Source organism: Copadichromis virginalis, linkage group LG3 (assembly GCF_057382275.1).
Source record: "Copadichromis virginalis isolate Kocher_CV1m ecotype Utaka linkage group LG3, C_Virginalis_male_GT1.1, whole genome shotgun sequence".
In the NCBI taxonomy this organism is placed as follows: Eukaryota; Metazoa; Chordata; class Actinopteri; order Cichliformes; family Cichlidae; genus Copadichromis; species Copadichromis virginalis.
This window is the reverse complement of record NC_140620.1, coordinates 492,026-564,114: the sequence shown is the minus strand read 5'-3', so window position 1 is coordinate 564,114 and position 72,089 is coordinate 492,026. Positions and strand designations below refer to the sequence as shown.

The 72,089-nt window shown below is 42.1% G+C and overlaps 2 protein-coding genes across 2 annotated transcripts; both read left to right on the top strand.

Moving 5' to 3' along the window:
- The first annotated feature begins 15,931 nt into the window (after positions 1-15,931).
- On the top strand, positions 15,932-17,353 carry LOC146712167 (zinc finger MYM-type protein 1-like). Its single transcript, XM_085452834.1, has one exon. The coding sequence runs from the start codon at positions 15,932-15,934 to the stop codon at positions 17,351-17,353; it is 1,422 nt and encodes a 473-aa protein (XP_085308960.1).
- Positions 17,354-33,317: 15,964 nt separating this feature from the next.
- LOC146712166 (NLR family CARD domain-containing protein 3-like) lies at positions 33,318-60,389 on the top strand. The gene is made up of 10 exons (XM_085451934.1): positions 33,318-33,523; positions 35,975-36,090; positions 36,175-36,276; positions 43,510-43,588; positions 44,553-44,775; positions 44,869-46,672; positions 47,787-47,960; positions 50,722-50,895; positions 56,992-57,038; positions 57,187-60,389. The coding sequence occupies exons 2-10, from the start codon at positions 36,002-36,004 to the stop codon at positions 57,708-57,710; spliced, it is 3,216 nt and encodes a 1,071-aa protein (XP_085308060.1). The 5' UTR covers positions 33,318-33,523; positions 35,975-36,001; the 3' UTR covers positions 57,711-60,389.
- The last annotated feature ends 11,700 nt before the right edge of the window (positions 60,390-72,089 follow it).

Sequence of the window (72,089 nt, the reverse complement as noted above, 5' to 3'; positions counted from 1 at the left end):
TTTCTCAACTGACATCACAGCCAGGTGCTGGAGTCTGCTTTGACCCATGGTCCTTCTCAGCCAGGTATGGAGCTGACTCACGCAGCTACTCAGCTACAGCTGCTAACTGGGTTTGTTAGGGCAACCTGAATAACAGTTTTCAGTGTGGGGAAGATCTGATTATCCAGAAGATTGCACAATGTTAACATATCTGGGATGGCACCAGCCTCACTCTTGAGCTTCAAAACGTTTTTGGCAACCGTGACTTCCTCTGACTGAAGCTCAACATGGTAATGCAGTGCCAGGGCTGACAGCCCAGTTTGTTTAGCAGACTCGGTATAGCAGCTTTAATATAGGGAGAACACAACTTCCAGATTGTATGAGTAAACTTAGTTGGGGTTTTTTCTTTGCCAGTTTAACAGTTTCTGTTGTGCCTGTCACTGTTTCCTGTCTGTTTTCTTACCTGGTTCTTCCTGACCTTGTACTTTCTCCTCATGTTCTCCTCTTTCCTCTCTCCCTCTTTGGACTGACAATCAAACACAAATAGGTTGTATTCAATTAGATTAAAAAAAAGTATTATTAAGATCACTAATAAAAAAAAGTCCTCTCTCAGTTTACTTTCAACCAAAAGGCAAATAACCAAAGCAGGAAGGCGGCCGGGCCAGATGGAGTGCTGGGCCGGGTGCTAAAAGACTGTGCTGCGGACCTGGCGGACGTCTTCACCTCTATATATAACACCTCGTTGTCCTGTTCACTGGTACCATCCTGTTTCAAAGCAGCAACCATCGTTCCCATCCCAAAACAGTCAAATGTCACATGTCTGAACGATTTCAGACCTGTGCCACTCACCCCCATTCCCGCCAAATGCCTGGAGAGACTGGTCATTAAACACATCAGAGCTGCTTTTCCACCATCCCTGGACTCGCACCAGTTTGCATACAGGGAGAACCGGTCAACCGAGGATGCGATCGCCACAGTGCTGCACACATTACTAAAGCACTTGGAACACAGGAACACCTATGCACGGCTCCTCTTTGTAGACTACAGCTCGGCTTTTAATACCATCCGGCCATACAAACTCCGTCCCAAACTCCACCAACTGGGACTTAACTCCTCTCTGTGCAACTGGATTGTGGACTTCCTCACTAACCGTAGACAGAGTGTCAGAGTGGGTAAGAACACCTCTTCCACCCTTGTGGTCAACACCGGTGCCCCTCAGGGGTGTGTTCTGAGCCCTCTGCTATACACTCTCTTCACCCATGACTGTATTTCCTCCTGCGCGTCCAATCTCATTGTTAAGTTTGCAGATGACACTACAGTGCTCGGACTTATATCCAACAATGATGAGACAAACTATAGGACAGAGGTGCAACAACTAGAGTCATGGTGCCACGACAATAACTTGGTCTTAAACACCAAAAAGACCAAGGAGATCATTGTAGATTTCCGGAAGAGGGGTCATAACAACCATCTGCCTCTCTTCATTGGCAGTGAGGCGGTGGAGAGGGTGAGCAGTTTTAAATTCTTGGGGGTAACTGTGACCGAGGACCTGTCCTGGGGCAACCATATCACCTCAGTTGCACGGAAGGCCCAACAGCGCCTCTACTACCTGAGGAGACTGCGGAGCGCACACATTCCCAGATCTCTGATGTTGAACTTCTACAACTGTGCCATCAGCAGCGTTCTGACGTATGGATTTCTAGTGTGGTTCCCCAGCTGCACCAAGGCCGATCAGCAAGCACTCCAGCGGGTGGTGAAAGAAGCTGGCAGAATTATTGGAACAAGTCTGCCAGAGATCAGTAATATCTTCCCCACTCGCTGTCTGAGGAGGGTGCACAGTATCCTGCGGGACCAACATCACCCTGCGCGCCACCTTTTCCATCTGCTGCCCTCAGGGAGAAGGTACAGGTCTATACAGGCCAGAACATCCAGACTGGCCAACAGCCTGTATCCACAGGCTGTGAGGCTCCTGAACTCTCTGCCCCCCTCTCACGGACAATAACCATATCCAACTTCTAAATAGCAATGAACTGGTCTGCATTGGTGCATCATATCTTTATTCTCTTCCCCCTCCTGCCCCCCCCTCTTTCTTAAATAGATAACTATCATATCTGATATCATATCTCACAGTACAATAATATTGAATGGGTTGCATTGTTGTATTTTGTCATGTTTCTCAGGTCTTTGTCTGAATTTCTACGAACATTATTGCTAAGGATTGTCTTATTGCATTGGAGTCACACTGGGTTAAATATGTACACTTGGGTTTTAAGGGGTATTTATTATTTTCTTCTTTTTTTTGGGTTGTATGGAAGCCCCAAACGCAATTTCATTGTTCTTGACAATGACAATAAATAATACTACTACTACTACACATGTACATCTAATAAAGGATATAAATACTGAAACACTGATCCAACACTTTTACCTGAATGTGGCTCCTGTTTTTGAAAAAACTTCCTCATATCCATTATGAACCTGGCTGTCTCTCTGTACACAAACACACACGCACACAACAGGAGTTATAAGGTTAATGCACATATGACAAAATAACCAGTTTCTCTGATTACACTTCAAACAGGACAGTGGTAACAGCAGCAGCATGTTAAGTTTTAGATTTTAAATAGGCTGTATAAATTTCAATGGGAGCAACAGGACGGTCAAATATGGCTGATTTTACTACAGAGCAGGACGGATTGTAGGGCAGCAAACATAGTCGGGAAACACGTTTTTAACCCAGCAGGTAGTGATGGCCCGCTTGAAGCTGACGCTCCGGAGCGTGTGTCGAAAAAAACAACACACTGGTTCAGAAGCACTGTGTCGAGGCTTGCTTCGTTTGGCAAAAGTCACGTGACCAGTGACGTCCGAAGCTTCATTACGCACGTAACTGCTTCGGTACCTGATTCAAACGGATATAAGGAAGTGAATCATCCACGGGATTCGTGGAGTGTGTTGATGGTGACAGATAGCGACGAGGTGATCATTCCACTGACAGATATGGAGCCAGCGAGGAAGAGAGGACGTTCTGGCGTGTGGGAATATTTTGAGTTGATTTTGCTCAATTCATTTTATCTGCCGAAGTGAAAAACTTGAAATGGCCAAAATCATGTTTTCATAATGTAAATATCATTACAGCATATGACTTTAGGAACACTTCCATGTGAATTAAAGCTGATGAAGACTACAAAAATGTATTTGAAACTATACGTACATTACATTGCTACAGTTTAGAAAATCATTTTGTTTATTGTTTTTAGGTGATAGTCTGCAGGACCCAGGAATACCTGCATATCTACCAGCTTGCAGTGTAGTTCCTGCACTCCACAGCCTCTTCTGTTCCATGCAGGTGGATTTTCTCCAGGGCAGGAGAAACTATTTCTAAGAAAAGAAACAGACTCAGCCAGCACACAGTAACACTAATCCTCTTTTTAAATGTAAATAACAAAAGGGCTACCTGACATAGAGCATGTTTTTACTTTGCAAGTTCTTGATTAGGGGTGGGTTTTGATTATCGCTTTTCTGATTACAATCCATGCTAAATTGAATAAAGTGATATTGATTCATTAAAATCCTGTGTCGATTTGTAAATTAACGTTATTATGCCTGAAACGCCAGCATCTCAGGTTAAACCTCACAACATGTCGTCAAACACCATGCAGCTAAAACAGTAACTGGGAGCAGGTTTACGGATTCTGCATACAAACGTAAACACAGAGCGCGGACCCGACCCGTCAGAATCAGATTTTGATGTGTCGTCGGGTCCGCGCTGTGTTTGCCTCTTTTTTTTCGCTGGCTTCTGCAGCTGCAGGTTTCATAACTCTCTGTTTACATCTCTAATTAAGTCTCACATGTGTCAGCTTTCTTTTAATAGATACGAAATTATGGATATATACTGTTAAATGATCAGAATTGTAATATTTCTGACTGAGGCAAAACTTTCCAGATTCCAATCAAATTGAATCGGATCCTGTATCGAATCAAAATGATTCTACAAATCAGTGACGATGCAGCCGTACTCAGCTCCCTAAGCATTTTCCCTTTCCAGTTCACAATCAATCCCACCCCTAGGTCAAAAATATGTATAGGACAATTGGCCTCATCTAATATTTTGTATGAACCTGTCCAGCTGTCCAGTGATTGAATGACAAGTAGATGGAGGCAGGACTCCACAGCAGGGGCATACTCCATAATGTGCTGTGCATTCTCATATGTATATTATATATATTGCTCACTTATTGTATTTACCAACATCAAGGAGTTATGAGCAAAGAAAGGCCACACCATAGTGCATGTTTAAATAGGGAAAGTTTATTGATCAAAATGTATTACGCAAATACGCATTACATTTTTTCAGCCCCCCAATCGTGAAACAAAACCAATTACATGTTCAAAGCAACGGAACGGTGGCCCAATATCAGAGAGAACTCCACTCTTGAGTGAGCAGCGATGCTTGAGCAGTCCGTTTTATTTTGCAGATTCAAGCTGCTCTTCAAAATATTCGCCACCAGATGTCACCGGAGAGGACTGTGTTGAAAAGCTTCGAGTAATGAACCGTTTTTCAATACAAGCTTCAGTGCTTCGGAAAGCTTCATTTGGCCATCACTACCAGCAGGTTACCTGGTGTAATGTTTTTCAGGTAAACAGAAACATGGTCTGACTCCTACCAACTATATAAAGAGTAACTGAAGGTTAAATGCAGCTAATATGTCCTGTTTTAAACCAGACACTTATGTCTCAATCAATATTTGTTTTTTTTATTTATTTTAAGAAAACTAAGAGTTCCACTATACGATCATTTGTTTATCCGTGAGTAGCAATGAAGCTTTTGCTGTGTTTGGGCGGAGTCCTGTTGCTGGAAACCCATGGTTATTCATGTCCCATGTTATTGCAGAGACCCACTAAAGGGGAATAAACCACGCCTGAGCTCTACCCATCTGAAGTCCAGCGAGTTTTACTCATACAGCACCGGACATGGAGACTGAGGGGGGTTACATTGGTGCCGTGAGCCGTCAATCATCTGTTTGGACGGTCGACTCCTCTCAGCGACGTGGGGCCAGTTTCAACGCTGCACATTTGTGATTTATTGTTGTTCTTTCTGACACATCTTTTTTAAAGGAACAAATATAGCATTTTTGTTTTATTCTAGTCGCTGTGATGGACATCACAGAGGAGGGATCGAGTACTCCTAATTGGGGCTGGGACAACGCGTCGACGTAATCGATTACGTCGACGTAATCGATTACGTCGACGTAATCGATTACGTCGACGCGTAAAATACGTCGACGTAAAACAATTTCCCTCGATGCGTCGTCACTTTCAAAAACAGACATGGCGGCAGCGAGTAGCGGTAACATGAGTGAGGCAGTCGCAGTCGACTTAAACCACTGCACCCGAACACGCAGCTCTACAGTATGGGGATATTTTAACCGAAAAGGAAGTGATTCAGTCGTTTGCCGGCTTTGTGAGGTGGAAATGGCCTATCATAAAAGCACGACGGCTATGCACCAGCACCTCAAACAACTGCATCCAGGAGCAGCTTCTGCAAAGGACAAACCACCGTAAGTTTAACTTTTTTACTAACGCTAGTTTTTACCCGTTAATTCATCCAGACCCCCCCCCCCCCCCCCCCAGACATACACTCACTCATAGACAGAGATAAACACCCAACCTCCATAAATACAAAACTAATTCAAGCTGCTTAGCAGTAACATATAGCAGCTGCTGTTTAGTTGTTGTTTTTTTTATTTGTGGCCCATGCTGGCAAAATGAGTCTGAATGCGCGCAGGCTGATTATCAGAATCGGCGAAAGACGAAAATGTGAGACAGCGAATTGGCCGCAGGAGAAATGTTAACAAGGATAATGCACCACCTGCTAAACGTAGCCGTCGTGGACACTATTACAACATTGTTAAAGTGCTTGCAAAAGCAAAATGACAACGAACTCTTGATTTGTCAAGTTTAATGTCTTTCATCCTATTTGAACGCTGTTTTTATACATAATGCTTCTCCAGCTTGATCTTATAGGTCAAAGTTATGCCATCTAATGGCTAGAAAGCAGTGCACCAGTAAAGGTGCCATCAGCTATGGCTGTTTAAACGCTATTTTTTGCAGCCATATCATATGTTCAACATTGGTGATTATCATTAATCTCTTACTGTTATGCTATGATAGCACATGGCATAACAGTAAGGCACATACATGGTTTATATATATCTATATATATCAACCAGATCCTTATCTAATTATTTTGATATTATGCTTTCCATATAATTATTTTGTAATTATTCGAATTCATCTGTGTGCTATGTGTGATTTATGATTTCAGGAACAAACAGAAAAGTCTGGAGGACTACTGTCAGAGAAGAAGTACACCATGCACCCCCCAGAGCGTCTTAGCTGTGATTTTAAAAGACATGAGACCACTTGCTGTGGTTGAGGGTGAGGGATTCAAAGAAATGCTGACCACTTTCCAACCAGGATACACTCTGCCGTCTAGGCGTCATTTTACAAGCATGATGGAGAGAAAAGTTCCTGTTTGATCCAAACAGCTTTTTGAGACAGTAACCCGCCTTTGTTGCATCTAGGCTGGATTGTTGTAACGCACTTTATTGTGGGGTTACTGATGCATCCATTATGAGTCTGCAGCTTGTGCTGCAGCACGTCTTTAACTGCAACAAGTCTGAGCACATTAGCCCATTTTAATTTCACTCCACTCCCTACCTGTACATGTGAGGCTCGTTTAAAGTCTTTTATTTGTCTTTAATCTCTTAATGGGACTGCACATGCTGTGAAACAATTCATTCACAAGCTTTAGTGCTACTTCAGGAAGTGCTTCCTGCTGCTCTCCATCAGTCTGGATGACGAGTCTTCAGCCTGAACTCACCTGTGAGCCACAAGAGCCCAAACATGGTTTGTATTTCACCTTCATGCAGTTGTGTTTATAGTGTACATGTTAGTTATTAATGCAGTCTGCACTCCTCTCTCACACAATGTCAGCCTGACTTTGTTTTTAACCAGCTTCATTTCTACTTTACTGTAAATATTAAAGTTCCTGCACTACATCACAGTATGAGACCCTTACCTGTGACTCTGTAACTGAATGTGTTTATTGTAGTCTGAACTAACTTATCGTTCTTTATCACGCTGCTGTTGGATCTGTAGAGTTAACCTGCAGCTTCTGTTAAAGACCTGGATGAGCTCTATTGGTTAAAAGGGCTTTGAGGGCTTTGACAACAACCTCACCACTGAGCTGATGGAGCCTCTCGATGACTCGAAAGCTTAAAAACGTTAAACTCTACAGAGTCTCTGATCTGTTCACTCATCCATCAGTAATCTCCAATTCATTTTTGAGGTGAATGAATGAATGAAAGTGTGGAAACATGAATGCGACTGCCTGATAAACTCAAACTAGTCTCAATACAACAACATGCACTAAATGAAGAAACTAGGGACGTGTAACAGAAACACAGAGCACACTCATGCTGTGTGAGAGATCACACAGCACGAGTGTGAAGCATGAAATGAACAACAGGAGACAATAAACACACAGCAGGAGAGAATCAGGACAACACAAAGTGCACGAGACCAGAGACTCACAATAACACAGAGACTAACCTCACACAGGTGCCCAAACAGAGACACCTGACTGACTTCATAACAGGGACACCAAAGGACAAAACTCACAGAGGACCAGGAGGACAAAAGAACCAGACGTCACCTACAAGAAGCCCAGAGACACAACACTGAGACGTCATGGTAACAGGAACCAGGAACATTTCACCAAAAACATGAAGAAGTTACAGAAACTCAAACACTGGACCTACGACCCCGACAGAGCCGAGCTGAAGGAGGAACACCATCAGGACGCTACACCCCCAACCGCACTGAAATAACCTGTAATGACAACATCCACAGACCAACCAGGAGAGAGCACACAGAGCAGGACTGATCTCATTGGCTGGACGCTCGCTTCTATTTAAATCTAATGACAGCAGCTGCGTCACACCTGAACACGACACTTCTGCTCTCGTGATCTACAACTGTGACTTTAACGTCAGCGACACCAACATCTGACATTATTGTAACGACATGTTTCATTATGTCATCGTTTACAAGCTGCAGAGCAAACACGCTGAGGAGTCAGAGGTCAAAGGTCAGTGGTTTGATTCTCCTGTGAGCAGAGAGAGGATCTGAAAGTGCAGCAGGAAGTGTTGATCAGGAAGCTTTGGACAGTTTCAGACAGTAAAGGAGACTCTTTAATACGTCCTGATTCACACACAGTTACACAATGATGCCATCAATAACATGACCTGCTGCCATGTGTGGTTGCTGTGGGACACCAGGACCCCCTGACATCCCTGTAACAGACCCTCTGTGTGACGTCTCATCTAACCCATCAGCAAAGACACCAACAGTTCATCCACCCTCCTCTGGTCTCTGTGAGGAGCAGTGAGGGGCTCGTAGCGTCTCTGTGCTTTGACAAGATTTAAAGTCACCAACAGATTTTTGTGTCACTTTGAAACTGCACCACAATCTGAACGTGACAAGAACAATTCAATAGTAAAGCAAAGGGTTTAAGTTCTGTACGAGAGTTTAGATTTAGACGTTTGTCTCACTGGTGGATGCAGGCGATGCGTGCAGAGTGTCAGGCAGCAAAGTTACCTGTCAGACTGTCCAGTAGGTGGTGCAGAGGGTGGAGGGGATTCTTCATGATGATAACAGCTTGTTTAATCATCACAGCCTCAGCAACTCATCAGAGTAACACAGCAGCATACTCACACAGAGAGCACACACCCGATGAGATCAAAGGGAAGCTGGAGGCGTCTCTCAGTCAGTGCAGACAGCATGAAGGCTGCAGCTGCCTCCCTGCTCCTGCTCCTGAGTCCCACCTTCATCCTTTCACTCTCACAGCTCAGGAGGTCGAGCGGGCACCTGTTAAGACCCTGGAGGTTGGTAGTTTGACTCCTGGCGGCTCCAGGCTGCATGCTAAATATCCTCGGGCGGGACGCGAACACAAAGTTAGATGCATTGGACTGTGGACGTGTGTGCGTTAGACAGAAAGCACTTTGATAGAAAAAGCACAGAAAGAAGTGTTTGTGTGAGGCGAGTTTCATACAGCCAGTAAATATTGAGTAAAGTGAGAGTTCAGGTGGTGTAGAAGAGCACTACATGAGAACCAATCACAGCACAGACTCCAACAGGACAGGAGGCTTTCAGCCAGTTTGGACTGAGCAGCTCTCATTTCTACAAACCTGCCCAAATGTATGATGTGTTCAATGCTGTGATCATGATGTGCTGTTAGAGCCATTAGAGCAGGCTGTAGGTGTCGCAGGTGCAGTGGTTGGTATCATATCTCATTGATGTCATCAGTAGGAGGTAAGTGTACAGTTTCACTGACATGCAGCTGACACCATTTTTCTTTTGCCTGTCCTGACCTGTAACCATCAGAATAATCAGAACAATCTGAAAGCCAAGAAAAACGCCCCCACAGTTATTTCGCAAAGGGATCATTATGGCTTTGCTATGCTAAATGTAATAGATTTGTTTTACTTTTGAGTTATTACACTCAGAACAGACAGGACTGGGCCGAGACAGAAGAAAGACAAAGTAAAGATAAGGAGAGAAACATAGAGGAGAAGAGGGACAGAGAGAAAAGACTAAAATCTGTTTGATCCCATCCTGCAGAAAAACAAGCAAAAAGAAACAAAAAGAAACAAAAAGAAGCAAAAAGAAACCAAAAGAAACAAAAAGAAACAAAAAGAAGCAAAAAGAAACAAAAAGAAACAAAAAGAAGCAAAAAGAAGCAAAAAGAAACAAAAAGAAGCAAAAAGAAGCAAAAAGAAGCAAAAAGAAACAAAAAGAAACAAAAAGAAGCAAAAAGAAACCAGCACACCAAGGAAACAACAACAACTTTATTTATAGAGCACATTTAAAAACCAGCGGTACACCAAAGTGCTTAACATAAGACACAGGGAAGTAACACGAGTCTTATGAGGCCTCAGCAAAGTATCAAATATACTCACAGGTCAATGGCACTAATACACAGGGGTAATATAAAACATAATGAAAGCACAAGGCATTAAAAATATGTATAAGGGAAAATAGAGTAAGTCTAAGGTGCGAGCATGAACGAGCAGGAAAGGCGAGATTAAACAAACAGGTTTTTAACCGTGATTTAAAAGAATCACGATCAGAAGGTTATTCCACAACTCTGGTGCAGCCAGGGCAAACGCCCGGTCACCTCTAGACTTCAGCCGAGATCCAGGCTGCACCAAGAGTAACTGAGTAGATGATCAGGCAGGAACGTACGATTTAAGCAGTTCCTTAGGGTAGCTCGGTGCCGTGTTGTTGGTAAACCACAGCAAACCACAGCAGCAGCATCATGTGCACCAGTAACAGTAACTAATAAACACTGAATCCTACTGAGCAGCACACTGGACTGATAATGCACGATGTGTTTAGTGTCAGCAGCCCAGTGTGTGTCTGTGTACACCTGTGTGTGTGAGCTTGTGTTCAAAAGGTTTCCATCAAGCCACATGATACACATCAGCTAAAGTGCAGGAATGTGTTGATGACTGAAACAATGCTGTGTTGAACGTCAGAGTTTTCATTTCACACCATATTGTTATACAAGTGTTCTTCTTAACACACAAGTGTTGGTCACAGAGCTCGATGTGCTGGAACTTTTTACATGTGCATGTTTCCCCAACACAATATGATTAGAAAACACTCCAACCATCTATTCTGGGAGATTTCATACAATCAATGAGTTAAACTGCAGGAATGTCTTAAAGACATAAAGACCTGGATGGCCGCTAACTTTCTGCTCCTTAATTCAGATCAAACTGAGGTTATTGTACTCGGCCCTGAAAAGCTTAGAAATATGGTATCTAAGCAGATTCTTACCCTGGATGGCATTACCTTGGCCTCCAGTAACACTGTGAGGAACCTTGGAGTCATTTTTGACCAGGACATGTCCTTCAACGCACATATTAAACAAATATGTAAGACTGCTTTCTTCCATTTGTGCAAATATCCTCTTAGTTGTTATTAATCTCGGCTCTGCCACCGTTTCTGGAACTGGGGACCATCACACTCCTCTGAGCTCTGTCTATAGGGTCACTTTTAGCTCCCACTCTGACTAAACCATCACACTAAACTGGTGCTACTTCCTCCTAAACCAGTCCATGTTTCCTCTGACATCGTCTGTCTTTCCTGTATGTCACTGACAGAACAGGAACTGTTCTTCACCGTGTTCTTCGTTCGCTCCGGTCAGCTGAGCGGCCGTTGCTCTCAGTCCCCAAATCAGGGCTGAAACTGAGGAGACGGAGCGTTCTCCATCGTGGCTCCTCTGGAATAATCTTCCTCTTCACACGAGGCAGTCGACATCAGTGCTGCTTTTAAATCCAGAGAAACACATTTTTATTTGCTTGTTTTTGACTCAGTGGTTAACTGACTTGTATTTACTTACATTTTATTGTTTTTGCTATGTTTGTAATTTTATCCTATTTATTATTCTTATTGTATCTATTATGTTTCTATTGTTCAGCACTTTGGTCAGCCTTGTGTGTTTTTAAAGTGCTATATAAATAAACTATGATGGTGATGATACACTCAGGCTGTGTCCCTCACTGACCTCTGACCTCCTGTTGCAGGTGTGTGTGTGCTGCTGCTGTCTGCAGGTGAGTTGATGAAGTCAAAACCATCAGTGAGGCTCCAACAAGAACACAAACACATTTGATGCCAGTCACAGATTTATGCATCACTCTGTTTGTGTCTGCTGATCCAATAAAGCTCTGATCCTGGAGATCCCTCCAGATCCTGTGTAAAAGTAAAAATAAGCTGACTGAACCATCTTCACCATGTCTCCTGCAGATCCTCCTCCTCATCTCCACACCTGCACCTCCTCTAATCCTGTGAACTCTCCTGCTCTTGTTTGGCCTGTAACAGACTCCTCCGCTCCTCCCTCCTCCTCCACCCTCGTGCTGGTTGTAGCAGGTCTGGTTTCGGTGGTTCTTCTTGTTCTGCTGGTTTGGGGAGTTCTCTGGAGGAAACAGAATGAAATCTTTCAGAGTTTAAAGCATGATGTCAAAGCTAGGTCTCCTGACTGCAGACTGGGAGCTGACGCCACAGTAGAGCGGGTAGAACAGGAACCAGTGTGAAACAAACTCTCTCTGGATCAGCTGAAGGCTTCTCAGCGAGTTTTTAGGACGTCCTGATAATAATGAATTACGGTCGTCCAGCCTGGAAGTAATAAATGCAGGAACTAGATCTTCAGCACCACTCTGAAACCCTGTGAATGTGTTGGTGTGTTTCTTTGTTCAGGAGCGCTCCACTCCTCCTCTCCTGTACATGTGAACAGTGATGTCACCATCAGACAGAGAGCCAATAGGAGAGCTGCGTGTGCTCTCATAACACACACACAGTTTCTCAGGTAAATGATCCTGTGTGTGTGTTTTCCAGCTAAAAGTCCTGATGATCCAGATGTTATCTACTCTGATGTGAGGACTCGCACTTCAGGGACAGATGATGATGACGATGGTTCAGTGTAGTGATGAAGGACACACACCTTCTTCAGTCTGAGTAACTTCCACAGTGGGAGCTGCTGAGAAGGTTCATCTCTGTTTGATGTTTTGTTCTGTAGAAACTGATACTTTTGATTCTCTCTGAACACAGATGTGCTCTTTTTAAAATCAGTGAGCACAGTTAGTGTGACTTCATTCATCCTTCAAAGGAAAAGTCTTTAACAGAGATGATGGTTCAGAGTCAGTTTGGAGATTAAAAAAATATTTGGAGATTGCAGGGGATCCAGAGTGTCTGGGATGTTAGTCTGGATGTAGACCAGCACCACTCTCTCAAAGCACTTTGGAGTGAGTGCAACTGGTCTGTAGTTTGTTAGGCAGGTGGCTTTTCTGTACCCTGGCTGAGGAAAGGTTGAAGATGGAGGTGAAAACGTGGACTAACTCTGAATGCAGAGCTGGTTTGGAGCTGTGGAGACTTACTGAGGAGTAAAGTGGACATGAAGGAGTCACAGAGGGAGGAGGAGGTGAACAGTGATGTTTGTTAGACAGGATCAGACTGAAGAGGGAACATAAGAAGAGTTTCATGCTGGATTTGAACAGGACAGGAAGATAAGCTCCGCCCAGCAGCTGAGTCCTCTCTGCTCACACTGGTGTTGGACTGCAACATCAGGGAGTCTGCTTCCACATCTGGTTTCCACAGCTGGAGGAAGCTGTCCCACGAGCACGCCTACGCCCCTCTGTCATTACTGAAGTCACTGGCGTGCACAGATAGAGACGAGGTGGTGCTGAAGCACTTGCCCTTTTGCCCTCAGTCCAAAAAAGTGCCCTTTTGAAAGACGTGATTTTTTTTTTTTTTTTAAAGCTGCGCGATTTAAAAAGGTGTGAAAATAATGGCTTGATTTGTGCCCCTTCTTCAAAGACACCCGAACCCTGTCGCTTTTTCACTGTCACCGTGTCACGTGAACACGCTTGCAGTTCATTTGTTGTGAGGCGTGTAGCAGCGGCATGACATAGGACTACTTGGAGTAGGCATAGTAGGCTAACTATAGCGACTGGGAGCCACGGCGGACAACACGGCAGCTCTTTCCCTTCCCAACCAGTCAGGTAACCCATGAATGGAGTGAAATTATTCTGTTTGCCCTCTAAGACCAACCTGCAATTGTTTTGTTGTGAAGTAGCCTGTCAGAAACTGCACATGACAAACTTTGCCAGCTTGCCCCCTCCATCCATCCATATGGATAAACAAAAAAACGACACATTTAAAATGTAACCTAAACCATTTAGGCAACCCCACTCTCCATCAATTCCGACCTTTTTGCATACACTATTGAAAATATCACGTTATGCTATAGGCTACATGCCGTTAGGCAGAGGGCTCTTTTGAGCCCATTTTTCGTTACAAATTTTAGGATGATCTCACGGAAATCTGTGAATAAATACAAAGTTTTCAAACTGAAGTCAGTGACGGGAAGACATCACACTTTTTAGAGATGGAACTGCAGAAAAACCTAAAACCTTGACATGATTATGAATAATAGAATTATGGACGTTTCTCCGTTTTTGTGGATTAGCCTTTCCATAACTAACATCAACTACTGTCCTACTTTGGTAAGATTGAAATTAATGTCTTTGACTGTCTTTAGTAGGTGTCTCCTGTGAGAAAGTTAGAACACCGTCCAACTGTCTAAAGATGCAGTCTTTAGCCTAACTGGTTGTTACTGACTCAGCGATGCTCGCAGACATTTACGCACTGTGTTGTGATCTGATTGTGACAGAACAGTGACGTTGTTATTGGTAGTTTGAAGGGTACGGTGTTGGGGGTGGTGCATGTTAAAAGTTTTGAGAAGCACTGGTTAGACATGTTAATTTTTTTTGGTGTAACATATTGGCAACATTAACACATTAATTTGCTAAAGAAAAAATAGGCAGTTCCCAATTGCCTGTGAAAACGACCATTCTGCCCTGTTCTTGTAATGACCACAGTCAGTCTTATTCGTTCTCATACATTTTGGTCTATTTATTTACTAATTTCAGCAAGCATAATGCCTAGGAAAGAGAGGCTGAGAAAGGAGAAAGAAAGGGATCTACAACAGGCAGCCCAGGGAAGCAGTTCTCTGCTCTCCTGGATGAAAGCAAAGGAAAATGAAGATGAAAGGTCAGAGTCAAGGGCAGAGTCAGGTTCTATTTTAATGTTCTAATGTAACCTGCTCCTTGCAGTTAATTCTATTGGAAAATCTTAAAAGCTGTTCACACTTAGTTTTTAATGAACTTAATCAGCAGGCATTGAGCTAACTATTATTTTGTACCTACGAAAGTTATTTCTATGTTACAAGACTTGCAGTATGGGTTATTATTAAAACTATCTGTTTAAGCTTATTATTATGATAAATAATAATACTATTATTATTATTATTGTTCCATTGTAGTCAGTCACAGCAGGGAAGCAGCTCTATGCCATCTACCAGCATAGCAGAAGAGGGAGATATAGAAACAGATGAAGCCGCGACCAATGCAGCAACAGGTTCAGTTAGGCCTACAGACACTGATGTAGTGCTCTCTGAAGACCACAATGAGGAAGAACAGATCGATCACATAATGTCAAAGTTAGCAGCTTTACAATACCCAACAGATCCAACACACATGCATACATTTAAAATAAAGCGCAATGACAGATACGTTTCAATGTGCTGCAATGTGGGCCCATGTCAGCCTGATATACCTTACCCAAAAACTGAGGGGAGATCATTCCAGAAACAGTGTTTTCTGCTAATGTGTGGCTGGAATACTCACCCACTGCTAATTCAATGCATTGTTTTAGTTGTCGGCTTTTCCTCTCGGATGAAAAATATAAAAGCAGAACAGCCTGGACAACTGATGGCATCAGAAAGTGGAGTACTGCTCTTGAAAAAATCAAACAACACTCCAGCGCAGAGATGCACATGACAAGCATGGTTAGATGGATCAATTTCCAGAAAAAGGCCCTTCAGTCTGCATTTGATGTTTCAGACGTAAAAGGGGTGGAAGTTAGAGAGCGAGAGAGGCAGACAAACAAAGAAATCCTGACAAGATTAATTGACCTAACAGTGTATCTTGCACGTCAGGGACAAGCATTCCGAGGTCATGATGAGAGTGAGTCCAGTGATAACCGTGGCAATTTTCGTGAATTACTCAATGTATTTTCCCGCTACGATAGTGTGCTGAAAATGCATTTGGAAAAAATTGCCACAGTTAAAGCCACCAAGACAAGGCCCCAGGTGTCACTGCTTTCCAACAGAAGTCAAAATGACATCATTGCAGCACTAGGAACTTACATCAGGAAGGAGATACAACGTGAAATAAAAGAGGCTGAAATGTATTCCATTCTACTTGATGAAACCTCTGATGTTTCACACAAAGAGCAAGTGTCATTTGTTGTGCGATATTTTCATCATATGCAAATAAAGGAGAGATTCATCGAAGTGTGCAATGTTGATACAACTACAGGCCAGGAGCTGGAGAATACAGTGTTCTTGCTTCTGCAAAAGAATGGCCTAGAGATGAAGAACATGTATGGTCAAGGCTATGATGGAGCAGCCAACATGAGTGGCATGTATAAAGGTCTCCAAGCTAGAATCCGTGCACACAATGAGAAGGCCCTCTATGTGCACTGCAAAGCCCATTGCCTCAATTTGGTACTAGTGGAGGCATCAAAGTCCAGCAAGCATTTTGTGACATTTTTCAACTTGGTGGAGAAATTGTATGCCTTTTGCTCAGGCTCCCCAAAGCGTCATGCTGCCTTGGTCAAATTTCAGGAGTCTCTCTTTCCTGGACAACGTGTTATGGAGCTCCAGCAGCTGTCAGATACTCGATGGGCTTGCAGGGAAAAAGCACTGAAGGCACTTCAGAGAAATTTGAAAGCCATTTTGATGCTCCTTGATGACATCAGTGACAGTGACCCACCTAACCTGGCCCAAGGTGATGCTCAGATGTACAGAAATGCCATTAATTTTATGTTCATTCTCTGCATGGAAATCACCACACCAGTATTCGAAGTCACTGCTTTGGCATCAGATTCTCTGCAGGAAGAAGGGTTGGACCATTCCACTGCCTACAAGGTAATTGATGGTGTGCTTCACACATTGCAAACCATGAGGTCTGAGGAGAAATTTGGAGAGATATTTAGATGTGCATCAGAGAAGGCAGAGAGTTTCAACATTCCAGTACCTACCGTGGTGCCTGGTCAGGAGAGAAAGCGGAAAGTTCCAGTGCGTTTCCAACACAGCACCACAGTGTCTCAAGTAGGTGCTCAGTTTGAGTCAGTGGAGGCATATTTCAGGAGTGGTGTATATTTCACCTTTCTGGACATCATGACTGGGGAACTGAACAGGAGGTTCAAAGGGGACAATACTAGAAGCCCAACGGCCAGAATCATTCAGTCCTTCCAGCCCTTAACTGTGCATGCTAACTGGGTAGGCCCACCAAACCCAGAAGCCATTGAAGCTGTCCACATCCTCTGTGAATTCTATGGAGAAGATGAGGACCAGCTCAAAACAGAATTAAAGGTCTTCCACTCCAGCTTTAATTCAAAAGACCTCAGAGAAATATTTCTGATACTGAGGGAAAACAATGGCCAGCTGATCTTTCCTGCCTTTGTCAAAATGATTCAGATCTACGCAACACTACCAGTGACAACTGCGACAGTTGAAAGATCCTTTTCAAAGCTAAAAATAATCAAAAATAAACTAAGAGGTTTGTGTGGAGAAGAAAGGTTGTCTGATCTCCTCTTGTTGGCCATTGAGAAAGATGTGGAGATCAATTACAACGAGGTCATCAACATCTACAAAGACATGGCACCAAGAAGGATGCTTCTTTAGAGCAGTACACTCCATTTAATGGACACTTGAGAATATGTATGTATATAGTTTAGAGTTGGATACAGATTTTATCTTTTTGTGGTGTGATTTTTGATTTTTAGAGAATGTTTTGAAATAAAAGTCAAATTGCATTTAACCTGTGCGATTTTTTTATTATAAAAAGAAAAGGTTTTCCACATATGCAAAAAGTGCCCTTTTTCCCCCCTGGAGCACTTGCCCCCCAAAATGTCTGTGCACGCCACTGACTGAAGTAGTGATGGTGTTTAATCAGTGTGAGACTGTTTCACTGGTCCAAGCAGAGATTTACATAAATGAGCTTTTATGAGTTCTTATATTATCTGATCAGGCCGTTTGCTCCTGTTAAAGAGAAATGTGCATCGAACGTTGTGGGTATTCATGAGTCTAACAGTTTAAACCTGTGTGTGACGTTGTGTCCTTGAACGGCCCTGACAGACGGCTGTAGTCCATAATATTAATGTTTCCTGCTGACTGAAATAAGCAGCTGAGCTCTGTGAGGGCAGAGCTGCTGCTAACAGGTGAGTCTGTTACCTGGACTGGACTGAGTGAGCTGCTGTGTCACAGCTTTATCAGTGACACACTCAGCATGTGTGTGTGTGATATGTCACAGTGCTTGAAACACACATGAAAATATATTAAAGGTTGAATCTTTGTTCTTTTGGTTTGTGGAACAAAAATCAGCAACGAAGAAACGTTAGCGTAAAACTTGGTGTAGAAGTGCAACAAATGTAAGCCGGCTCATTTGATGGTGTGAAGCTTGAAAAGGATTTGCGCACCTACATCATTATTTACGGTTTAAATTGTGCTGCCTTCAGGTGCGCCTGGTAAATTCAGGAATCTCTACTCCAAACCACAGCAGTTAGTCAGTTAGTTAGTCACACAGTCAGTTAGCTTTGTATAAACACACGTGTTAGAAATGTTCTTCAATCAGCTCTTTTTACTCTCATTTCACAGCCAGTACTTTTTTACTTTTACTTGAGTAAAGAGGCTGAATTAGTACCTGGAGTATTTTTAACAGTAGTACTTCTACTTCAGTACAGACTGTGTGTACTTTTACCACCTGTGTCTGAGACCTCCTTCAGGGTCCACCTGAAGCTCTCAAGCTGTGTCCCAATTCAGGGTCTGCACGCTTGAAGTACACATTTTAAGTGCGGTTACGTCACCGCCACACGACGACGGCTGTCCCAATCGAAGTGTACTTCAAATGCAATACTCCAAATGCGCCGTCGATTTCCCCAAATATCAAGCGTGGTCCGGTGCACGCTTCGTGGTCCCATATATCCCACAATTCATAGCGCGGCGGTGGGTGTGGATAATTTTGCTGCAAAATACGGCAGGGAATACGGAAGGGATCGGCCGAAGAGGTTTTTTTTTTTTCCAAACTTTATTGAACTTATAAAGCGAACAGTCAGTCATTCCAGTTCAGTTTGTACAGTAGACATACAAGGCAAATAAGAGTAACAATATACAGCACAATGAAATAAGAAGGATAAATAAATAAAGGATAAAAAAGGGAAAAAAAGGGGGGAATGTGACAGACTTCATAACAACTTTGTACTTGAAAGTTGTGACAGCTCATTCGTTAAACATTTCTGGATGAACTTCAATCAATGAGAAACCTTTTATATTGGAAGTTAATTTAAGAGAGTTTAAGTAATATTCAATTTCAATCAAAAACAAATTAAATGATGGGGTTGAGTTTTGAAATTTACATTTATGTATGTGGAATTTCCCTAATAAGATGGAGCGGCCGAAGAGTGAACTGTCAAAAGTACTGAATATGACGTCACTTATTTATGTGCGAATGTTTAATAATTAAAGTCAGTCATATATCCACAAACACAACACGCTGAAAGTCAGTGATATATGTATGTGTATGATATATGTATGTGTATGATATATGTATGTGTATGATATATGTATATGTATGATATATGTATATGTATGATATATGTATATGTATGATATATGTATGTGTATGATATATGTATATGTATGATATATGTATGTGTATGATATATGTATATGTATGATATATGTATATGTATGATATATGTATATGTATGATATATGTATGTGTATGATATATGTATATGTATGATATATGTATGTGTATGATATATGTATGTGTATGATATATGTATATGTATGATATATGTATGTGTATGATATATGTATATGTATGATATATGTATATGTATGATATATGTATATGTATGATATATGTATGTGTATGATATATGTATGTGTATGATATATGTATGTGTATGATATATGTATATGTATGATATATGTATATGTATGATATATGTATGTGTATGATATATGTATGTGTATGATATATGTATGTGTATGATATATGTATATGTATGATATATGTATATGTATGATATATGTATATGTATGATATATGTATGTGTATGATATATGTATGTGTATGATATATGTATGTGTATGATATATGTATATGTATGATATATGTATATGTATGATATATGTATGTGTATGATATATGTATATGTATGATATATGTATGTGTATGATATATGTATGTGTATGATATATGTATGTGTATGATATATGTATGTGTATGATATATGTATATGTATGATATATGTATGTGTATGATATATGTATATGTATGATATATGTATGTGTATGATATATGTATATGTATGATATATGTATATGTATGATATATGTATAGCCTTTGAATTGGGACAGCCTTCGTCGCGTCGCTCTGATGTAATCGGCCTTAAAATGCGGCCTTTAAGGCTGCAGACCCTGAATTGGGATTAATTGAATAACTTATTTAAGGTCTGGGCAAAAATCACCTCCACGGGAGAGTTCTAAGAATAAAACCACTGCTGACCAAGAACACCACAAAGGCTCATCTCACATTTGCCATAAAACATGTAGTTTATCCCCGAGGTAAGGAACGCCAGGACTGCCATAATGAATCAATTAAATACACCATATTTAATTACATAAATATTTACAACACATGTAATTAATTAATTATTGACAGTTTTAATTAATTATTGACATATTTAATTAATTAATAACACATTTAAATAATTATTGACTGTTTTAATTAATTATTTAATGATTTATTTATTTAAGTACTTGTACTTGATTATGCCCCGGAGATACAACGAAGAAGAAAAGAATATGCGGCAGCAAAGAAGGTGCTTAAGGGCTTCCTCTCTTTGCTCTTTAAATGCTTTGCTTCTTTTTTTGATTTTTATGCTGATTTTTTCTCTTTTTTGCGTATGAGCTTACCTGCGATAGCTTCTGGACACTTATAGATCATCAGGACTAAAGTGTTCTTAACAGAAACAGCAACATTTTTATAGTTACCTTATCCTCAACGCAGGCATCTGTTTAAAGCAAATGGATTTAATTTTAACAAGTCAGGGGTGAAACTGTTCACCTCCAACTTGTTTTATTCCATACGTCATCCATCTGTGCTTGGTGCCAAGGCTGAGATAAACGAGGAGTTATCTCATAAAGAGGAACAAACAGTACTCCAAGAACAGACAAAGCCCAGCAGAAACCTTGAGGAGGAGCTCCATCTGCCCCCACCCGGGAAGAGCCTCAGAAAGGAGAGACATCTGAGGCAAGAAGAGGGGTCCCTATTTGCCTCCAACTCTCTCAACAACACCAACGACCAGGACCAGGACCAGGGACCACGATCTTCCCCAGCCCCCCAAACCCCTGACAGGCCATCACCCTCCTCCCCCTCCCTTTCTCCCTCCTCCCCACACCTGAAATTCACTGAGGAGATGATGGAGCGGGTCAATGCTGGGCTCAGATCTACCCCCCGTCCCAATCCCTTTTTGTCCCCCATAAACCCCCCACCAGAGCGGCCAAAGGTTCGCCATCGAGCCCCACCCTCAACAGAGCAATCGAAGTCACATTGCCCAGCCTCGCCCCCCTTAGTTCCTCTTCATGCCCTGTCTCCGCAGTCTGATGCGTGATGTGTGAAGGGTCCGGGCTGTGAGGATTATGGCAGTGATGACTTTTCCCAGGAGAAGCTGGGACCCTGTTTACTAGAAGGTTTTAAAATCTCTGTACTTTTAGGTGACAGGAGACATGTGGCCTGGTCAAAACACAGAGAGCTGCACTCTAAAAGATCTTTAAACATAGTAAACATACCTTGTGTGCCACAGACTGCTCCCAAACACGAGGGGACAAGTAATGCCTCTAAAACACTTAAGTTGGCTTTATTAAACGTTAGATCTTTAGCTGGGAAAACATTTTTAATTAATGATTTAATCACTGAGCACAGCCTTGATTTTATGTTTTTAACTGAAACTTGGTTGGACCAAAGTAACAGTGGAGCTGTTCTCATCGAGACGACCCCTCCTAACTACAGTTTTATCAGTGAGGTCAGGGCGAGCAGGAGAGGAGGGGGGGTCGCTGTCTTATTTAATGAATCATTTCAATGTAAGCAGCTATCTCCTGGAAGTTTTCAGTCTTTTGAATATGTGGCTTTACAGCTGAAGGCCCCATCCAAAGTTGTGTTTCTTAATGTTTACAGGCCTCCCAAATACTGCACAGACTTTTTTAATGACCTCAGTGAACTGCTGTCTGTGATCTGTGTTGATTTTGACTGTGTAATTATTGTTGGGGATTTTAACATCCATGTGGACAACCCTCAGGACAAAGGGACTAAAGACCTGAGTAACACTCTGGGCAACTTTGGGCTGACTCAGCATGTAACAGAGGCCACACATAATAGAGGACACACTCTTGACCTACTGATCTCCAAAGGCCTGAGCATTTCAAAGGTTACTGTGTCTGATGTGGGCCTGTCTGATCATTACTGTGTTTTCTTTGAAAGTAAAATCTCAGCCCACACAAATATATCAACAACAGTGATCACAAAACGGTGTATAACTGAAGACAGTAGTGAGATCTTTAACCAGGTCTTCCCATTAACACCTGACCTGTCCAGAGGGTCAGTCAATGAGCTCGTCAATAGCTTCAATGCTAACATGTTAAATGTAATGGACACTATTCCTCCCATTAAGGTGAAGGTTATCTCTGGAAGGAAAAAGTCTCCATGGAGAAACTCCACACTGGTGAAAAATGAAAAAAGAGAGTGTAGGAAAGCTGAGCGCAGATGGAGAAAAACAAACCTCCAGGTTCATTATGACATCTATAAAGAGAAACTTCACAATTATAATTTACAACTGAGGAGTGCAAGGAGGTCCTACTTCTCTGACATCATCACTAAAAACAGCCATAATGCTCGGGTCTTATTTTCTACAGTTGACAGGCTAACAAACCCTCCTGTGTCAGTGGCAGCTGAACTTCATTCGACCATGGCCTGCAATGACTTTGCCAAATTCTTCACTGAAAAAATCCAGAAGATTAGACAAGCAGTTAGTACATCAACAGCAGATCCAGGATATGTACTGTGTCCACCAAAAAACTGTTTAAACACCATGAAACAGTTTCAACCTATTAACAGCAAAGACCTGGAGGACATCTTAGGTCAACTGAACTCCTCCTCCTGCTGTTTAGATGTCCTGCCAACAAGTTTTTTCAAAAAGGTCTCAAAGACTTTAGAGTCAGACCTGTTACAGATCGTCAACTTTTCTTTATTATCAGGTGTGTTTCCAGAACCACTAAAAACTGCTGTAATCAAACCTATACTGAAAAAGGACAATCTTGACAAGACACAAATGAACAACTACAGGCCGATCTCAAATCTCCCGTTTTTAAGTAAGATCATTGAAAAAGCAGTTTCCCAACAGTTCAGTTACTTCTTAAAACAGAATAATTGCTACGATGCCTTCCAGTCAGGTTTTAGACAGAACCACAGCACTGAAACCGCTCTGACCAAAGTGTTTAATGACATATGTCTGAATACAGACAGTGGAAAAATGTCAGTCTTAGTTTTACTGGATCTCAGTGCAGCATTTGATACAGTTGACCACAACATATTACTCAAACGACTGGAGAACTGGACAGGTCTTTCAGGAACTGTACTAAACTGGTTCAAGACATACTTAGAAAACAGGAAATAGTTTGTATCAATAGGTAACTTCACATCTGAGCAGACAAGCATCACATGTGGAGTTCCCCAAGGTTCCATCTTGGGACCCTTTCTGTTTAACATTTACATGCTCCCACTGGCACAGATTATAAACAACAACAAAATAAACTATCACAGCTATGCAGATGACACACAAATATATATCACAATGTCACCAGGAGACCGAGGCCCTGTACAGGCTCTTGGTAAATGCATTGAGGAAATCAATGACTGGTTGTGCCACAATTTTCTCCAGCTAAACAAAAACAAAACTGAGGTAATAGTCTTTGGCGCTAAAGAAAAACGATTACAGGTCACCAGAGAACTTCAATCTATACATCTAAAAACCACAAACCAGGTGAGAAATTTGGGTGTAGTGATGGATGCAGACCTAAACTTAGAAAAACACATTAAGACAATAACAAAGTTGCAGACTGGGATTTTTAATCAAATTAAAAGTTTTTAAGCATACCTGAGACCAGAAGTTTTGGTCTAAACTGACTGATAAATCTGCTTCCCACTTTGCAATAGGAAGGGATATTGATTCATCTAATTTAGAAAGTGTTCTATATATTTTAGATAATAATTTGGGGGATTTAAGAGTAAGGAAATGTGCCACACTTGGTGGTGTTTGTAATTCAACTTGACTGAGGTTAAATTTCTTTTTTATAATGGATTTAATTTGTTGATATTCTAAAAAAAATTTCTTGTTGATCCCATATTGTGCAACTAGTCTGTCAAATGGGATCAAAATACTACATAGAGTGCACTATACAGGTCATCGGATGTTCAAGATGGGCTTTACATCTTCCAACAACTGCTCACACTGTCAAGGCAATACACCAGACAATTACATCCACGCTCTTTGGTTCTGTCCACCAGTTCAGAAGTTTTGGCGCGAGATATGTGAAGACTTATCGAAGTGTCTGAAATGTAACATTCCAACTTCCCCCTTAGTGTGTTTGTTGGGCAGCTTAGATAATGTCACTTCAGAAAAGAATATCGCCCATATGGTTTTCACTGCCCTATGCATAGCCAAGAAAACTGTCCTCATGAACTGGAAAAATAAAAATAATCTTAATTCTAACCAATATAGAAATTATCTATTAGATTACATTAGTCTTGATACAGCCTCTGCCACCACATCAGGTCAATTGCTCTGGGCTCCTTTGATCGGCTCCATCACCTAGTGGGGGTGGGGGGTCATAGTTTGGTCCCACCTTCAATGTTGTGATTGGTGTGGGGGCAGGGACAGACTTAGGGCGTCGGGGGGTTCCCCGGAAGCATCTTCCTTGGGGGGCTCAACCCGGGGTAGCGGTCACGTCCGGTTGGGGGCTCTTTTCTGACCATTTCCTCGTGGCTGCGTGCAGCGAGGCTAGGGGAGGGTCTGTGATGATGGACGTGGGTTACTGGCCTGGTAGCCTGTCTGCCCCTGGGTGGGTCCGGGATGGGCGTGGGGGTCTGGGGGCGCTCCATCTCTGGGCCGGGGCCCTGGCTGGGCCTCGGGGCCTTGGGTCCTGGTTTGTGTGTTGCCGGGGTTGTGGGCGGGTGGGTGCATGGGAGCCCATCCCTGGCGCAGGGTGCCGCCGGTGTGTCGAGTCGCCTGTGGGGCTCTTCAACCGGTGGGGGAGATTGTTACACCTTGCAGAAGCTTTCCTCCCCTCAGGAACTCTCTGCAGGAGGGGGAGATACAGGAGAGGTGGAGGAAGATCTCAGCCTGGGTGTTTATTGTCTTATGTAGTCTGGATGATGAGTGGATGGTGGGGTGGGTGCAGTTTTCTCTGTGGTGGGGTTGGGTGGACTGTCCCGGGCTCTGTGGGGCCGGGGGGCGCTGCTGCACTGGGCCCCGGTCTGGATGGGCCTGGGCCCCCTTTTCCCTGGCGGGTCGCGGAGTGTGGGAGTGCCTACTGGGGTCAGCGGGGGAGCTGGCCCCAGGGAGGGGTCACTGCCCCTCCCTTCCTTCCCTCCCCATCTCCAGCCGCCTCCCTCCTCCCGCTCCACCACAACCACCCACACATGCAGGGCCTTGGAGTAGGGGTATGTCACCAGGATGCAGAGGAGGCTACCCCCCCCCCCCCCCCCCCTGTCCCCTTCTGGCTGCCTCTGCCTCAATTTTATCCCACAACTTAGACATTCACATTACTCACACCCTCATTACACATACATATAGGATCTTGGGGGTGGGCACAATACACGGAGTCCAAGTTACCATCAGGGTGTACACCTCACCCCTGGCATCGTTGCCCACCTCTCAATTTTAAATACACGTAGACATTGAGGGCTAGCAGGAGGGACTATGCGCTTACCTGCTGCTCTCTGGCAGGTAGCTCCATGCCCTCCTGGGTTTTAATTGCACCTTAGAACACACATGCATCAACACTACAATGAGCGGGTGGAGGGAGGTTTGGAGTCTTCTCTCACCCCCGTTCTCTGCGGCCTGCTGGAGCGGGGGGGCTAGGAGGAGTTGGCCGTCCGGCTGCGGTCTGGGGTGTGGGGCCTCCCTGCTGCTGCGGAGTCGGGGCGGTCTGCCTCTCCCCACCGCAGGGAAAAGGGTAACACCACCTGGGTCTGGGTGCAGTTCCCCCCTCCAGGGGCAGGGGTACCTAGACCCGGTTTGTAGAGTACGCTTGGGGAGTGTGATCGCGTATACAGTGTCTCTTTATGTCTGTCTCCACGTCGGTTGAGTGTGAAGTGCACATGAGAGCATGAGGGTGGGAATGGATGTTTGTATCTATATGTCAGGTTGGGTATCAGACGCCACCTCTCTGGGGACATCTCGGGCCTTCCAAGGTTTGGAGGCCTATCTCCACCCACCACCACTTCCCCTGCCGGTGGCGGACTCCCTCAGGTGTCGGTGCGTTGGTGGTTCTTTGTATCTGGGGGTGGGCGTCCGGGTACACACCGGCTCACTCCTTGGCGGCCGCTTATTGGGGCTCGCTCGGGCCATTTCGGAGGTGGGGTGCCCCCGGCCTCTCGGCCTGGGGCTCGGTCACTCAGGCACAGCTGGCTGCCGGCGGAGCTCACGGGCGCATCACTGCAACTCCCCCTGGCTTCTGCTCCGCGGCTGCTGAGTGAGCCCTCATCTGGGACTCTCCTTAGCTCTTACTGGGACAGTGGCGCAGCTGCCCCTCTGTGGGTCTTCCTTGGTCTCTTGTGTTCTGGGGGCCTCTGGATGTCTGGAGTTTTGATCTCCTCCATACCTGCTTGATACCATAAAGGACAGGGCTGTGGCTCCCCACACTCCCTAGCAGATCGTTACATGGAGAAACCTTAGGAATGCAAGCATGCTGATCCACACAGGTATGCACACAGGTGTACGCATGGGTATTCACAGACGTGGACTAAAGCTTTCTCGGCTGCTGCCTCAAAGCACACTGTGCGCTGTCTATCTTGCGTGCTGAACAATATCGTCTATTATTTAGTAACTATTGATATCTATGACTAGCTAGTTTATTGTGATGGTGCTTTTTTTTCTATTATTATGTTGCTCTTTGTTGTTTGCTGTCTCCTCTGTTTGTTTTTTTATTTTTTTTTCTCCATACAGGTGATCCAGGAGTTTTTTTTTGTTGTTTGTTTTTTTTTTTTTTTTCTCTCTTCCCCCCCTTCTCACCGTCTCTTCTCCCCTTTGGTTTTCTTTCTTTCTCTCCCCCTCTTTCTTTCATTCTTTCCCCCGTCCTATTAAAAAAAAAAAAAAAAAAAGGAAATAATTACGCATATAAATAAGGACTCATAATCAGTTTAAACTGGAATTCATCAAACAGTGAGGTGCATTCAGATTTGGTTCACTGTCACACACTAATATGTTGTGAAACACTATGAACTTTGACAACAAGATTGCAGCTCCATGCAGACATTTTACCACACCTGTGTGTTTGCCACTTTTATTCTTCTACATAACATTAAAAATATCTGAATATTGCATTACATAATAGCAACTTTGAAATATATTCAGGAATAAAAAAATGAAAACCTGTAGCAATAGTCGCCATTTCGGATATCACCACAAAGCTTTTTAAAAACTTTTCTAAATGGACACCGGCGTATTTTTAAGTATGCGTGTATATCAATGTCTGTCCTAGTGTTTTTTGTCCTTCAGTGTCTGTGTTCATGTATATAAATGCAAGTGTATGAGCCTAGCAAAAGACTGACAAGGTTAAACCTGTTCAAAGCTCTTTTTTCCCCCGCTTCGGCTTACAGCGATGCTGCAGCGAGATTCTGTCATAGACAAACCTCTGTGGGATTCCATTCAATACTACTGTACATCTTTAGGTACAAAGCTGCGGGCTGCATTGGCTCCAGGTAACATAAACGCTCCCTTCAAGCCACCGCGTATCTGCCCATGAAAATTCTCTAAAGGGGTTTAAGCATTTACGCAGAAACACTATCAGGCACTGCCGAAAATTCAGCTTACCCTGTTGAATAGGGACTTCAAAGAGAATTGCAAAATACCTTTCCACCGCTACATTTCTCCCCACTCTTTTTCCTCACTCTCTCCATGTGTGTCTTCCTGCTTCTTTTCATTTTATATTTCCAAACACAAGCTGCTGCATGATGTAAAATGTATTATCAGCCATATATTTCCTCTTTAAATGAATAATAACAATAATCTCTGAGTAATTTCTTTTTTATACAGCTCCATTTTAAATAGGGCAAAGCAAGCAAGCTTATATACAGCTGCGGGTAAACAACGCCAAGCAATTATGAACGTGTGGATTAGGCCTCTACTCTATGTTGTGCGATAAGGAGAAACAGCTGCTACTATCCAGGTAACAGCACATATTGACTGTCAATGAAGGATAAACTACTGTGCAGCTGCACATTTACTTCCTTCGCACACACTGCGGCCACACTGCACCCCCCACACACACAGACACGCGGACAGAAACATACAAATAAATCTGAAGCCATACACGCAGACACACATTTCGCACACGCTCTCTGTGCGTAAGAACTGCACAGAATTGAATATAATAAAAGTATAAGCCTATTTACGTAGTGTGGAGCTTTAAATGCAAAACAATATGATGCATAAACCCAGTGTGATTTAATGTAAGAGATAATAAATGGCTTCATAATGAGCAATAAAAATGGTCTTTAAGCAGTTTACTGCTTAGTTCACACTTATAATTAATCTGGGTTCCATGTGTGCATATAAAGTGGATATAAAACTCTGCCTAACTGTGCAAGTTAAGCGGCAAGCAAAAGAGAAAAATTACTGCTGGTAAACATCTGCAACATGATTCAGCTTTAGCCCCTAGCAAAAAAAAAGAAAAAAAGAAAAAAAAAAAAAAAAGACAATAACAAAGTCAGCTTACTATCACCTCAAGAATATTTCAAGGATAAAAGTTCTGATGTCTCAACAGGACCTGGAAAAACTAGTCCATGCATTCATCTTTAGTAGGCTTGATTACTGTAACAGCATCTTTACAGGTCTACCTAAAAAATCAGTCAGACAACTACAGCTCATTCAGAACTCTGCTGCTCGAGTCCTCACTAAGACCAAAAAAGTGGACCACATCAGTCCAGCTCTGAGGTCTTTACACTGGCTGCCTGTCCGTCAGAGGATAGACTTTAAAGTTCTGATGCTGGTCTATAAAGCTCTGAATGGTTTAGGACCAAAATACATCAGTGACCTCCTGACCCAGTATGAACCTTCCAGATCCCTCAGGTCATCTGGATCCGGTCTTTTATCAGTTCCCAGAGTCAGAACCAGACACGGAGAAGCTGCATTAAGCTTTTATGCTCCTTTATGCTCCACCGAGGGCCCGGTGGCGCCAGTGTCCGGCAGCCTCGCCTCTGTCAGTGCGTCCCAGGGCGGCTGTGGCAACAATGTAGCTGCCATCACCTGTGTGTGAATGGGTGTGTGAATGGGTGGATGACAGGTTGTGTAAAGCGCTTTGGGGTTCTTAGGGACTAGAAAAGCGCTATACAAATACAGGCCATTTATATCTGGAACAAACTCCCAGAAAGCCTCAGATCAGCTGAAACACTCAGTTTATTTAAATCCAGGTTGAAGACTCACCTGTTCTCAGCTGCATTTGAATAAAACAGCAAATCCGCACTTTTAAGCTTAAATTTTAAATTTAAATTTTAACTACTGATTTTATCTACTGTTCTGATTTTTATCTACTGTTTTTTTAAATCAATTTTAAATCGTGCTTTTTATTTGTTTTTGTTTTTTAATGTCTCTGTAAAGCACTTTGAATCACCTTGTTGTTGAATTGTGCTATATAAATAAACTTGCTTTGCCTTGCCTTATTGTATATGCACCTGATTGTTGTTGGAACACTTTAAAGTATTTGTACAGATAATACCTGAGTTTACTTTTGCTTCATTTCATGTAAAGCTTGTATAGATTTGGTGTTTGGAAAGATCTTGGACATGAACAGTTTCTCTAAGTTCTAAAAATGATTCATTAAACATGTTTGTGGCTTTCACAGTAAAAATCAGACTTTTCTACTGTCAGCTGGGAGGACTTCAGTGAGCCTCCAAACATGGCTGTTGCTTAGTTTTCCACACATCTATACACATCTGTATGTTTCAGCTTTGTCCTTCAGTCACAACATGGTTCATCTTAACTTCCTGCTTCTATCGTGGTTAAAGCTGATGAATCCTGTGGACATCAAACACTGATGGTGTTACTGGAGCTGAGTGAAGTTTGATAGCTTTATGATCCACATTGTGACACATGGCAGCTGTCAGAGCAGAACACAGGAAGTCAGCAGGTGTGTTTCAATTCAGCCTCTGCTTCCTCTGAAGGTCCATGACATCACAGCGAGGCCACGAAGGCCGTCCAGACTCCCAGGCTCCCACAAACGTGTCCTTCTTCTCCCTGGATTTGAATGACAGGTGGGCCCACCCTATCCCAAGATGCATTGCAGCGTGGTGTTGGAACATATATTTGGGTCCAGAGATGGAGCAGCGCTCTCTCTGAGTCTCTGAGGCTGTTTTCTGTTTGAGTCTGGCTTCAGTCTAATTTAGCAGCTGTGACATCAGAGATTGTAGGGGAGGAACAGCCACGCCCACAGGTGAGTTTCCCACCCAGAAACAGAGTGTGGACATCACCTCTGTCTGCGCTGTGTTGGTCACAAGCTTTGTTCTGGGCTTTTAAGTGGAGGCTGGAGCTTGTGAGTGATGGAAGCTGAGAGCTGTGTTTGCACATGCTCAGTGTGACAGGATGTTGGCTGCTGTGTTTGCACATGCTCAGTGTGACATGATGTTGGCTGCTGTGTTTGCACATGCTCAGTGTGACAGGATGTTGGCTGCTGTGAAAGCTGAATGCTCTCTGGTAGTGATGATATACATTAGGATGACTGTGCTAGCTCTCTGTCAGAGTACCAGGGCCTCACTTTGACCACATGACTCTCAGTACACAGCATGATGTGCGCTGTAAACAGGAAGCAGAGGAGCAGGACTGAGGTAAACCTCTAAGGGATCAAACTGAGACTGAGCTCCAGATGTTTCCACATGTTTCTGCTCTGCATGTGTTTGATGATTATTTCAGGTATAGATGATGGAATATGACCAGTCTGATGTCAGCCTGCTTCTCTGACAGCGCCTCGCCTCTCTGTGCTGCCCCCTGCTGGCTCTGATCATTACTGACTGAGTCCTTGCTGCCACTTTATTAGGTACAGCTTGCTAACACAGGCTCAGACCTGCTTTGCCTTCAGAGCTGCTTTAAATCTTCATGGCTCAGATTCAGCAAGGTGCTGGAAACATCCCTCAGAGTCATGTGATCAGTAAAGTGCATCCACATAAACAGGATATATAATAATAATAATAATAATAATAATAATAATAATCAAATGCTGATTTTTTCAGCCCTTTGTCTGGGTGCTAATCCAGCTGTGTGTGTTTGTGATGACAGTAAATAAATGTCAGACTTACAGCTCCTGCTTTACTGCATTAAAGTGATCAGATGAGTTCAGCACTTTGACATGGAAGCAGGAAATGACAAATGTAGCACAGCAGCAGCGTTTAACACGTCTGAGCTGGAAACAGAAACTCTGGTATGAACATCATTCATAGAACAGCTTCCAGCCTCTTTTGTTCGGCTAAAGTCTCGTTGGATTTGCATTTAAAGATGCAAAGAGACTGAAGTGGATAGGGTCAGGAGGTCAAAGGTTAGAGCTCCTGTGGGTCTGAGGGCGGCCTCACGCTGGAGAAGGATGAAGGAGTCTGACCTGATCCAGTGTTGGACATGAACACATCAGCACTGCTGTCAGTGAGCCTAACGACAGCCGTTAGCATCATTTCCTGTCACTGTGGTGGTTACAGTGACATCATGCAGTTTGTGCTTTGGCCTCCAGAGGGCGACAAATCAGCACAGACAGAGAGCTCCATTCAAACTTTGCTGCCATCAGGAATAATGCTTCAAATATAATCATCAGTGTTTGAGCAGTTATGATATCAGGGACAATCTAGACATGTGTGACAATACTGAACATGTCACATGACACACCTTAAACATCATGTGATCCACTCTCAGTCTGCACTTTCAGTCATGACTTCAACAGGTTGAAATGAGCTTTGAACAAACATCAGTTTAGTGCTGAAATATTCAAACGCTGCAGGAAGAAGAACAACAAAGTGATGACGGATGTTTGTGTTTCAAACAGGAAAACCGGCAGAAATAAATCACGACCTGCCAACAATATGGGAGTTTCTGAGGTGCACCTGAACGCAGCACACAGTGTTTCGATGCTCGTGAGTGTCCTCAAACGCCTCTCTGTAGTGATGGGCAGATGAAGCTTCATGAAGCACTGAAGCTTTCCATCCAATTGGTTCACCCCAGCGCAAAGCTCCTTGAAGCTTCATTTGCTCTAGCAGGACACCTACTGGACGTAAAAATATTAGTTGGCATGAATTTGAAGAGTGTGGCCTTTTGCACACAGCCTGTAAATGTCAACAACAAAAGGAGTGTGTAAAACATGTATATTGTAGTGATGCCGTATACTGTGTATATTTATAGTGGCAGTATGGGAAATGATTATTTGGAAATGCTTAAAATGGAAATGATCATTTACTGTGAGGTGAGGTGTGGTTGGGGTGTGGACAGTGGTTGTGCTTTTGTAACGTTGAGGTATGGACAGCTACACACTGAGGCCTCAGTCCTGCCTGTTCACATTTTATTCTGTAAAAACTACATTTTCACTGCTTTTATGACCTTTTTAGTGGGGAGAACATAGCTAGGATTTAATGATTTAACAAATCTTTTGAATCCTTTGTCCTCCACAATGCTAAATGGCTGGGAGTCTTCAATCACCATGGTAACCAGGTCTTCATCTATTTGAGATTGTTCTCCTGAGGAAAGACAATAAAGACAAAGCACAAATATAAATATCACATACGTAACTTATAACAGTTGTATAATATTGTTATATCATTTAGTAACATTACAGCATGCTATATTATCATTGCATTTGATGGCTCACCTGGTCTTGCTCCACAATCGGTGTTCCCCTTATTCTCATGCAAAGCTCTGTAGTGCCTAAGCATGGATGAGGTGTTGTTGTTATATCCCAGCTCCCTGGCACATAGCAAACACTTCACCTTGTACAAAAGTCAAGACAGCTCAACATAAATTGTATTGCACCATCAGTATCATGAAAATACATCTTCTGTAGAAATTTACATACCTTGTTGGGAGGAATAAGATCAAAATGTTCCCACACAGGGGAGGACATCCTCCTCTTCTTAGCTGGCTCCATTCTCTCCTGACTTTCTCTCCTCACTCTCATAAACCTCCAAACTGTCTCCAAACTCTCACTAACAACTCTCCATCAAACACCCACATTTTGAATGAAGTCTGAGGGGTTTATATCTGTCATATCTCGCGGCAAAGTTCGAACCACTTCATGAACCAGACACGTGGTACAGCCGGGCAGCGGACGTCATCATTTTCAGCTCCTCCCATAAATGAAGCAAGCCTCGATACGCGCATCGCGGAAACGCCCCCTCCATTACTCGACACACGCTCCGAAGCCTCGATACAGAACGTCACATCACTACCTCTCTGGGTGTTTCCCTCCTGCTCAAAGTTTACTTTCACTTTCCTGAGCTTCGTGGAGTGGAGCTTGTTGTTGGTGTGTGTGTTTGAAGAAACTGTAAGTTTGCTTTGTTTCCTCCTTTAACAGTTTGTCTTTAGGAACTTTACTGTTTGTTCAGCTCATGTTGGATTTCTTCACACAACAAACTGTGTTTGTATTTCCGGTCTCTCCATTAAAGTCAGTGTGTAATGTTTTTCAACGAGTGTGTGTCCGCCATTTTCTCTAAGTGTGTGTGATCAGATAAAACACGCTGAATGTTGCCTGAGCTCGACCGGAGAGCTCCGGGACTTTTTATTCGCAGGGACAGCAGCAGACGGAGAGCGGACATCATAAACGAATGTTTTGTTTACATGTGTGTTAGGTATAGATTCAACTTGTTCTTCAAAAAAGAAGAAGAAGAAAGTGGAGACATCAACTGTTGGCTCTGCTCCAACCCTCCTGAGCTGAGCTTCAGGTTTAAACCCGCCTCCTTCCAGGAAGCAGCTCACCTGTGTGTCCGTGTTTAGTGTCCGGGTGTGGCGTGGAGCCTGTAGTTGGTGTGTGAAGAAACTCTAAGTTTGCTTTGTTTCCTTCTTTAGCAGTTTGTCTTTAGCGTTATAACAGGACGTGGGACATTTCTATTTACATAACATAAATCAGAATCAGAATACTTTATTGATCCCTGGGGGAAATAATTTTTTGTTACAGTGCTCCATTTTAAACCAACATTAAGACAAGACAGACAATACGCTAACTAAGAATAGTACAATATATACATATATATACATACATACATACATACATAAGTCACTTATAAATAAATATTTGGAAAAGAAACATGTGTAGCTGTAGCAGCAAACAGTGTGTTAAGTGGATGCGTTGTACAGGGAGATGGCCACAGGCAGGAATGATTTCCTGTGTCGTTCAGTGGTGCTTTTCGGTAATCTCAGTCTCTCACTGAACGAGCTCCTGTGACTGACCAGCATGTCATGGAGTGGGTGGGAGGTGTTATCCAACATTGTCTTTATCTTGGACAGCATCCGCCTCTCCGACACCACCTTGAGGGAGTCCAGCTCCATCCCCACAACATTGCTGGCCTTACGGATCAGTTTATTAAGTCTGTTGGCATCTGCGACCCTCAGCCTGCTCCCCCAGCATGCAACAGCATAGAGGATCGCACTGGCCACCACAGACTCGTAGAAAATCCTGAGCATTTTCTGGCAGATGTTGAAGGACCTCAGTCGCCTCAAAAAATAGAGACGACTCTGGCCCTTCCTGTAAAGTGCTGTGGTGTTTTTAGCCCAGTCCAGTTTATTGTCAATGTGTACTCCAAGGTATTTATAGTCCTCCACAATGTCAACACTGACCCCCTGGATTGAAACAGGGGTCAAGTGTTTCCTGGTCTTCCTGAAGTCCACGATCAGTTCCTTGGTCTTTGCCACGTTGAGCTGCAGATGATTCTGCTCACACCACGTGACAAAGGAGTCGACCACAGCCCGATCAGTGAATTAGGGTGCAAATCAAATAAACTGCTGATGTATGTTAGTCTTTATATGGCTCTGTTAAATAGCATGTTGTTATTGTTGATACTTACAAAGGTCAGCTGTGCTGCATGGGGTTACTAGTTTTGTTTGTTTGAACTTTTATGAAGTATCCTTGGCTAAAGCACCCAACATCATAAAAAAAGCTTGTTTCCCTCCTCATGAGTATGATGTCACATAGAGGAGGGAGCTGCTTGTGTTCTTTTTTCTTGGGTTTAACCCCAATAAGCAGCTCCCTCCACATTATAAGTCCTTCTGTATCTAATGTCTGCATATGATTCCTCATCTTCAAGCATGAGTATTTAAACTCTGACAGTTTTGCTTTGCTGTATCAAAATCCCAGGACCAAAAACATGTGAGGCTCAGCTTTGAGGTCCAAAGGGAGATCACATCTATATGAAGGCTAACATCATTTTTGACTTAAGTTAACTGAAATAACTGTTAAAAGTTTGCTCACACACCATCAACATCCAACACACAAAAATTCAAAAGACGCTAAAGCGTGTTCTTCAAGTCAGAGAGCTGCTCAACATGTTTTCATGTTAGTGTCTCTAGGACTTGATAAAAAAAGCCCTGATTTAATTCACTACCCAGGTCAAGTGGAATGAGTGGAATATTTCCCAAACAGAGAAATCCAATAACAAAAGATAAGATCAGTTTCTTTTTACTATCTTCTCTTTTCTTATGGTAGATTTATTTCTCTGAATCTCCACAGCAGCAGGTGGAGGAGATGATCATAGATTCTGTTTATAGAACCAAACTCAGTGGAAAGGCCAGACTTTAAGGATAATTTAAAACACTTTCAGACATCAGTATATGCAGCCACTAAAGCTGGTAGGTCTGAATTTCCCACGAGAAAGTTCTTTCATATAAAAGGAAAAAGGAGGAGGTGAGCACTCAGGGCACAGAGACCCCCCCCCCCAGCACACATGATGGAAAGGAGGATTTCAGTTGATGTGCACATGAATGATTTGTGTTTCCTCTGCAGGTAGAAAGTGTGTGTGAGCTGAGCAGCATGGATCAGTGTGAGGACAGAGAGGAGGGAGCCCCTCCCTCTAAAAGCACTCTGTGTGGGGAACATGAGAGCCAGACCAAAGCTCAGAGGTGAGATGACCATCTCTAACTGTCCATGACTCTTCTCCATGTCACAGCTCAGCACTCACATCACTGCTCCATCATTATTCACAGGGACCAGCCTGGACCTCCACCCAGCTCTGTGTCCTTACAGAGTGACCAGTCAAAGGAGTATGAAATATTTTTTAAACAACAAAGCTCATCTGCTGCAAAAAGGTAATGTGTCTATAGGCTGTAAATTAGTCAGTTCTTCTGAATAAGTTATCCAGCATCATTAATTTCAGTTCACATCTTTCTTCACACATTTCTATCTTAATGTATGTAATGCCGTTTTCTTCACAAACGCAGGAATGAATGTGTAACAAATGGACGTTGTACTAGGTGTTTCATTAGTAGGAGAATGAACAAGATATTCTCCACTGAATGACACACATGGCAGGTGGACAATATGAGTACAGCAGCACCAAATACGTTGGAGACACGCAATATTAGAAGAGCATATGGGAGCGGAAGAACCCTTCATAGCTATTTAATTACATTTTATTTATATAGCACCAAATCACAAAAACAGTACCCTCAAGGCACTTTCTATTGTAAGGTACAAATCCTACAATATTACAAAGAAAACAAAGAAAACCCCAACAATCATATGATCCACTAGCACTTTGGCAAGTGTGGGAAGGAAAATTCCCTTTTAACAGGAAGAAACATGCAGCACAGCTAGGCTCAGGGTGGGGGGATGTGAATTATTGTTTACAGGCTGAGCTGTGTTCCACAGTAGGCTGTGTTGCTGCATGGACATTTTAGAGTGTGTTTCGAGTATTTCAGACTGCGTTATCCCTCAGTAAGGAAAAAAAGATTTTCTTTTCAAAAGAGGCATGGACGTTTCAGAGTGGGACACAAGGATGTGTGGAACGTTAGGCTGTTGTTGTGTCTCACAGCAGAGTCAATCTGACCCACATGTCCTACTAATAAATCTTACTACACCGTTGGTTAGGAAACAAATATTCTGGAGTCTGTTGTAAGTGAGACCAGAATATAAAAAGGAGGAATACAGGACAAAAGACATTAAATGCAGACAGGTGTATAAACACATGGTGAGTGAAGAAGAAACAGTTGCATGAGTGTCATCATGAGGATTGCCGAGCAGCTTAGACGTATTCCAGCATAACTAAAGGAGGATTTGGGGTAATCTGATCCAGGTCTAACTATATGCTTTATCAAAAAGGAAAGTTTCAAGTCTAATCTGAAGCTCAAGAACAAGCTCAAAGCACGAGATCCATAGACCACACCAGGCAAGACCACAGGTGCAGGCAGTGTAAAGATGCCCCTGAGACAATCCAGCACATAACAGCACGGTGCAAGATGCTAACAGGCAGGGCATGCATAGAACGCCATAACCAAGTGACTGGCATAGTACACAGGAACATCTTTGCCGAGCATGGCCTGGAAGTCCAGAGGTAAAAATAGGACAAACCCCATAGGGTTTAAATCCTGTGGGACTTCGAGATACAGACTGACAAACTGGTTATGGCTAACAAACTGGACAAAGAGTGTCAGACAAGCACAGGAAGAAGGCCATGGTGATAGATGTAGCTATATGTGGCTATTCCAAGTAATGGTAACATCAGGAATAAGAAACATAAGAAGCTCAAGAAGTACCAAAGACTGAAAGCGTGGCGGGTGATGAGTGAAGACAACAGTCATCTCTGTGGTAATTGGATGCCTTAAGGGAAGTGAGATGGAAAGTGGGAGAGTGGTTCCAGGAGATCCCGGGAACAGCATCTGAGATCTCTGTCCAGATTAGGTCAGTCCTGGGAACAGCAAAGACACTGAGCAGTAAATTGAGAGCTTTGCTTTTGCACTCAGCTGTCTTTACACCACGCTGGTCTGGTACAGCGTCTGCATCACTGCAGCCGCAGCACTAGGAGGGTTGTTGAAGCTCTGCTGAAGGTGTGAGTTGAAGATCTTTTGGACCAGGGTCTCTGCCAGACATTCCAAGCGCACCTTCACTATACATTTTAAATGCCCATAAGTGCAAACGACAGTCAGGATCCATTCTCCAATCCGAAGGTGCAGAGAACAAACCCTCTCATCCACCGGGAGAAACCCCAATATACAGACAGCAAGCTGAGGGGATACAAGAAAGCCCACCCCAGCCCGCTGCCTCTCACCAAGGGCAACTTCAGACTGAGACGGAGTCCACCCCTCTCCAGAAGACTACAGTCGTGGCCAAAAGATTTGAGAATTACTAAATATTGGAAATTGGAAAAGTTGCTGCTTAAGTTTTTGTAATAGCAATTTCCATATACTCCAGAATGTTATGAAGAGTGATCAGATGACTTGCACAGTCCTTCTTTGCCACGAACATTAACTTGATCCCAAAAAAACCCCTTTCCACTGCATTTCATTGCTGTCATCAAAGGACCTGCTGAGATCATTTCAGTAATCGTCTTGTTAACTCAGGTGAGAATGTTGATGAGCACAAGGCTGGAGATCATTATGTCAGGCTGATTGGGTTAGAAAGGCAGACTTGACATGTTAAAAGGAGGGTGATGCTTGAAATCAGTGTTCTTCCATTGTTAACCATGGTGACCTGCAAAGAAACGTGTGCAGCCATCATTGCGTTGCATAAAAATGGCTTCACAGGCAAGGATATTGTGGCTACTAAGATTGCACCTAAATCAACAATTTATAGGATCATCAAGAACTTCAAGGAAAGAAGTTCAATTCTTGTTAAGAAGGCTTCAGGGCGTCCAAGAAAGTCCAGCAAGCGCCAGGATCGTCTCCTAAAGAGGATTCAGCTGCAGGATCCGAGTGCCACCAGTGCAGAGCTGTCTCAGGAATGGCAGCAGGCAGGTTTGAACGCATCTGCACGCACAGTGAGGCGAAGACTTTTGGAAGATGGCCTGGTGTCAAGAAGGGCAGCAAAGAAGCCACTTCTCTCCAAAAAAACATCAGTGACAGATTGATCTTCTGCAGAAAATATGGTGAATGGACCGCTGAGGACTGGGGCAAAGTCAGATTCTCCGATGAAGCCTCTTCCCGATTGTTTGGGGCATCTGGAAAAAGGCTTGTCCGGAGAAGAAAAGGTGAGCACTACCATCAGTCCTGTGTCATGCCAACAGTGAAGCATCCTGAGACCATTCATGTGTGGGGTTGCTTCTCATCCAAGGGAGTGGGCTCACTCACAATTTTGTGAGTGAATTTTGCCACAACAGTGGCTGGACAAAGCTGGACTGAAAGACAGCACAGAGGCACTAATCATGGCAGCACAAGAACAAGCTCTGAGTACAAGATCCATAGAGGCTGGGGTCTATCACACCAGGCAAGACCCCAGGTGCAGGCTGTGTAAAGATGCCCCAGAGACAATCCAGCACATAACAGCAGGGTGCAAGATGCTAGCAGGCAGGGCATACATGGAACGCCATAACCAGGTGGCCGGCATAGTGTACAGGAATATCTGTGCCGAGTATAACCTGGAAGTCCCGAGGTCAAAATGGGAGATGCCCCCAAGGGTGGTGGAGAATGACCGAGCTATGATCCTGTGGGACTTCCAGATACAGACGGACAAAATGGTGGTGGCTAACCAACCGGACATAGTGGTGGTAGACAAACAGAAGAAGACGGCCGTAGTGATCGATGTAGCGGTTCCGAATGACAGCAATATCAGGAAGAAGGAACACGAGAAGCTGGAGAAATACCAAGGGCTCAGAGAAGAGGTCGAGAGGATGTGGAGGGTGAAGGTAACGGTGGTCCCCGTGGTAATCGGAGCACTAGGTGCGGTGACTCCCAAGCTAGGCGAGTGGCTCCAGCAGATCCCGGGAATAACATCGGAGATCTCTGTCCAGAAGAGCGCAGTCCTGGGAACAGCTAAGATACTGCAGGACCCTCAAGCTCCCAGGCCTCTGGTAGAGGACCCGAGCTTGAAGGATAAACCGCCTGCAGGGGCGTGCTGGGTGTTTTTTTTTTTTTATCTATCTATCTATCTATCTATCTGTCTATCTGTCTATCTATCTATCTATCTATCTATCTATCTATCTATCTATCTATCTATCTCAGGGCTTGCAAAATCGCTAGCCCGACGTCCCGGGGCTAGCGATTTTTCCAGTCGGGCTACCAAAATCTATCTCTGCCCTGCCCGTCGGGCTATTGTAGGAAGGAAAAATATATTGTGGCGAGCTCAGACAAGGAGGAGACGGAGGTATCGTTTGGTCTTGCTTCCCGTGAGCTAGCCAGGGAGCACAGCCGTTTATTGACATCTGCAGAAGAACACTGCCGCTAGCTAACTGCTCAGCGCAGCAACAGAACAGCAACAACAACAACACAGGGCGCCCTCTGACCCCGGAAGGACACACTGTCGCAGCGAGAGGGCGTCACCATGGCAACATAAACAAAACATAACTGTACAAACAGAACCCCGAACATCCCTGACCCGCTACATAGCCCCCACCTAAGGGGTCAGTCGTCCCCGACGACCCCATTACCCCACACAAAGTCCTGCAAATGTCCAGGTGCCTTAACTGGCGTGGTAGGCATGACTGCTACGGTTGGGGGCTCGGCGTGTGGGTCGACAGAGGTAGCCCATGAAGCATTGCCCTAGCATCTGTCGCGACGGGCCGCCGCCGCGGTGCGCTCGTGCCATCAGGACCCGTCGGGGGACTTACATGGCCACTCACATCCTCTCTCTTCAATCGCCAGTTTCCCAAGTGGGGAATGTTCTCCTCGACAGCTTGCTCCAGCCTCTGAATGTCTCTCTCCATTACGGCGAGGGTGAGCTATCCCACTTCTGACACCAATGTGGCGAGCTCAGACAAGGAGGAGACGGAGGTATCATTTGGTCTTGCTTCCCGTGAGCTAGCCAGGGAGCACAGCCATTTATTGACATCTGCAGAAGAACACTGCCGCTAGCTAACTGCTCAGCGCGGCAACAGAACAGCAACAACAACGCACAGGGCGCCCTCTGACCCCGGAAGGACACACTGTCGCAGCGAGAGGGCGTCACCATGGCAACATAAACAAAACATAACTGTACAAACAGAACCCCGAACATCCCTGACCCGCTACAATATGTCAATGCTTTTGCATTCTTTCGGAAATGTAGCTGGGTAATTATGTCATCGGCATCGGTGAGGTACTGTCAATATGTGACATATTGAAATCACGTTTGAATTTGCGCTTGTTTTTTGCTTTCACTTTGCAATCGCGCGAACTGCGAGGTAAGGTAAGGTAACTTTATTTATACCCAAAGGCAAGGTAAATTTGCTTTACAGAAAAATGACAGCATTTGGCATCCCTTTAAAAACACACAGTACTGATTGGTGAGTGATGATAATTTGCGCACCAATTCCTCTGACATCGTCTTATCAATCATTAGCTTACTATGCAAACATGACAAGTGAAATCTCCCGCAGCAAGCTTAAACATATGAGAGGTTGACCGCGCAGAGAATCGCTGACCGTTATGTGTGTGTGTGTGTGTGTGTGTGTGTGTAAAAGCAGCAGGATATATATTTTAGTTCTGCTGAGCCAAATAAGACAGGTCAGGGTGAAGAAGTGACAGCCAAAGAAAAGCTTACCACAAAACGGAGAAATTATGACAAATCAGACTATAAGGCAAAAAGAAAGTGCAGCTTTATGGTTTCATGGACAAAATAATTTCTGTGGCTGCAATATGACGAGCTATATAACCGGGGCTGCACATAAGTGGTCCACAGGTGCGCATTCGCTGTCAAAAAAAAATAAAAAAATGCGCACAAGATATGAAGTTGCAACGCGTGTTTGCATACATAAGATTTTCTGGAGGAGGACAGACATTTGTTTAGAACTCCTTAAAGATGTCGAAGAAGCTCCTTTAAGCAATTACTGTGGTGTTCCTCCACCTCCAAACAAATGTCAGAAGGAGTCCGAACCACAAAAGAAGCACGTATTCTCGGAAAAGTGGTTGCAGGAGGTGAGCTGGCTTCAAACAAATGATGAACGCACAGAGATGTGGTGCGGAATGTGCCGTGAAAATCCCACTCTAGCGGACAAAAACAGTGCTTTTTATATGGACGCAAACGCGCGCTGCAACTTCTTATCTGGTGCGCGTCTTTTATTTTGACAGCGAATGCGCACATGCGGACCACTTATTTGCACCCGTGTAAATAACATAGTGTTCTGCCGGGTGTGTTGTTGGTTTTCTCTCGATTTCTGAGTCGACAAGCGCCTTTGTTACTGGGACCAGTCATTTTAAGAAAGGCCCCCATTAGAACCCATGAGAAATGCAAGAAATGCATTATTGCTCAGTCTGCAATATCTTTCCCAGAACAAACACCAATTGCAAATAACATACTAAAAATAAACCTGAAAAATCTGTTTAGAACAGCTACTATGTTGCAAAGAGTGAATTACCACTGGCAAAATTTAGCAGTCTTTGCAAAGTTCACAAACCAAATGGCCTCGATCTTGGTTCCACTTGTCTCTTACCCGTGACTTCAGTGGAAATTTCAAATTCAGGATCTGACACAGACTGATTCATGTCCTACACAGTTCTTACAAGTTCATAGAAATTTCTGTTCAATTAGAACCAAGTATTTGAGTTGATGATTGTAATTTTTATACAATGTTGTAATTTGTTTTTCAACAATTTTTTGATTAATGTTTTGTTTCCTTTACAATATTATACATTAAAGTATAATATTGTAAAGGAAACAAAACATTAATCCAAAAATTGCTCTTTTTTTATTCGGGCTACTTAAATTTATTTTGGGCTACCAAAAACTGAAGAGTCCCTGCCCGAAGGGCTACCAGGGATTTTGAAATTTTGAGATATATATATATATATATATATATATATATATATATATATATATATATATATATATATATATATATATATATATATATATATATATAAATAAATAATAATTTGTCATAATGCTTGATAAGAGATCTGAAACTCCCTGTATAAAACCAAAAGTTATCCTTTGGACTGTTACACTGAAATAGACAAAGGTTTTGAATTACACTTTAATATGTACCTAAACATTCATTTGAAGAAAAAACAGCCAAATAAAATGGAATAAGTGCAAAAAAAAAAAGTTTGCATGTCACTGTCACTTAATCTGAGATTGAGGTATACTATGGTATTTGGCAACTCAATATAGGACAGTCCTGAATACAGACTGTCTTCAATAATTGGACTGGAGTAAGTCTTTGAATCAGAGATGTCTAAGAGTGAATATTTTTCTTTTGCTCCCTTTGCTATCAAAAAAGGGAGCCATCTTTGGGGCAGCCATCTTGGTTCATTGTTTTGTTTATTTGTTGTTGTTGTTGTTGTTGTTGTTGTTGTTGTTGTTGTTGTTGTTTTTTAATTTAATTTTTCTGTTTTTTCAAAGTGTTTTTTTTTCTTTTTTGAATTTTTAAGTTTTATTTGAATTCTTTTTACTTTTCATGATTTCCTCCACAGAGTGGACCAGGAGACCTCAGAGGTTCCCCATGGTCAGTCTGCCCAAAACCATCAAACACACCTGGACTCCATATTTATGGTCTGTACATGTACAACAACTACTTTTACATGTATTCTCTTTAATCATCTCCATGCTGGGTCTGTGGGTTTTGGCTCAGGATGTAGAGCCACTTGCCCAGTGGAGTGTAATATAGGAGCTGAGGTGAACCAAACTGGATAAACAGCTCAGCATTGTTGAAGACAAGCGGGACCTGCATTTTCTTCTGTTATGTTATGACTTAATATTTTTGATTTATCCTTTAAATTTTGTTAAATTATGATATTGTGCAAAAGTCTTAAGCCACTTTCTCTGGTATGATGGCACCTGTGTTTGGCTTTTCTGTATCAAGTAAGTCCGTATCCAAGAAGGGGACTTTTTTCTTCCGTGTCCATGTTTAGATACACATAGGCTAGTTCTCTGAGACCATGCTACCTCAATAGGGTTTATCCAGGCTCTCCAGTTATTTTTCCTTTCATCCTTTCAGTGAGTGGAATTCAATTGTCAGTATTTACCTCCCATAACTTGGGCATCTAATAATTGGGCCACCTCACTGACCATGGCATAACTTAAACCTCAGCTATGAATAATAAATTGTTCTTGCAGAACGACTCTATAACCCCCCCCCCCCCCCCCCCCACACACACACACACACACACACAAAAGAAAATTCTTACTAAACCTGGTAGCGTGACAGAGACTATTGGCTGGATGGCTAATCCTTTAGCTTCCCTTATTTATGTTACTATGGTCTCAGGATACAGGAAAAATTACTGTAATGTACCAAGCTTCTCCTCTCCACTTCTCTCTTTATACTGCCTTGATGTTTATATAATAGAATACAACTACTACTAGATTCTCTTAAAGTTTTTTGTCTTTCCTGGAGTTTGTGTATTGTTCAATTTGGTGTTTCTGTTTTGTATGCTTCTCTTTTTTCTCTTCTCTTTCCATTGACTCTGCAATTGATTGACGTTGTGGTGTGACTCATTCAACCTTTTGGTTCCAGATGCTGGAGGAGAAAATCATCACTTTTGTAAAGAACGAACTGAAAAAAATCCAGAAGGATTTGAGTCCAGATTGCCCAGAATTCTTAGAGGGTAGAAGTGAGGGTGAAGGTTTATTGGAGAGTAAGGAAGAAGACCAGGGAAGCAGAGAGGCATTTGTTGAGATCACACTGAACGTCTTGAGGAGAATGAATCAGAAGGAACTGGCTGACCGTCTCCTTAACAGTAAGATAGACCAACATACATTCGGAACATATGCATATGACAAATCTTTGATTGTGTGGTTTTTGTTTTTGTTTTGTTTTTTGATACATATAGGACATTCCAAGGGGCAATTCAAGTGGATTCAGAGTGAATTTAAATCTACCCTGAAGAAGAAGTTCCAGTGTGTGTTTGAGGGCATCGCTAAAGCAGGAAACCCAACCCTCCTGAATCAGATCTACACAGAGCTCTACATCACAGAGGGAGGGACTGCAGAGGTCAATGATGAACATGAGGTCAGACAGATTGAAACAGCATCCAGGAAACCAGACAGACCAGAAACAACAATCAGACAAGAAGACATCTTTAAAGCCTCACCTGGAAGAGATGAACCAATCAGAACAGTGCTGACAAAGGGAGTGGCTGGCATTGGGAAAACAGTCTTAACACAGAAATACACTCTGGACTGGGCTGAAGACAAAGCCAACCAGGACATCCAGTTCATATTTCCATTCACTTTCAGAGAGCTGAATGTGCTGAAAGAGGAAAAGTTCAGCTTGGTGGGACTTGTTCATCACTTCTTTACTGAAACCAAAGAAGCAGGAATCTGCAGCTTTGAAGACTTCCAGGTTGTGTTCATCTTTGATGGTCTGGATGAGTGTCGACTTCCTCTGGACTTCCACAAAACTACAATCCTAACTGACCCTAGAAAGTCCACCTCAGTGGATGTGCTGCTGATAAACCTCATCAGGGGGAAACTGCTTCCCTCTGCTCGCCTCTGGATAACCACACGACCTGCAGCAGCCAATCAGATCCCTCCTGACTGTGTTGGCATGGTGACAGAGGTCAGAGGGTTCACTAATCGACAGAAGGAGGAGTACTTTGGGAAGAGATTCAGTGATAAGAAACAGACCAGCAGGATCATCTCCCACATTGAGACATCACGAAGCCTCCACATCATGTGTCACATCCCAGTCTTCTGCTGGATCACTGCTACAGTTCTGGAGGATGTGCTGAAAACCAGAGAGGGAGGACAGCTGCCCAAGACCCTGACTGAGATGTACATCCACTTCCTGGTGGTTCAGGCCAAAGTGAAGAAGGTCAAGTATGATGGAGGAGCTGAGACAGATCCACACTGGAGTCCAGAGAGCAGGAAGATGATTGAGTCTCTGGGAAAACTGGCTTTTGATCAGCTGCAGGAAGGAAACCTGATCTTCTATGAATCAGACCTGACAGAGTGTGGCATCGATATCAGAGCAGCCTCGGTGTACTCAGGAGTGTTCACACAGATCTTTAAAGAGGAGAGAGGACTGTACCAGGACAAGGTGTTCTGCTTCATCCATCTGAGTGTTCAGGAGTTTCTGGCTGCTCTTCATGTCCATCTGACCTTCATCAACTCTGGACTCCATCTGCTGGAAGAACAACAAACCTCCCAGAAGTCTGAAACAGGAGAATCTGCAGAGACACACTTCTACCAGAGTGCTGTGGACAAGGCCTTACAGAGTCCAAATGGACACCTGGACTTGTTCCTCCGCTTCCTCCTGGGTCTTTCACTGGAGACCAGTCAGAGTCTCCTACAAGGCCTGCTGACACAGACAGCAAGTAGCTCACAGACCAATCAAGAAACAGTCCAGTACATCAAGAAGAAGCTCAGTGAGAATCTGTCTGCAGAGAAAAGCATCAATCTGTTCCACTGTCTGAATGAACTGAATGATCGTTCTCTAGTAAAGGAGATCCAGAAATCCATAAGTTCACGAAGTCTCTCCACAGATAAACTGTCTCCTGCTCAGTGGTCAGCTCTGGTCTTCATCTTACTGTCATCAGAAAAAGATCTGGATGTGCTTGACTTGAAGAAATACTCTGCTTCAGAGGAAGCTCTTCTGAGGCTGCTGCCAGTGGTCAAAGCCTCCAACAAAGCTCTGTAAGTACATACATGATTATAACTTTTTCTTTTTTTTATCTGTGAATTCTACTTAACAACAACACAGCCATTTGCAATCAATAAAAAAATTAATGGTTTTCTGGCTCTTTAAAACAGTATACAGCTATATAGGAGACAGAGGCGCCTAATTATTGTTAGCATCACAATCAACTATATGATACTTTTAGTACTGATAGGAGCCTAATTCTTGTTGTCAGGATGTTCTAAAAACTTCTTGAAAAGCCTGCAGCTGATCAAAAATGCTATAGCAGAGTCATGCCAGGGACTGGAAAGAGATAGCAATGTTTTAAAATGTCACTTTTCAAGATTGGGCTCTAAAATGTACAGTGATTTAACAAGATTCCACTTTTTAATCACAGGCCAAAAACAATACTTTAACAGGTTCACAGTTTGTTTTCAGTACCAAATTCAATTCAGTTACATTCATCCAAATCACAACAATCAGCTCAAGGAGGTTTAAATAGCATTTGCCTCACAGCAAGAAGGTCCTGAGTTCATTTCCACTATCAGTTTGGGGTATTTCTTTTATGGAGTTTGCATGTTCTCCCCATGTTTGTGTGGGTTCTCTCTGGGTACTCTGGCTTCCTCCCACAGTCCAAAGACATGCAGTTAGTGGGGATAGTTTAATTGGTTAGTCTAAATTGCCCATTGGTGTGAATGCAGGTGTAAATGTAAGTGCGAATGATTGTCAATGTCAATGAACAGCTCCCTTTTAACAGGTAGAAATAAGCTCTCTTTTTCTAGCTCCTGTCAGTATCTTGTTGCAGAATTTTGGATCAACTAAAGGCTTTAAAGGAAGTTTTTAGGACAACATCATAATATTTATTTATAGCAGTCAAGTGTATAAGTAAGAGATGTATTTTTTTAGCATCACTTTGAAAAAGGATGTTTCTAATTTTAGAGATAATGTGCAAATGACGCAAAGTTAAACATGGAATATTAATTAAATGCATTTTTTTTTTTAGATATTTCATATTAATTATATTATTTTTTTCTGGTCTAGTTTTTACTTTAAAAATGCTTTTATTTTTAAAATAAAAATCTCCAACCAGTTAACTCATTGCAAATATTGTTTAACAATTTTGTTTTTCAGACTTAGTGGCTGTAACCTCTCAGAGAGAAGCTGCAAAGCCCTGTCCTCGGTCCTCGGCTGCCCGTCCGCCAGTGTAACTGAGCTGGACCTGACTAACAACAACCTGGAGGATTCAGGTGTGAAACTCCTGTCTGCAGGACTAGCAAGTCCAAAATGTTCACTGGAAGCTCTCAGGTCAGAATTAAGACTTTCTCACTGATCACTGACATTTAAATTTTTTTTTATTGCATAGACAACTGACTCTTAAAGAGTTGTCAGGTGGCACTATTTTCTCTTTCTTGTATTTTTCTTGTTCATATTACCATTTTATAAATTTAGAATAGTTTCATAAAAATAGACTTCTGTTTCAAGGTTTGTATTTTTTGGGTTTTTTTGTGAATTTAGGATTCTGGTTGAGGAAAGACTGAATAAAAAGAGAACCTAAACTAAGTTAGAATACCAAGTCAAAAGACAAAGCTCAACATGGGAAGCTTAGATATTTGAAATCTGCAATCGTCTGTGGTCTTACCTGTTCAACCTTTGTGTAGTTTTTTTTTTTTTTTTTTCCATCCATTTTTAGTCAAATCCTTTCTTCTGCTTTACTGCTTGTCAGACAGTTAGCAATTGGATTTGTTAAACTATTATTTTTTGCAAGATTTCAGGAATGACGCTGCTTTGTTTTTTATTCGGAAAGTGGGTTCAGAAAGTATTCTTGAAAACAAATTATGTTCCACCCCAAATCATTTAATTTCTTTTGGTCTGCCTCCTTTTAATCGACTTTCAGTATCCATAATGAGAACCTGGATCCTTTTGTCATTAAACAGATGGTCAGAAAAATTATGATCTACTCCCTTATATTCAATTCAAATAACCAACTACACAATAATACAAATGTACATTGATTGGAATATACCTAATAATGTCAAATCAATTAAATTGATTAGACATGAACCAGAAAATGCTAGGTAAGCGTGTTTTGATGTTACGATTCATATGATACTGATGATGGATTTTTAGGCTAATAGTTAAGCTAACACACTTAGCTCTCATCTTTTCTTTTCTAATGAAACCGATAGATCCTCTACTTCTTTTAATTGTCTCACAATGCAATTCTTACCATATTTTGGTTCCTGCAACTGGTCCGTCGGGTTATTGTCTTCCCAGAAACACAAGGGAAGTGTTTCTGGGAAGAAACACAAGGGAAGTGCTTTTTCCTATTTCCATTTTCCTTTTTTCCTGTTTCGTTTTTTTTTTTTTTTTCCTATTTCCATTTGTCCTATTTCTGTTTTCTTTTTTCTTGGATATCGACTATTGGATATGGTTATATCCAATAGTCACAATATAGATATAGTTCCTTGGATATAGACGTGGATATCAATATGTCTACCTCCTGAAGAGTGTTATTCACTTAGTTGGCTATTGTGAAAAGGGGTTTCTGTTCACCATGGAAATGATACTGTGATCACCCACCACTGTCTTCATGGACATCCGGGTGATTTTGCTCTGCTGAGTTCCCAGTGCTCTCCTTCTCAGCATGTATGAAACTGTAGATTTTGCCGCTCCTGTTATTGTAGCAATTTCTTGGATGGATTTTTTCTTTTTTTGCAGCTTAAGTATGGCTTGTTTCACCAGCATGGAGAGCTCCTTCGACCACTGTTGTCTGTTCACAGCAAAATCTTACAAATGCAAGCACCGCACCTCAAATCAACTCCAGACCTTTTATCTACTTAACTAATAATGACATAAAAAAGGAATTGCCTACACAAACCCATGAATAGCCTTTGTGTGCATTGTCCAATTACTTTTGGTCCCTTTAAAAAGAGAATGGTACAGTTAAGAAGCTGGAACCTTTAATCAAATTTCAATGTGGATAGCCTCAAATAAAGCTGAGTCTGAAATTGTTGTGAAATAACAAAAACAGTTGTGATTTAGCACTATAACAATTTAATTAAATTGAATCGATTTTCCTGAATTTAAATGTGCATTTCTTTCTCTGTTCATGGTGTGGGTGGGGGAGTGACAAATGGACATATTTCAGAATTCAGAGAGGATGATACATATACTTGATAGAAGAATAATAAGATGTCTTAATAAGAAGACCTTTTATTCTTTTAAAACTGTTTAACACACACTTTAAAGAAGAGAAAAAAACCCACTCTCAGGGCTACTTTTAAATTTAAAATAATTTTGCAGGTTTATTTGAGTTCACACTTGTGGAAAACTATAGCCTACTTTCAAATAAATAGATCATAGCAGTAGGCCAATAATTTTAAAATAGAATAGTAATGACAACTATTTATGTGTAGTTATGACTTCAGTACATTTTAAATATATTAAATGATACTGTTCTCACTTTTTAGTCTAATTTCTGTTTTTGAACATCACTGCAGAGCTCCTCCATATTTCATACATACGTACATGCTTATGGCTGCAAAAGGTAAGTTTAATATTAATGCAGAACTGCAGCGTGTCTTCATGTAGTTCATGTTCGAAAAAACCTGCTCCCATACATATGTGTATCCCAAGATGGACAGAATTGTAAAATAAGGAGAGAAATCTGTATCAAAAATGTTGCAAATGTGTACAATATGATCCGCACAGATCATGTTGCATGCCCATGTGGAGTTTTGAGACAGATTTAATGCTGCCAGCTTTCCACTGATCCACAAATTTAAGCTGCATTTAAGTCCCAGTGTAAAACAAATGTGTACAAATCCTTGCTTGAAATGTGTACAAATCATGATGTCTCTCTTTTTCATAGCCTTTAAAATCCCTCACACTACAGGTTCATTTTGTGGTTTCTATAGTTTCCAAAAGCAGATGTAGACACTACCTGCGATCACTAATGCTATTTGTTGTGAACCATCAGTACATTCAATTATATAAATCTAATCTTGAAAGAAAAATACATATTATTTAACATCTTCACATAGTAATAGCTGCTTTATGTGTGCAGTCTGTCAGGCTGTCTGATCACAGAGGAAGGCTTTACTTGTCTAGCCTCAGCTCTGAGCTCCAACCCCTCCCATCTGAGAGAGCTGGATCTGAGCTACAATCATCCAGGTGACTCAGGAATGAAGCTGCTGTCGGCTGGACTGAAGGATTCAGGCTGGAGACTGGACACTCTCAGGTATGGAGAGAATGTCTGATAGAGGAGGAAGAGCTGGAAACTGTTACACTTTCTTTAAGAACATTTTTTTCTTTGCTCGCAATAAAACCAACAGTCAAATATAAAAATAAGATATTGTCTGGGGGAACAGTGCCTTTTGCCAAATCTATTCATAAATCTATCTGTTCATAAAGTCTAGATAAAAATGTAAATAGATCCATGTATGTTCCTCCCACAGTTCAAAAATGTGAAGTCAGTGGGGTTAGGACAATTGGTGATTATAAATTGCCCACAGGTGTGAGTGTAAATGGTTATTTGTCTCCCTGTGTTAGCTCTGCAACAGTTAGGTGACTTGTCCAGGGTGTACCCCACCGCTTGCTCTATGATAACTGTGATAGGCTACAGCAGCCAATAGGGACAAAATAACTAAAAATAGATCAAAAATCAAGGGCTCATTCAAGATGAGCTAATTCTAGCATTTCCAATCCCTTTGGTTCATCAAAGCCACTAGGAAAACAAAAACATTAACCAAGCTGATGACGGCAAGCTCTGTGATCACTTACATGAAGAAATACTGGACACCATGGTCAGAAAGTGAGAAATAATGAATAGGAGGGGAGGTCGTTTCTGACCATAGTGTTTCTCGAGATTAACATCTTTGCTTGAACTTTGATTGGGTCTGTGTTTCCACAAGCCCCGCTGGTTTAGAGACTTATTCATCATGAAGAAAACAAGACAGTCAGCGATCGATCGATTTACTTGTAAGGGAGGCCTCGTTGGTATCTACCACAAAATGACCCCAACGACGGCCTCCTCTCGCTGACTTTTATTGGGAAAACACACACAATACACATCACAGCAAAGCAAAGCCCACATGGTTCTAAGACAAGGCAGTGTGTGTGTGTGTGTGTGTGTGTGTGTGTGTGTGTGCTCCTGCTGACCAAAAGAGTCATAAAAGCAGGAAGCAACATCCTTGGTCATAAAGAGGGTAGTCTCCCCTACACCCAATGTATGGTTTACCATAGATAACACAGTGAAGCCATACAAAGGGCAGGAAGCTTACCAAACATCAAACAGACCTTCACAAGAATGTGCTTGTGATAAAACACTACATCCCCCCCCCCCCCCCCCCCCCCCCAGAACCTCGAGAGGCTGGGGAGGGGGACAAAGGAATTCCTTTCATCACAGAGTTAAAACAATGTAGAGATGGTAAGCATAAAAATGACACCATTTAACAATTCACTCTAAAAAATACTGTGTTCAGTGTACTTCTCTGCAAACGTGATAAGCCCATAGCATCTATTGCTCTATGGCACTTGGGAATTTGCTGGGATTTACTTTAGAGAGCTGGAAAATAAATCCCAGGGACCTGTCGATTTTTAAAGTCTGGAATAATGTATAAGGACTTCAAAAAAGTGGCTGTTAATACTCATACACAAATTTTACCTTTACAATTACAAAGACCTCAAAGATGAGAAGGTCCACAAAATTAACTTGACTTGCAGATAGGATATTATTAAGCTTCCTCTCGAGTCATTTATAATTAAATTCAGCTGTGTTCCCAAATCGTTATATAGTTGGGTGATGAAAGGAATACTTAGAGCACCTACTTAATCTTGCAACCACACTGTTGTTAGAGGAAGCAAAGTATAGGGACAAGGGAGATGACTCGCCATTACTGGCGGCAAGGTCACTGAGATAGTTTAACAACTTCTTGGTGACTGGACGTCTAGGGTGGATGAGGTTTACACTGAGCTCCTTCAGGCTCTGGATGTTGTAGGACTGTCGTAGTTGATATGTCATTTCAATTCAAATTTTAGAAGTTTCTAAAGCCATTCCAAAGAAATTTACTCTTTCCACATACTAATTTCCCTTCAGTGTTACTCACAGTGTCACTCACTCAATATCAAGTCACTCAGATCACTAGCTCATATCAAATCACTCTGATTTTGGATTTTCTAAATGAAAGAATTCTTACCAGCTGTCCAGTGTTCAATTCCAAAATGTTGAGGCTTGACCTCCACATGCTTTTGTGGAGGGCAAGCATTACTCCCAGCCTACCACAGTGTGTTGTACATTATTATACACTCCAGAACAAAAGTTTAAGACCACTTGAGAAATGACAGAAAAACATGCAACAAGAAGAAATGGGAGTGAGACAAAGAATAGAATAGAATAGAATTCAACTTTATTGTCATTGCACATGCACAGGTACAGGGCAACGAAATGCAGTTTGCATCCATCCAGAAGTGCTTTAGTGATATAGATATATTACAATATATATTAGCAATAATATAGATATGTAAGTATATTACAGAAATGGGTCTATTATGTTATAATGTACACGGTATGAAGTATGTTGTGAATATTCTATAACTATAAGTATGTACAGGCTGTAGTGAGTACAAGCTATGTACAGGATATGGACAGGATATAAATATGAAAAACTATACAGAATATGAAATAAATAACTTTACAGGAATCTGAGATATACAGCTATACAGAAATGGGAACTATGCAAGTTGTAAACAGTTGTAGGATTAAAGATTATTGAATGTACAGAATGATTATTTACACAGAGCTATACAGTAGTGCAGTTAAGATAAGTGAGGGTGTAGATAGTTTCTACAGAGGTATATAAAGTGCTAGTGGTTGTGAGTGGTGGTTCAGTCCATGTTATTATTGTGTTTGAGGGTACAGTTGTCCATTGTGGGTGTGTGTATGTTCAGTCCATGAGTTTAACGTGGGTCAGATGTCAGGAGGCAGAGTTCAGGAGTCTGACAGCTGTGGGGAAGAAGCTGTTCCGGTACCTGGTGGTCTTAGTCCGGAGGCTCCTGTAGCGCCTCCCAGAGGGCAGGAGGGTGAAGAGTCCATGTGATGGGTGACTGGGGTCTCTGATGATTTTCCCAGCCCTTTTCAGACACCGCTTCCTGTAGATGTCTTTTATGGCAGGAAGTGGTGCTCCGGCGATGCGCTGGGCAGTTTTCACGACCCTCTGCAACGCCTTCCGGTCCGAGGCAGAGCAGTTCCCGTACCAGACTGTTATACAGTTGGTCAGGATGCTCTCGATGGTGCAGCGATAGAAGTTCACCAGGATGTCTGAGGACAGGTGGTTCTTCCTCAGAGTCCTCAAGAAGAAGAGGCGCTGGTGAGCCTTCTTGACCAGCTTGGAGCAGTTGGTCGTCCAGGTGAGATCCTCGGAGATGTGGACTCCCAGGAACTTGAAGCTGCTCACACGCTCCACAGCCGTCCCCTTAATGTGGATGGGTGGATGTGGGTCAGCATTCCTCCTGTAGTCCACGATGAGCTCCTTGGTCTTCTCGGTGTTAAGCAGCAGGTTGTTTCTGTCGCACCACTCAGCCAGACGATCCACCTCCTCCCTGTAGGCGGCCTCATCGTTGTCACTGATGAGGCCAATCACCGTGGTGTCATCTGCAAACTTAATGATGGTGTTGGAACCATCAGCAGGTCTGCAGTCGTGGGTGAAGAGGGAGTAGAGGAAAGGGCTCATCACACAGCCTTGTGGTACACCGGTGTTCATTGTGATGGTAGATGAGCAGCGGTTATCCAGCCAGACATGTTGGGGGCGGTTGGTCAGGAAGTCCAGTAACCATTTGCAGATGAGGGAACTGATACCCAGGTCTGTCAGTTTCCTGATGAGTTGTGAGGGGTGGATTGTATTGAACGCTGAACTGAAGTCTATAAACAGCATTCTGGCGTAGGTGTTGTTGTTGTCCAGGTGTGAGAGGACAGAGTGCAGTGCGATGGAGACTGCATCCTCTGTGCTCCTGTTCTGGCGGTATGCGAATTGGTGGGGGTCCAGGGTGGGGGGGAGACAGGATTTGAAGTGTGCTAGGACCAGCTGCTCTAAGCACTTAGTGATGATGGGGGTGAGTGCTACTGGGCGGTAGTCATTGAGGCAAGATGGGTTGGAGTTTTTGGGTATCGGGACGATGGAGGTGGATTTGAAGCAGGCCGGTACCACAGCGTGGGCCAAGGACAGGTTGAATATGTCTGTGAGCACTCCTGCAAGCTCCCCAGAACATGCTCTGAGAACACGCCCGGGGATGCCATCAGGACCTGCAGCCTTGTGGACATTGATCCTGCTCAGCACCGCTCCTACATCGGTGGGGGAGAGAGTCAGAGGTTGGTGGTCTGGCGTCATGTCTGCTTTGGTTGTGGTTGTGGGGTTCCCTCGCTCAAAACGAGCATAAAAGTTGTTGAGCTCGTTGAGGAAGGGGACATCAGAGGATGCGGGGGAGGGTTTGGTGGTCCTGTAGTCTGTAATGGTCTGGAGTCTTTGCCACATGCGTCGGGGGTTGGAGTTGGAGAAGTGTTCTTCTACCTTCTTTTTGTAATGGTGTTTGGCTTTTTTGATGCCCTTCTTTAGATTAGCCCTGGCTGTACTGTAGGCGTGTGCATCTCCTGACCTAAAGGCGGTGTTGCGGGCCTTCAGGAGGAGACGAACATCCCGGTTCATCCAAGGCTTCTGGTTGGGGTACATGGTGATCCGTTTCTGGGTGGTGACACTGTCTGTGGTTTCGGAGATGTAATCCAGTACAGATGAGGCGTACTGGTCCAGGTCTGTGTGGGTGAACATATTCCAGTCTGTGTTTTTAAATCTGTCCTGGAGCACATTGTTTCACTAGGAAAAAGCACCCCAGACAATTATGGTGTCCCCTCTACTGTGGCGCGTACAAAACCTCTTACATGGGATCTGCTTGTCATGCTAGTAACATTGGATACCACCAGAACCAAGTAAATTTTTTTCTCATCAGAGAATAAAACTTTCTTCCACCTTTCAGTGTCCCATGTTTGATGCTTTCTTGCAAAGTCTAAAAGTTCAGTTATGTTGCATTCAAGGAGACGAGGCCTTTGAAGACGTTATTTGTTTATGAAGCCTTTCACTCTCAGGTGCCGTCAGATGGTTATAGGGCTGCAGTTGGCACCAGTAATGGCCTTAATTTGAGTTGAGGATCGTCCACTGTCTTGATGGACAACCAATTGGATCCTCTGGCTCAGTGCTGGTGAAATGTTTTTTGCATCTTCCACTTGACAGTTTTGTTCCATAACCCTCAGAATCATTTAAGAAATTCCAAATGACTGTCTTACTCCATCACACGTCAGCAGCGATGGCGTGCTGTGAAAGACCCTGCTTATGCAGTTCAACAACCCGACCACGTTTAAAAAGGGAAAGTTTTTTGCCTTTGCCATAAGAATGTCATGACAGTGTGACTACCTGACAGAAAGTGACAATGAATCTGCAAGAAGACACCATCATCAAAATTATTTATTAATCAAATAGTCACAACATTATGTTTTCACCCCCAAAATTAAATGTTCAAAGCACCACAATGGCAGCCTGATATCACACAGAATTTTCACTTGATATTAAATAGAATTTATGAACTGAGCTCTGCAGACAGAGTGATCATAGTGAAACAGTTTGTTTTCATTTCCAGATTAAAGCTACTCTTCATATTTTCTACCAAATGCCACCAAAGAGGACTGTGTTGAAAACCATTGAGTAATTAATCTTTTTTCAATACAAGCTTCAAGGCTTCACTAATTGCTGATATTCACAAATGAGAAAATCAAACAGGGCAAGACCACACAGCATGAGGGGATGAAAACCAAGAACTTAAATATACATATAATAATGTAAAAGAGGGCAAAGTGGAAAGGCGGGGATCACAGCTGAACAAAATCTAATTAATGGGAAAATGGGGAAAAAAAACTGACCATAACTCAAAAGGAAGTAAATGGTAAATGGCCTGTATTTGTATAGCGCTTTTAGAGAGGGATTAGAAAGGGAAACGAAATGATAATCAAGAAAAGCTAGGGATACATTTTTCATAAAACAAAACCAAATCATGAATTCACCCTCAACCTTGAACTCACCCATGAAACCTGACAACTTCATTAAATACAGTGGTGTACTGACAGATCCAGGATCAGTCCAAATCATCAGCAGTTTGATCCATGTATGGATTAAAGTGTATTTGTGAAAATGTTGGACTGTTCCTTTATCAGTGTCTAACAGTGTGTGTGTGAGAGCCATGTATTGTCCATGTGTGCATGCTGACTGTGCTGCTCTGACCCCCCTCCTCCTTTCAGGGTGGAGCCTGCTGGAGTCCGATGGTTGAGACCAGGTCTGAGGAAGTGTAAGTGTGTTTTTAATGGGATTCATGAAAACAAAGCAGCACACATTCAACCATCTTCATCATGTCAGGAGTCATCATCAAAGTGTCAATCAATGAACAGATGATGGATCAATAACTGCAGCTGGATTGTGTTTGTTCTCTCCATCAGATTCCTGTCAACTCACAATCGACACAAACACAGTGCACACAAAGCTCCAACTGTCTGACAACAACAGGAAGGTGACACATGTGGAGGAGGTTCAGTCATATCCTGATCATCCAGACAGATTTGATTATTGGCCTCAGCTGCTGTGTAGAAATGGTCTGACTGGTCGCTGTTACTGGGAGGTCGAGTGGAGAGGAGACGTTTATATATCAGTGAGTTACAGAAGCATTAGAAGGAAAGGAGGCAGTAAAGATGCTGAGTTTGGATTTAATGATCAGTCCTGGAGTCTGAACTGCTCTGATGATGGTCCTCGTTCTGTCTGGCACAATAACGAAACATCAGCCATCTCCTCCTCCTTTGGCTCTAAGAGAGTAGCAGTGTATGTGGACTGTCCTGCTGGCACTCTGTCCTTCTACAGAGTCTCCTCTGACACTCTGATCCACCTCCACACCTTCAACACCACATTCACTGAACCTCTTTATCCTGGGTTCAGAGTCTGGTTTGGGTCCTCAGTGTGTCTGTGCTGAGTTGAGTGTAAATAGTGTCCTGTTAGAGAAGCAATTCAACTCAATTCAAATACTTTATCGTCCCACAAGGGGAAATCTTTTGGTCTTCCTCAAAGGTTTTATAAAATTATATCCAGAGGGCAACAAGTCAAACTCACTTGGAATTAGGTGTTTAAAACTATTAATAATATAATGAGTCGTCATAAGCATATTTTTGCTATAAATGGCCAAAGGTCCATCTTGCCAATGCCCTGAGATTGTGCTCGCAGTTTTTACCAAAAGTCCCAGCCGATCCTTGTTCTTCACAGTCATGTTACAAAACCAAGCAGCAATACAGAAAGACACAACAGATTCAATAAAACGTGTGTAAAACAAGGACAACATCTCAGATGAGCTCAAAGAGCAGTCTTTGCTGAACTTTTTTAGTAGCAACATCAGCATGACGTTCAAAACACAGTTTATGGTCAAGTAAATACTTGTAACTCTCCAATTCAAATACTTTACTCTGACTGTTGAACAGTCTGTACATGTCTGTATCTTTCACTTAGAAGCACGTTTTCAAATTCATGGATTCAATCAGTTGATGTTTGAAACTGTTCTGTATACCTTCAGCCATATGAGCTGACAATATCTAATGCAGTCATAATATTATTGTATGCATCTGATTTATCTAATAAATAGCAAAGTTGCAGCAGCCATTTGAAAAGTCTTTTCTTATTAACTTTTCTTATTAACTTATTACACATGTAATTTTGAGTCCAAAATAATCACCATTTCACTAGCAGGCAGATAAGAACTTTATCTAACTTCAGCCATCATTTCACTCAGAAATATACATCCATCCATTTTCTTGTGTTTATGGGGGGGCAGCAGCTGAAGCAGAGAAGCCCAGACCTCCCTCTCCCTGGTCACCTCATCCAGCTTGTCCAGGGGAACACCAAGGCGTGGAGCTGTACGGGAAAAACACTGTCATTTCAAAGAAGTAAGCACAAGTGCAAAAAGTGAAAATCGAAACGGATGAAGTTGTGCAAAAGCAGGATAAGATAAATAAGGATCAGAGAGAAAACAAAATGAGTGAAAGGAAGAATCAAGTCTTGATAAAAATAGATGCTAAAAAGCTGCTGATCTTGATTGCAGCTTATCAATGGTGCACATGAGCTGAAAGCCAAAACAGAGCAATTCCAGGTGATTGTAAAAGCAGCATTTATTCATTTTGGAATGACAAACCTGCTTCACAGTTCTTCAGGAGGATGGTAGAAGTCTGCTTGCTAATGGGCCAGACTTACTGAAGAAGAGAAAATTAAGCTGATGTTATTTGTGTGTCCACTGGTATTATATAAGCAAAAGAAAAAGAAAACTACTGGTAAACCATGGATAACAAAAGGGCTAAAAAATGTGTGTAAAAAGAAAAATAAACTGTATAGAGATTATATAAAACTTAGAACAAAGCCTGCTGAAATGAAATATAAAGTTTATAAAAATAAGTTAGTATTAATTATGAGAAATCTGGCAAACTTAATTACAAAACAGGATGATTCAGAATGACAAATGGAAAGGAGATAGAGTGGTAAAGTCTATGTTTTGAGGGGATATCACTGAAAAAGAAATTATAGCTATTGCAGTAAAATCTAAAAATAAGACATCCACTGACTGTGATGGGTTAGACATGGTTATAGTAAAAAAGACCTTGGATTGTATAATCAAACCTATCTGTTATATTTTTAATCTTTTGTTTTATACAGGTTTATTTCCTGACCGAATGAAAGTGGCAAACATTATCCCCCTTTATAAATCAGGAGACAGACATAGTTTTAACAATTATAGACCGGTATCATTGGTATCACAGTTTTCTAAAGTGCTTGAAAAACTCTTTGCACAAAGATTTGATAGTTTTACTGAAAAACATCAACTTTTAAGTGAAAGTCAGTTCGGATTTCAATGAAACAGATCAACGGCAACAGCATTAATGCAGACCTTCCCAAAGTGTGGGGCCCGCCCCCTAGGGGGGGCGCAGAGCCATTGCAGGGGGGGCGCGGCATGAAAAGGGAAAAAAAAAACAACGCTTGGGCACTGCTGGCACGGGCGCCTACACAAACGAAAAGCATGAGATGTTTCCAAACCAACTTCATTCTAAGCCAAAGACTAGAAAATATGGTGAAGCATGTCTTCCCTTTGGCTTCACCTGCACAAGTGCCGAGGTAGGTCTCCCTGCAGAATTGTTTTCCCCTTCGTTGGGAGCAGCGCTGGGCTGTTCAAATCACGGACAAACAGTATCCCACATTCTTGATTTTTAGTTCACAAACACTTGTTGTAATGACTAACTACTCCTGACATGTTGGAGATGTTAGCTCTTTATACAGTAAAGGTACAGTGGGATACAAATAATATCAGGCTGATCCTGCCACAATTTTTTCCCCCAGTTCAAATCACGGACAAACAATATCCCACAGCTGTTTATGTTTTTGAACCCATTTTGCAGAGGGATTTAAAAATGTATTGATAGCAATGTTGAACATTATTACACAGGAAAAAAACAACTACACGTAAAATAATCACACCGTGACTCCTCTGCCTTTCTAAATAGAGGGACAGTAGCTGTGTGTGTATATTTAAGCGTGTAAAACCTGAAGATAGTCAGATTAACAGTATTTCGTCTCTATCTGCTATTCTGCAATTCATCTCATGTAAACAATAGCGTGACGTGAAAAAAGGCACATACCTTTGACGTTGCGTGACGAACTCTGTATTCCTCGTCCACAGGTAAACGCAAAAAAGGAGTTTTAAAAAATCTCAGTTTTTAAAAATACCCGTGTAGGTGCGGACGTAGCGTAAAAGAGTTAGTAGTTTATTTTATTACTACCTGTAATTTATTGCAGATTACTTGTATTTGCTTAATTGTTCACTAAATGTTTGAGGTGTGAAATAAACTGCAATGGAGCAAAATATGTGTGTGTGTGGTTGGAGGATGTTTTTGTGCATGTGCACATGGGGGGGGGGGGTGAACATTTTTCTTGTAAAACAAGGGGGGCCCAGCAAAGAGGTTTGGGAACCACTGCATTAACGAATACTATTGAAGACATTTCATCAGAACACATAATAATAAATATACTATAGGGGTATTCATTGATCTAAAAAAAAGCTTTTTACACTCTGAAACACTCTATTTTGATTTCCAAGTTAAGTACTTATGGTGTGAGAGGAATTGTATTGAACTGGTTAAGCAGTTACTTAGATAATAGGTTTCAGTATGTGCAGTGTTTAGGTAATTCATCTGAAAGAATGAAATGTGGGGTCCCTCAAGGTTCTGTTTTAGGAACAAAACCTTTTAATTTATATATAAACAACATTTGTGATGTATCGAAAATGTTAAATTTTGTTTTGTTTGCAGACGACACAAATTCTGGAGAAAACTTGAAAATACTGGCTAAAATTATGGTTATTGCAATGAAAAAAAAAAAAAAGGATTTGATGTCAGTAAGTTATCGCTGAATTTGGAAAAAAGAAACTAAGTTTATGATATTCGGAAATTGTGTAAAGGTGTAAGAGATAGTATTATCTATAGAGGGAGTATTAATTGAAAGAGTGACAGAATTGCATTTTCTGGGTGTAATAGTGGATGACAAGTTAACATGGAAATCTAATATTGAACATATTAAAAAAAAAAGTAGGCTAAAAGTATTTATATCCTGGGTAATGTTAGATATATATTGGATTACAAGGCAATGCGAATATTATATTTTTCATTATTTTTACCCTATCTGAGTTATTGTGTTGAAGTATGGGGGAATACATATGTGACTAATATTAAACCATTATACTTCTTACCAGTGTAGGGGCTAATGCGTTATTAAGTAACGCATTACAGTAACTACGTTATTATTGTGATAACGAGCACGGTAACTAGTTATTATGCCAAAATCAGAAACGCGTGAATCGTTACTGGGATACTGGGACAAAAAACATAAAATCAGAGTAGAAAAAGTTATATTTTTACTGTAACAACCACAAACATGTTTAATGAATCATATTTCATAACTTTAAATGCAAATATTAATTGTCAATTTTAAAATCATATGCACAAGTTTTGCAAACAAAGTTATTTGCATCCATTTACCTTTTACCTTGATTTTTTTAAATAACCATTTCAAACTATTTACAGGACAATCAGCTGTTCTTCAATAAGATGTCACAGAAATTGTTTGTGCCACTGCAAATATTTCTGTCCACTATAAAGGAAACATCACAGCCTGATACCTGCAGGTCTGACAGCAGCAGGTGTATCACTCCTGTTTCTACCTGGAGACAGCAGTCGCCTCATTGTTCTGACACACAACACAAAACTATCCACAACACCACACACTAACTACACAAGACAACACATTAACTACACACTCCAAACACGCTAAACGTCACAAATCTCTCACATCTCAAAACTCCCTCTCTCTTTTTCTGCTCGCTCTCTCTCTCTCTCTCGCAGTCACTCCTAAAACTTCGTTCTTTTCTCTCATAAGCAGAGAGGTCTCGCTGCGCTGTCCTTAGACAGTAAACGTGACGTAACTATTGAGGAAAAACAGGCGTATATATTGTTTATCATGACTCTGGTTTTACGTGGCCTATCAACACAGTTTATAAACTGGTATATATCACCTTGTTGCTTTGTCTTGAAGTGGTCATGTGATTGGCTTACCACGACTACTTTATTCTTCCTCAGTCAAACAGCAGCACTCATGCGATTGTTTTGCCCCCTGAGCTCCAGGTGTTGTGTTAGACAGTGACCGTGATCACCGTCCACGGGAGCACAGCTGCTTAAAGCTGTAGCATCCAGATTACTTACAGCTACTTCCTGCAGCTGATATAAGCTGCAGTAAGCTGAACACAGCTTCAACCGTCTGTTTGTTGAAAAAATAACGGACCGCATTTTCTTGTTAGTAACGGTAACGGCGTTGTAACAATAGGAATAGTAATTAGTTAGATTACTCGTTACTGAAAAAAGTAATGCCGCTAGTAACGCCGTTAGTAACGCCGTTACTTGTAAAGCCGTTATTCCCATCACTGGTCACGATACTTACGTCCTGACTGCTGATCAGCTGATCGTCCTTTCATGGTTTATCAGAGGACAAAGAAACTTGATAACTTGATTTAGTTTGGACAATCCACCAATCACAGAGCTCCATCAGAGACCTTACAGTAACTACATTCACCAGCAGAGCTTTGATGGCGCTACTCTCCACGACCACTAGATGTCTCCACACTCTGTGCTGACTCCAATGATCAGAGCTGCTGAGCCTGTTTGCAGACAGAGGAGGAGCTCCTGGTGATCCGTGTGGCACTAAAAAGCTCTGATAACGTCCATCCAGCAGCTGATAACAGGGACATTTGGTGCCATGTCAGAGCTGCACAGTCAATCATCAGTTTGGCTCTTTGGTTTGAAGAGTTCAAAGCAGCAGCAGAGAATCTAAAGTGTGTCACACAGCACCAAGTTTCCTTTGGTCACATGTGAAATGTGAGTCAGAGCTTCGGCTACACAACAACAACACACACAGCAGCTGATTGTAACACGAGCTCACCTGAAAGCCACCAAGAAGAATCCAGTGATTTGAAAGTTGCTGCTTTGGATTGTTAGTTTGATCTGAATCAGAATGTTTGATGGAAATCTGAAACAATGACCCAGGTTAAAATACTTTAAATCAGTGCAGATGTGTAATGTAATTTAAATGTTGATAATGGTTGTAGTGGGCTTGTAATGTAAATGTGTCTGATTAAATGTGACATTAATGGTGACGCTGCAGAAACCTGATGAAACAGTTCTATTAGTGGGTCTGTGTGATCAGCATCAGTGGGTTAAGGTGAGGCCTTGACTAGTAGAACGTCATGTTGGTGACAACACATGAGCCAACATCAGACTCCGAGCGCTATAATAAAGATGTTGTTGTTTTTGAGCCCCTGTATTAAAAGTAGCTTAAAGTCAGCTTGAGTTTGATGTCTTTATGTCAAAGCTGCTCATGATGTTGAGCTGCTGATGGAATAAAAACAGTGAAAAATCTCCTCAATATAAAAGCATGTAGTCCAGACTTAAATGTAGCCTGTTGTTAGCTGAGGTCCACACACAGTGTTTGACAGTGTAAAGTGTGTGAAAGGGCTGCTGGTGGAGCTCACTAGGATGAGCAGGTGACCACGAGGTGGAGAGCAGCTGGCCTGGTTTGATTCTGACCCGGGCCACGCCCCCTTTCTCTCTCCCTCTGCTTTGCTGTCACTTATCTTCACTGCTCTGTCCAATAAAGCTGAAAAAGGCCCCGAATCAAAGAAATCTGCTGCAGCCTCTGAAATATCTTCTGTTTCCTTCCCAAGTCCGACGACTTTTTCACCGTCAGCCCATCAGATAATCAAGGAAATGGCTCTCAGCATCTGGCTGTGGTAACAAATGAGTCCCTGTTTTGTGTCAACGACAACAATTTGACTTCAATGTGAATGTTTGCCATTAAATAACCTTCTTCATCCAGCTGACAGCATCCTTCATCCTATGATATGAACAGTTCCTCCTGTTGATGACCCTCTGACATGATCTGCTTGAGGAGCTTTTTCATGTGCAGCTCTCTGAGCTCAGGGCTGAGCTGCTGTTTCATCTTTAAGAGCTGCTGCCTCCTCGCCGTCCCTGTTCTCCTCTTCTTCTCCTAATGACACCATTTCTGCTTCATATCTTTCACTGGGCCTAAAACAGATGAAGAGTAGATCTACTGCTGTTCACTGTTTGTGTCAATATGGAGAAATATGAAAAGACAAACACAGCACATACAGAGAAATGTAGACAGGATGTGCAGCCAGTGCAGTAAATGGTCTCAATATCAGCTCTTTAGAAAATGATCCTGATGAACATGAAACTAACATCCAATGAGAAACAGCTTCCTTGTTTCATGTCCAATAACAATAAATGCAGAGCTAATAAAGAGCTGTTCTATTGTAAAATGCTGAGATGATTATTAGACAGAACCCAGCGGCTCACCAAAAGCCTGCATTGAAAATCTATATGAAAGTCATCTATGCTCATATATGGCAAAATCCTTTGACTGTCACTGTGTTTCTCATCTGTGCTCTTGTTGGTTGGACAAGTTTCTAAATGACAAAGAGCTCAGTGGACTTTGCATCCATCAGATCCTGTTAGATGTTTGTTTTTCCTTCACAGCTTTGTGATGAAGGCTGAAGAACAGAGATATGAACTATTGCCAACATGAATCCTGATGCATGACGTGGGCACAGACCCACCAAAGCAACACTCAGCTCACCTCATTCCAGGCGCTGGTCTGCTGGAGACCATGAGCCTTGTTAGTCACACATCAGCACCGTGGTAGGAAACAGCCTCCATCATTTCATTAGATCTGAATTTGGACTGTTTCCCTCTGGATGAACCAAGTCTGTCAAATCTATTGATCCAACACAAACAAACACATTGGCTCACAGTCAGATTGGCTTTGTATGGATGGTGTAACAGGGGGCTGGGAAAGGATGCTGGAAGCTGAATATAATACAGAACAATAACAGGACATATAATAATGTAGAAACATGATCTTCAACAGGCACACTTCTATTATTCATGATCACAAACACAAAGAACTTGTGCAGCCCTGATATCAGCCCTAATATATGAGTGTGTTTGCCCAAAGACTGAAACAGCATCAACATGACAGCTGTAAGAAATCTTCTCTCAGCCTTGTTTGGCAGAAGATCCCTGCAACAAAGATTGTAGCTGAAAGATGACGTGTGTAAAGTTTGCTCTGTGGGAGGGTCGAGGCTGTTTTTAGACCTTTGATAGTTTCCAATCCAGTTCTGACAGACAGGAATAAAAACAACATCATTAAGATCAGATCATGGAGCTGTTTGCTGCCTTGTTTCTATCTTCACATTACAAGACTTTACTACAATAAAGATGCTGACATGTATCTGTAGCAACAACATCATTGAATCTAGAACAACTGGAGCCAAACCAGTGGCTCTGCTGGGATCACTGGTGAGCCAACACTTCCTTGTTGATGCAGATTTCAGGGCTTCCTTTTGCTCCTCAGTTATAACTGTTCTCTCTTCTCAACACATGATGACACAAAGGAATCAGCAGTGACAAAGATGATGCTGAAGAGAAGCACACACTTCACACATATAACAGACCAGTGCAGTTACACACACCTCTGCTCGACATCAGGCCTCAAACAAAGACACAAAACACTAACTTGACTCTAAACAGAAGAAACGAGCAGCTGTTTCTGTTCTGTGCTTATTTATATTTGACACACATGCTTCTCTTTGTGCAAACACACATCGCACTATAAGGCTAACCTCGCACACAATGATTGGACAGCACAGTGATGATGCTGGGAGATCCTATACGCAGCAACACAGGAACACTGAGAACTTTAAACATTGATTATATTGAGATCAGCAGCCGACCCAGTCTAGATAAAGGCGAGCAGCTGGGACCACTGCTGCACCACAAACAGGTTTCAGTGTTTCCATGTGTGTGTGTGTGTGTGATGTCTTTACTTAAACTGGTCAATAGACTTTAGTCAACACATTATTGAAAGGTGTTACACATGAAATAAAAACAGTGTTTATTCCTCTGAAGCAGCTGCATTATAACCAATCTGCTCCTTTGTGGCCGTTTAAAACAGCCTTAAATAACTGTTGTTATATTTGTTGCAGCTTCTGCTCCTCTTGGACAGACGACTCTGGAAAAAACATTTTTGAATTTCAGCTTTTAACTGGATAAATATCAGATATATAAACGTCTGCAACAAACTGATTCCAGCTTCTACACAGCAAATCCAGCATGTCCAAATTAACACTGTCGGATTTGATTTTCAAATTCAAATTCAAATTTTTTATTTGTCACGTACACAGTCATACACAGTACGATATGCAGTGAAATGCTTAGACAACTGCTCGTGACCTAAAGAGGGGGAAAAAAAAAAAAAAAAAAAAAGGGGCTATGAATAAGATAGGGAAAAAATATGAAGAATTAAAGTGTAAATTTAACTAGGAAGGAATAAAATATAAAAAATTAAGGTTAAAAATGAAATAACTGTACAACACAAATTAGAATGAAGGGTAAATTTAACTGGGAAAGAATAAGATAAAATATATAAATTAAAGTTGAAAATAAAATAACTGTACAACAAAATACACAATACACAATATAGAACTATATAAGAATGTATGAAGAAATCTAAATAAATAAATAAATATATATATGCACACACACACACACACACACACAATAACAGCAGCTGTACAAGCATTAACTGGAAATGAAGAATATAGTGACCAGTGTTGTGCAATCCACATTATGTCTTGTGCAGTGCAAATATGCTTAAAGTGATTTAAGTGATAACAATGTCCAGAATGTCCAGTGTGTGTGTAAGAACCATATGTGTGGGTCAGTACTGTGTGGTGGAGTGATTGTGATTGAGAGACCGTATCGCCTGCGGGAAGAAGCTCCTCCTCAGTCTCTCTGTGTTGGTCTTCAGGGAGCGGAATCGCTTTCCTGACCTCAGCAGAGAGAACAGTCTGTTGTTGGGATGGCTGAGGTCCTTCACGATCTTCCTGGCCTTGGTCCAGCACCGCCTGCTGTAGATTGAGTGCAGGTCAGGGAGCTCTGAGCGGATGGTGTGCTCAGCTGACCGCACAACCCTCTGTAGAGCTCGTCTGTCCTGCATGGTGCTGTTCCCGAACCAGGTTAAGATGTTTCCCGTCAGGATGCTCTCTATGGTGCACGAGTAAAAGTTCCTGAGCACCTTGGAGGGCAGTTGGAAGTCTCTCAAGCGTCTGAGGTGGTAGAGACGCTGTCGGGCCTTTTTCACCACGGTGTTGATGTGACAGGACCATGACAGGTCCTGCGTGATGTGAACTCCGAGGTATTTGAAGCTGTCCACTCTCTCCACTGGGCACTCGTTGATGACGGGGGTCTGGTAGTTCCTCTCCTGCTTAGTGCTGAAGTCCGCTATCAGCTCCTTTGTCTTACTGACGTTTAGAAGGAGGTTGTTCCTCTTGCACCAGTTCTCCAGATTCCTAATCTCCTTCAGGTAGGCCGTCTCGTTGTTATCAGAGATCAGGCCCACCACGACGGTGTCGTCAGCAAACTTGATGATGGTGGTGGAGCTGGTAGTGGCCACGCAGTCATATGTGTACAGAGAGTACAGCAGGGGGCTCAGAACACACCCCTGGGGGGCTCCAGTGCTGAGAGTGGTGGAGGCTGAGACATGTCCGCCCATCCTTACTGCCTGTGGTCTGCCAGTTAGGAAGTTGGAGATCCACTGACACATAGATGAGCTGAGTCCCAGATGCTCCAGCTTGGTGGTGAGTGTGGAGGGAATTATGGTGTTAAATGCAGAGCTGTAGTCTATGAAGAGCATTTTAACATAATTCCCCCTTCTAGTGTCCAAGTGAGTGAGTGATGTGTGGAGGAGATGAGAGATGGCATCGTCTGTGGAACGATTTGGACGGTAAGCGAACTGTAGTGGGTCCAGTGTGTCTGGTAGTGAAGAAATGATGAAGTCTCTGACCAGGCGTTCAAAGCACTTCATCACTACTGAGGTGAGGGCTACAGGGCGATAGTCATTGAGAGAAGCACTATTAAAGTGTCTATATGGGTCCACACCAGAGAGTGTTAATTTAACTCTTTTTGGAGAGTTGGTACGTTAACTCTGATTTAGTGTTAAACACCAAATCTGTCTGGAGTTGATAATTTAACACTTGGTGTTAAGAGTTTATATATTAACTCTCAAAGAGTATTTTAGTTTAACTACGTAAGAGTTATCTTCTAATTCATTCTAAAAAGCGGGAATTTTACTGTTCTGAACTTCTGGAAATTTCTTTTGGAAATAAACATTTACTAAAAAGACGCAATGGTTTTTGAAAAACATTTATTCTGAACTGTGCACCACAATTTCAAAACATTTTCTGAAAGATGTAACAGTGTACATGTTCTCACTTTCATTAGAATTGTGTTTATCAAAAGGTCTGACATAGGTGAGCTGGTAAATGCAAATAACAGCGTTCTCATCACTTATTTCTTCAATACAATATGCATGTCCTTCATTCATCCCTTTGTGGAACTTCAACGCACTTCTGCTCTCCCCCATATTCCATCTTCACAAGCATATCCTGTGCGGAGATTGAATAAAAATTAGTTGACACTAATTAATGGCACAAATAATCCAGTAAACAATTGCAGCACAGTAAAAAAAAGGAATCCTCTTTGAGCCATTACTTGTGTAAAGTATTTTCCCAAAAGACAAGGACACAGGCAACAGGTAATACTGAACTAAATGTAAAACCTCAACCTTTTTAATTTTTACCTAAACCGTGTGCACAAAACTCTGGAGGGATCTATGCTAACGTAGAATCCAGTCAGGACGCCTGCTACTGCTGTTTGCTCGTTTTTCTTTTATGGGCGATCGTTTTCAGGCTTCAAGTAGCACCATTATACCAACATTTCACATTCTACACATTGTTTTAGGTGTATTTGACCAAAAGTTTGACTGAAAATTCACATGCAAGCTTTTTTCAAGGCTGTGGTATTTGCCCGCAAACAATACCTTTCAGCTAGCTAAAACAGAATATTGTGCTATCACCGAGCAACATGGCTAATGCCTTTCACACAGCTTTGTCTCAACTCCAAAGAGCCACAGAAGTAAAAGCTAAGTAAAAGCTAATAATAATAATTGAAACAATCTTTAAAAAAACAACTCAAATATGTAGAGCAAAATGTTCTGAAACGGCTTCACTTCAGCTTCGATTGGAGCCGTGCTGGGGGCGGAGTCTGTGAATTTACTCTGTTGGTGTCATAGCCCCTCTAGGAGTTCAGAGTTAAGAGGTCAAGAGTTAATGTTTCCATTGTAACACCTCCAGATTTGACATAGAAACACTCATTTTTAACACTCGATTTTAACTACTATCATTTTACACCTCAGAGTTACATTAAAAGAATGTGACTCTGCTTAGAGTAAAATTAACTCTACTTTTGCAAGAAGACTATTAACACCAAAACATTTAACACTTTTGAATTTGCTGTGTACCTCATGATAGGAATGTTTTTGTGGCTCAAGATGACCTGATATCTTTCATGATGGATACATTTGACACATGTTTCACATATTATAGACCAACAAGTTATTCATAGCAGTTTAAATACAGGAGTCACTTTTGGGCCCAGCAGATAAAACAGAGCCAATATTTCCTTCTTTATTTAAGTGACGTGTGTCACAGATGTGACCTAGTAAAGTGTAACTGAACATTAGTAACGTTATTAACACTCTCATGGCGTGCTTTGAAGTTAGCCTCAGGTTAAGTAATATACTAGCAAAAAACTATTGCCAGGCTCAACTTCCATCATACAGATGATGCTCGTGGCAAAAGAGTCTTTTCATTATGAAATCTGTTTCTGTTCATCAGGAAATCATATTCAAACTGATTAAATAGACATTTTCAGTAGTAAGCTGCTATGCACCCGTCTCAGTGTGAAGTGAAGTCTCTCTGTACTGGATCTGGATTCATCATCGTCCCTCCAACAGTGACACAGCGATCCGGCTCACCAATTGGTGATAACGACCTACTGAGCCTGCTAGCAGGTGCAGGAGGGCCAATCTGAGCCACAGTTATGGGGCTGATAACTGCTAATAATGCCCATTGATGGACTGTGCACACAAACAGTAACACAAAGACTCAATCAAGAACTGGTGATGTATGTTTATTAGAACATGGAAAACAATGAAATACACATTTTTCATCATGCCTGTACTTTGACAAAAACTCAGCTTTGATATTTGTCTGTCTGCAGCAGTAATGACAGAAATCATTTCTTCACATTTGACTTCAAATGTCACAAATCGAGTATTTAAAGTCCATTTTTGGGGCTTTGATGAGTTGAATCAATGATTTGGATCATTGATTAGAGATCATACAGTTAAATGCACATTAGAAATACTCCAGCAGTACAACAGCTAACATGTGAATGATTCCACTGTAAAAGTTTCACATGAATTGTGGGTAACATGCAATAATGTTTGCGCTAACATGAGATCTAAACCCAGACTGAACCACTTACAAACTCCAAAACACGTACAAACTCCAAAACACGTACAAAATCCAAAACACGTACAAAATCCAAAACACGTACAAACTCCAAAACACGTACAAAATCCAAAACACGTACAAAATCCAAAACACGTACAAAATCCAAAACACATGCAAACTCCAAAACACGTGCAAACTCCAAAACACGTGCAAACTCCAAAACACGTACAAAATCCAAAACACGTACAAAATCCAAAACACGTACAAAATCCAAAACACATGCAAACTCCAAAACACGTGCAAACTCCAAAACATGTACAAAATCCAAAACACATGCAAACTCCAAAACACATGCAAACTCCAAAACACGTACAAAATCCAAAACACTTACAAAATCCAAAACACATGCAAACTCCAAAACACGTACAAAATCCAAAACACGTACAAACTCCAAAACACGTACAAACTCCAAAACACGTACAAACTCCAAAACACATACAAAATCCAAAACACATGCAAACTCCAAAACACGTGCAAACTCCAAAACACGTGCAAACTCCAAAACACTTACAAAATCCAAAACATATGCAAACTCCAAAACACGTACAAAATCCAAAACACGTACAAACTCCAAAACACTTGCAAACTCCAAAACACGTACAAACTCCAAAACACGTACAAAATCCAAAACACGTACAAACTCCAAAACACGTGCAAACTCCAAAACACGTGCAAACTCCAAAACACTTACAAAATCCAAAACATATGCAAACTCCAAAACACGTACAAAATCCAAAACACGTACAAACTCCAAAACACTTGCAAACTCCAAAACACGTGCAAACTCCAAAACACTTACAAAATCCAAAACATATGCAAACTCCAAAACACGTACAAAATCCAAAACACTTACAAACTCCAAAACACTTGCAAACTCCAAAACACTTACAAACTCCAAAACACGTACAAACTCCAAAACACATGCAAACTCCAAAACACGTACAAACTCCAAAACACGTACAAAATCCAAAACACATGCAAACTCCAAAACACCTACAAAATCCAAAACACGTACAAACTGTGTTTTGACCTCCAGAGGGCGACAAATCAGCACAGACAGAGAGCTCCATTCAAACTTTGCTGCCATCAGGAATAATTCTTCAAATATAATCATCAGTGTTTGAGCAGTTATGATATCAGGGACAATCTAGACATGTGTGACAATACTGAACATGTCACATGACACACCTTAAACATCATGTGATCCACTCTCAGTCTGCACTTTCATTCATGACTTCAACAGGTTGAAATGAGCTTTGAACCAACATCAGTTCAGTGTTT

What these genes read in the sequence shown, in the direction of transcription:
- LOC146712167 (XM_085452834.1), top strand. Translation starts at nt 15,932, where the DNA reads ATGCAAATAAAGGAGAGATTCATCGAAGTGTGCAATGTTGATACAACT.
- LOC146712166 (XM_085451934.1), top strand. Translation starts at nt 36,002, where the DNA reads ATGGATCAGTGTGAGGACAGAGAGGAGGGAGCCCCTCCCTCTAAAAGC. An exon ending in AGCTCATCTGCTGCAAAAAG is followed by an intron (nt 36,277 to 43,509) that starts GTAATGTGTCTA and finishes TTTCCTCCACAG; the next exon opens with AGTGGACCAGGAGACCTCAG. An exon ending in AAAGCCTCCAACAAAGCTCT is followed by an intron (nt 46,673 to 47,786) that starts GTAAGTACATAC and finishes TTTGTTTTTCAG; the next exon opens with ACTTAGTGGCTGTAACCTCT.